This window comes from Taudactylus pleione, unplaced genomic scaffold (genome assembly GCF_031769625.1).
Source record: "Taudactylus pleione unplaced genomic scaffold, aTauple2 ptg000037l, whole genome shotgun sequence".
In the NCBI taxonomy this organism is placed as follows: Eukaryota; Metazoa; Chordata; class Amphibia; order Anura; family Myobatrachidae; genus Taudactylus; species Taudactylus pleione.
In genome coordinates, this window is record NW_028284439.1 from 5,698,420 (window position 1) to 5,770,508 (window position 72,089).

Here is a 72,089-nt window from a genome sequence, read left to right on the forward strand (position 1 = left end):
GAATCAGGCCCAATGTATTTTATCATTGTGTTTTACATTTCTGGATTAGATGCTCCTAATGAATAGTACAGTTCTGCTTTATCATGAACAAATTACTTTTTTTTTATTATTTGTATTTCTTTAAGAAAGGCAAACAATTTACATATACATTTAAATGTAGCATTACTCTCCTTTGTCAGTTTTAATTTCAGCTAATGAAATATTCACATGAAAGCTATTGCAGTTGCAGTTCTACATTTATCATTAGGCACTCACTTCATACTGCAACATGCAATTCATTAAGGAAAGCAAACACAGAATATTTATAGTATTTAGCATATACCAGTGGTTCCCAAACTCTGGGGTACCTCAGTGCAGTTGCAGGAGAGCCACAGGTTGGTGGTCCAGGACCAAATAAAATTATTTACAATCAGTGGAATAGGCAAAACCAGTGCTTGTGGCTGCCAATCAAAAAAAATGTGTACAAATACAGTAGAAGCACAACCGTGTCCATCACCCCATAACTGAACCTTAGGATGATAGATAAGCAGATTTTACTTAAATTAATATCTGTTTCTGAATTTTTCAATGAGAAATTTTTGGCCTGGAGTGCATGAAAAAATGTTGATACTTGAGGGTGCCGTGATTCAAGAATGTTTGAGAACCACTGGCAAATACTGTATATGGTACAACTTCTGGAACCTTAGGAGAACTTTTTTGGGACAAATTTAATAGGGTGAGAGTTTAGATATTGTGAGACACACCTATTAAACTCAGCCAATGTAATACTGTGAGAGTTTACTGCTAAAGTCCCACATTTACTAAACTCTCACCCTATTGCACTTGGCTCTTGTGTTATATGTACAGAAAGGCTTCATGAAAGTGGCCATACTTCTCTTTCTAGAAGCAACCAACTTTTCTAAATATTATTATTATTATTATTATTATTATTATTATTATGGTCAGTGACAGATCCAGAAAAAAAGTGACAGGGGGGCATTATAATTGGTGGGTGGTTGGGTAATGACCAAGTATGTGAGGGGACATAGCTATTGACATGATCTAATTACATAGATCCTGAGAGGTTTCATTAGGTTCCGGCAAAATGTGAAATGGAAGTTATTCCACACAGAGAGTCCTTAACTAGGCTTGCAGGTTATTGATAACAAAGGTAACACACAGTGATAACAGTGGTACACAGCAGTGGTCTCACCATGTTGTGGTGGGGGCAGTAGGCCATCCCACGTTGAGAGAGGGAATCTCTAGGCTAGGATTTATTTTTATTATTTTGTTTTATATTGCACAATAAAACCTAGCTGCGGCTAGTTTGCACGAAAACCTGGACTGGTGTGCTGATTCCTGGCTGATGTGTGTTTGGAGTGTGTCCATCTACCCCAGGAGAGGGACCTTCCACCCCAATCATTTAAAGTGACAGACACCAAATTGCCGTTTTGGATGTCAACTCGTATTCTGTGAAATCCATGGTGGTGGCATTGGCAGATGCTTAGGGAAGCCAGATTCTGCCAACCTACACCCAAAGACAACATGGAAGACATTGTTAAAGCCTTGCTTCAGGCTACAGCAGCTCAGCAGGAAACTAACAGAATTCAGCAAGAAACTAACAAAGCTCAGCAGGAAGCTACCCGAGCGCAGTTATTGGCCATAGAGGAAAACCACTAGGCCTTAAGAGAGGTGCTACAACAGTTGGTAGCCAGGTCTGGAGATGCTTCCAATTATGTTCCAGTTAGTACTCGCTCCATATGGGCCAGTCACTTTCTGCAAAAGATGACCCAGAGTGAAGCTTATCTTACAGCCTTTGAAAGAACTGCAGAAAGAGAGAATTGGCCTAATGAGCAGTGGGCAAGTCTTGTGGCACCCTTCCTGTCTGGAGAACCACAAAAAGCATACTTTGACTTGTGCCTGACTGATGCTAAAGACTATGATAAACTAAAACAAGAAATCCTAACTCAATTGGGAGTCACAGTGTTTGTTCGCACCCATTGAGTCCACTGCTGGGAGTTCCAAACTGAAATGCCTCCCCGCTCTCAAATGCATGACCTTGTCCATCTAACCACAAAGTGGCTGCAGCCAAAATCTTTATCAGGACTGTAGATCACGGAAAGGGTCATTATGGATTGATACCCGTGGTCTCTATCTGCAACTCTGTGCAAGTGGGTGAGCCCTGTTGACCCTAAAACAGCAGACCAATTGGTTGAACTGGTGGAGAGGAATGTGGCGGCTGAGGAACTGTTGAGTGTGACCCACCAAGCATCAATTCTGCAACAGCGATCTCCCATGATCACTGGCAAGACTGTTCTAGGGGAGAAAAGTGCGGGCTGTGGAATGAACTTAAGACTGTGGGTTTGGAACCTGGATATAGGGTAGCAAGGCCAGGAAGGTTCCTACCTCGTAAAGACTTGACAATAATATGATACAATGTTTTCAATGTGGTGGTTTGGGCCATATTGCTGCTACTTGTTCACTTACCTCTGAACTTATGCAATGTGAAACTGCTAATGTCAATCGCAAAGTGTCTTTCTTTGCACAGCCAGCCTGTACTGCTGACCAACAGGCTGAGACAGATAAGCAAATGTGTATAGTTACTATAGAAGGCAAGCGGGTAGAGGTTCTATAAGATTCTGGAAGCCTGGTTACTCTTATGAAAGCTGAACTGGTGAAACCCTTAAATCGTAAGGGATAAACTGTTGGTTTGACTTGCATACATGGGGATACTCTGTATTATGTTACTGTGGAAGTCAACATAGAGACACAGGGGGTCATTCAGACCCAGTCATTAGCGCCGATGCGCTCGGACCGGGTCGATGGCCCCCCACAGAGCATGCGCACGACTGCGCCGGCGCCGGCGTGTGCATGCGTGAGACCCGCTACGACCGACAGCGCCAGTCGTAGCGGGTCTCGATCCAAAGGGGGTGAGCTGTCGATGTTGATTGACAGCTCGCCCCATTTGGAAGGCAGGTCGGGGGGGTGGCAGCCCAAATGGAGGCGTTCCCATGGGAATGCCTACTGTTTGGGGGTGGCCCCACTGACATCACTAGTGATGTCAGTGGAGAGCTTCCAGCTCAGACAGAGCCAGAAGCTCTCCGGGGCTTACGACAAGGGAGACCCTACCCTAGGGTCTCGTCGTAAGCCCCGATGGTCGCAATGGTCTCTGACCATCGCGACCATCACTGGAGTGATCGTTAGAGCTGAGGTGGGCGGTCAGGATGCAAGTGGCCGCCCAGTTTGTGACCGACCGCTTGCATCCTCCGACCGCCTCTGAATGAGGCCCACAGTGTGGTTCCACTGTAGTCTCTGTGGGTTTGGTTCATGGCTTGATGTATGATGCAATATTGGGAAGAGACTTTGCTCACTTCTGGAAGTTGTGGGAAAGCCAGTTTGTTACAGAAGTAAATAACCGCAACCCATTTCAGAAGGTTACTGACACAGTAGCAGTGGGAGTTTCTTACAAGTCTGAGATGTTCCCTTTTTCTAGCATGGTTGATAAACCAGAGAATGCTGAGAGTGATGGTGGGTCACTGAATGATGTGCCTTCCACTGAAATAGGAAATGTTATTGATCCAGTTTATCATCTGCCTGATTTTGGTCTGAAAAGAGATCTTTGCTGTGGAGCAGTTAAATGACTCTACTCTGGTAAAAGCCAGGGAGAATGTAAAAGTGATTGATGGTAAACCCGTAGACCCTGATAGTTTGTTGTCATATCCTCACATGGCAGTATGCCAGGATTTTTTGTATCAGTTGACTAAGAAAGTGGAAGATATTGTGAAACAATTAATAGTTCCCAAGGCATATAGTAGAACAGTGTTAGATCTGGCTCATGGTCACAAAACTGCAGGTCACCTAGGGGTAGAAAAAACCACTGAGCAATTTTTACAATGGTTTTTCTGGCCCGGGTCCATAAAGAGGTATCTGACTATTGTGCATCCTGTCCTGAATGTCAGTATCATGCTCCAAGGCCATATTTTAAAAGTCCACTTGTCCCATTACCCATTATTGAGGTTCCAATTAAAGTAATAGCTATGGATTTCGTGGGACCTTTAATGAAGTCTGCCCGGGGCATCAATATATTCTGGTGATAATGGATTACGCTACCAGGTACCCAAAAGTGATACCATTGAACAATACATCAACAAAGACCATTGCTAGAGAGTTAGTCCATGTCTTTAGCAGGTTGGGAATACCTAAGGAAATCCTGACTGACCAAAGCACTCCATGCATGTCAAAAATCATGAAAGAGTTATGCCGCCTGTTTAAAATTGATCAGTTAAGTACTTCTGTTTATCACCCCCAGACCGATGGGTTAGTGGAGAGGTTTAACAAAACTTTAAAACACATGCTAAGGAAAGTAGTGGAAAAAGATGGTAGAGATTGGGATTACTTCTTACCTTATTTGTTGTTGGCCATTAGAGAGGTTCCCCAATCCTCCACAGGGTTTTCCCCTTTTGATTTATTGTATGGGAGACATCCATGGGGATTACTTGACATTGCCAAAGAGACAAGGGAGGGGCAGTCCAGTCCATATAAAACTGTTATTGAGCATGTTTCACAAATGCAGGAAAGAATTGCTGCTGTGGTGGCGATAGTGAGAGAGCACCTGGAACAGGCTCAACAGGGACAGCATATGGTGTGCAACCGCAATGCTCAGTTATGCATCTTTGCTCCTGGAGACAGAGTGTTGGTTCACACAGTAGAAAATAAACTTTTGGCCAAGTGGCAAGGACCCTTTGAATTTCTAGAAATAGTGGGGGAGGTTAATTATAAAGTTTACCAGCCTGGGAAAAGAAAGCCAGAACAGATATACCATGTAAATCTTATAAAACCTTTGAAGGATAGAGCAGCTCTGTCAGCCATCCCGGCCCCTCCAGTAAACCCAGGACCCTTGGTTCCCGAAGCGACAACTGCAAAAACCCTATTGGTCGTTCAAGAGCAGGAAGTTAAGGAATTTCTTATCAGAAATAGGGTTTTGTTTTCAGACATATCGGGTAAAACCACAGTCATTAAACATTACATAATCACTGACCATGGGGTTAAGATTAACCTAAAGCCCTATAGGTTACAAGAAGCCCAAAGAGAGTCAGTGTCTAAAGAAATTTAAAAATATGTTGGAATTGGGTGTAATTGAAGAATTGCATAGTGAGTGGTCAAGTCCCATTGTGCTTATTCCAAAGCCTGACGTGAATGTGCATTTCTGCAATGATTTTCGAAAATTGAACAGTGTGTCAAAATTTGATGCCTATCCAATGCCTAGGGTGGATGAACTAATTGAGAGACTAGGAACAGCCAGGTATTTAACCACTCTGATTTAACCAAAGGATATTGGCAAGTGCCGCTAACTGAGAATGCCAAAGAAAAGACAGCTTTTTCTGCACCAGAAGGGTTGTTCTAATACAAGATGTTGCCCTTTGGGTTACATGGGGCACCTGCTACCTTTGAAAGGATGATGGATAGAATTCTAAGGCCCCATAGAGAGTATGCTACTGCTTATCTAGATGATGAAGCCATTCATGGTCCTGATTAGCAGTCACACTTGCCCAGAGTACAAGCAGTGTTGGACTCCATCTATAGGGCAGGATAAACTGCCAACCCAAAAAAATGTTGCCTAGGGATGGAAGAAGTAAAGTATCTTGGATACACCATTGGCAGAGGTTTGATAAAACCCCAGTTTAATAAAACTGAGGCAATACAAAACTGGCCGCGACCCCTGAATAAGAAGCAGGTGAGAGCCTTCTTAGGCATCACTGGGTATTATAGGAGATTTATATCCAATTTTGCCACCATTGCAGTCCCACTGACTGACCTTATCAAAGGCAAACAGAACATTTTGGTTAAATGGTGTCCTGAAGCAGAAAAGGCTTTTCAGGCATTAAAATAGCATTGTGCACCCAACCAGTTCTGATAACTCCTGATTTTGACAGGGAGTTTGTTGTGTAAACTGATGCATCAGATGTTGGCATAGGAGCGATCCTGTCCCAGATCAAAGAAGGTGAAGAATACCCTATTTTTTACTTAAGCAGAAAATTGAATGTGCATGAGAGAAACTATGCTATTATTTATATTGCACAATAAAAATTGGTTCTGACCAGCTTACATGAAAACTCTCCACTAGTGTGCTGCTTCCCTGCTGCTATATGTAAGGAGGTGTCCATCTACCCAGGAGAGGGACCCCCTACCCCGGTCATATCACAATATTATATATAGAACATTGTACTTGATATGAACACTCTTACATATGCATGTTATATACAAAGATATATTATCCTGGCTCATTGACTATTTGGGATATATTACCATCTGTACAACATTGCGGCCTCATACTTATACCTTATGCAGTTTTAAACATTTAACTAGTGATTCCAATAGTAAGTTCAGAGATGTGAAAATATTCACTCTATTAGCTAATTTTATTATTAACAGGTACAGTAATACAAAGCAACAGAATATAGAATGCACAAAGGTGATAATTATACTAATTATATGTAAGCTTCCTTATCTAGTTACTGTATATAACATAAACACAAAAATATTCTACACTTAAACTATTATGACACAAAAACTTCCAAGAATATATGTTTACAGTAATTACTGATCATAATGGATTGTACATATCTACCTTCTTGTGTGTTTCTCTGGCTTCCATCTCCTGTTCCTCCTCCTTCTTCCTTCTACCATCACTACTTCCTCCTCCTCTTTTTAACCTTAACTGTAGACTGAGCAATCACAATTTTTCCTTAATCGTATCTATCTGGGGTCTTTTCATGGTAATAAAAATAAAACCTAAATCATTATACAATATGCTCCAAAGTGCCTAGCAGTTGTGTAATCCCTTTGTTCTATACATTAAGGTATGAATATATCACTTCCTTCAAAGGAATATTATTTTCTATTTATTAAGACCCTGGCTTTTGACATAACCAAATTAACCTTCAACGCATTGTTACATACAATTTTAATTTAAGTGAAGACTCTATAATAGTCTTCAGTTCAGCCTTCAGTTCTTTGTATTTTGAATTGTAAAGAGACTTGTCAAATGCATTAGCATACTGTATGTGGATTTTCACAATCTAGGTGACTTAATGAAAGTAACCTAGTTGACAACAAATGGATCTATTGTCTGGCCCCCAATGTAGATCAAATGTGGACCAGTTCAGATTAACATACTGTACAGTACCCATTCTGACTTGAGCTCCTAATCTCAATACCTAGTCTATGCAAGGACAACCTGTTTCTCCAATGATGCACAATAGGCTCAATTCTATTCTCCGCGATGCGAATAGCTCCGGGAATCAACTCCCGGAGCTATTCAATACACCGCGCAGCTAACCCCAATTAAGGATTTTATCTCGCACCCCTCCGGGGATGCAAAAATCTGACAAAAGTCCCGGCGCAAGGCTGTTTTCTGCCCTTAGTGCCGGGAAAACAGCATCGCACCGGGAAGTTAGGTCGGGGAATGCCCGTTCTCGCACCTTAAACATTGTGTTTAGACGCGAGAACGGGCATTCTCCGACTAAACACCGCGCACTTTTGAAAAGCTCTTGGAGCTATCTCCCGGAGCTATTTACATCGCGGGCTATTGAATCAAGCCCAATGACTCTTTATACATATACAACCTAGCATACATATTTATCAAAACAATTAACTATATATATATATATATATATATATATATATAAACAAAATAAAGGAGCACTCACATATTTCTTCTTGCAGATAAAAAAGCTGCTATTTATTACTCACATATAGACAGAGGTAATACAGTGCTCAAACATTTTCAGACTCCAATGAGTCCTTTATCAGGAGATACATCCAACACAGCGCAGCATGCAACAAAACATCTACAACAAAGTAAACCCTGACCCACCGGTCTTATAAATACCCATATAGCACCTGTGACATAATGTAATTAATCAAATACTTAATAGGCACCCATCCCAGCACACCAGCATCACCACATGGATCACAAACAAGCACCAACTGCATCATGGAAAGACAAACAGTCTCACCTGTTATAACTTAGTGCGCATCCCGTGTGTAGACATTCTAACAGCGTGTGCTGCACGCTGCCACTTGGCATGCATTCCAACCAGGGAGCAAAGAAAACACTTCCGACCCAGAGATACACCAACCTTCGTGTTCCACTGACCAGAATTGGTGGGCGTAACAGGGCATATATGTCCAGAGTAATTGTATGTTAGGATGCGCTTCTGCGTTCCACCGAACCGGAAGTAACGGGTGCAACAGGGCGCATATGTCCAGGGTAGTGTTGTGCTAGGATGGGGTCCATAAACAAAGCAATCAGCGCAAATTACTGGTGTCAAATGATAAAATGATACTAAGACCAGGGTAATACAGTCAGGTGCATAAATATTGGGACATTGACAGAATTTTCATATTTTGGCCTCTCTTCACCACCACAATGGCTTTGAAATGAAACAAACAAGATGTGCTTTAACTGCAGACTTTCAGATTTAATTTGAGGGTAATTACATCCAAATCAGGTGAACGGTTTAGGAATTACAACAGTTTCTATATGTGCCTCCCACTTTTTAAGGGGCCAAAAGTAATGGGACAAACTAAACAATCCTAAATCTAACTTTCACTTTTTAATACTTTGTTGCAAATCCTTTGCAGGCAATTACAGCCTGAAGTCTGGAACGCATAGACATCACCAGACACTGGGTTTCATCCCTGGTGATGCTCTGCCAGGCCTCTACTGCAAATGTCTTCAGTTCCTGCTTGTTCTTGGGGCATTTTCCCTTCAGTTTTGTCTTCATCAAGTGAAATGCATGCTCAATCGGATTCAGGTCAGGGGATTGACTTGGCCATTGCATAACATTCCACTTTTTAGCCTTAAAAAACTCTTTGGCTGCTCTTGCAGTATGCTTTTGGTCATTGTCCATCTGCACTGTGAAGCGCCGTCCAATGAGTTCTGAAGCATTTGACTGAATATGAGCATATAATATTGCCCGAAACACTTCAGAATTAATTCTGCTGCTTTTGTCAGCAGTCACATCATCAATAAATACAAGGAAACCAGTTCCATTGGCAGCCATACATGCCCACGCCATGACACTACCACCACCATGCTTCACTGATGAAGTGGTATGTTTTGGATCATGAGCAGTTCCTTTCCTTCTCCATACTCTTCTCTTCCCATCACTCTGGTACAAGTTGATCTTTGTTTCATCTGTAGATAGGATGTTGTTCCAGAACTGTAATGGCTTTTTCAGATGTTGTTTGGGAAACTCTAATCTGGTCTTCCTGTTTTTGAGGCTCACCAATGGTTTACATCTTGTGGTAAACCCTCTCTATTCACTCTTGTGAAGTCTTCTCTTGATTGTTGACTTTGACACATATACACCTACCTCCTGGAGAGTGTTCTTGATTTGGCTAACTGTTGTGAAGGGGTTTTTCTTCACCAGGGAAATAATTCTTCTGTCATCCACCACAGTTGTTTTCCGTAGTCTTCCAGGTCTTTTGGTGTTGCTGAGGTCTCCGGTGCGTTCTTTCTTTTTAAGAATGTTCCAAACAGTTGATTTGGCCACACCTAATGTTTTTGCTATCTCTCTGATGGGTTTGTTTTGATTTTTCAGCCTAATGATGGCTTGCTTCACTGATAGTGACGGCTCTTTATATCTCATATTGAGAGTCGACAGCAACTGATTCCAAATGCAAATGTCACACCTAGAATCAACTCCAGACCTTTTACCTGCTTAATTCATAATGATATAACGAGAGAATAGCCCACACTTGTCCATGAAATAGCTTTTGAGTTGATAGTCCCATTACTTTTGGCCCCTTAAAAAGAGGGAGGCACATATAGAAACCGTTGTAATTCCTACACCGTTCACCTGATTTGGATGTAATTACCCTCAAATTAAATCTGAAAGTCTGCAGTTAAAGCACATCTTGTTTGTTTCATTTCAAAGCCATTGTGGTGGTGAATAGAGGCCAAAATATGAAAATTCTGTCAATGTCCCAATATTATGCACCTGACTGTAGATGAATAAAGAATACCTTAATACAAACATTATAATAAAATTAAAATACATACCCATGTATATAGTGAAGCGCCCAACATTAAATATACTTAATAATCAAAATACACAGAACTCAAGAAAAATTACAATAGATAATAATAAAAATAATAATAATAATTTTATTTATATAGTGCTTTTCTCCCATAGGACTCAAAGTCACGTTACAGACATGAGAAAACATGGTACATTGTACAAGGATTTGGTGTTGCAAAAAAAGGAAAATAGAAAACCACACCGAGATAATTAAAATCAACCGAAACCTAGAGAGCACAATAAGCATATTGCAGGGTTGGTGCAGACATTTTGAGAAATAACTTCCATGGGCAGGGCCGCAACTAGGGGGGGGCTGAAGGTACACGTGCACCGGGTGCGCCTCTGCACCCGGCCCCAGTGTCCTTCAGCCCGGCGCCGCAGGGAGACTCCAAGCCGGACGCCCTCTGTGATGTTATTACCAGCAGGTGCCCGGCTCCTTCTCTGCAGCACCATGCTAGCCGGAGGCTGGAGTTCTCTCTTGAACTCCAGCTTCCGGCTCTCTCCACAGGCACTATGGGAGAGACGTAATAACGTCTCTCCCATAGTTCCGAGGAGCAGCCGGGCGGACCCAACGGCAACAGTCACAGGAGCGGGGTTTAAGGTAAGTATTGTTTTGTGTGTGTGTGTGAATGTGTGTGTGTATGTGGCACGATGGGGGCATTAACAGGGGGCACTACAGGGGGACTACAGTGGCATTACCTGCAGGGGCATTACCAAGGGGCTCTGCATGGGCATTACCCAGGGGGCACTACAGGGACATCACCAGGGGGTTCTACAGGGGCATTACCAGGGTTCTCTACAGGGGCATTACCAGGGGTCTCTACAGGGGCATCATCAAGGGGCACTACAGGTGGAATTACTAGGGGGATCTACAGGGGGCTACAGTGGCATTACCTACAGGGACATTACCAGGGTGCTCTACAGATGGCATTACAAGGGGGCTCTACAGGGGCATTACTAGGGGGCATTACTATTTGGTCACTACAAGGGCATTACCATATGGGCACTACAGGGGCATTACTATGGGGACATTACCATATAGCAGGGGCATTACTATAGGTGCACTGCTGAAGGGGGCATTACTATGGGGTCACTGCTGCAGGGGGCATTACTTTGGGGGAATTACTGGGTGGGGGTCGCCAAATTACTGTCTTGTCCCAGGTGACAAAAACCCTAGTTTCGGCCCTGCCATGGGTTATATATTCCACCCACAAAGGTACCAAATGAGGCAGCCGCCTTGGGCGCACTACTGTATAGCACACCAGTATATCATACAGTGGGGTGGAAGTACATTTTACAAAACAGGGAATAGTAAATACAGCAAACAGTGCTGCAGTTTGGGCATGAGATTTACAGGTGACTGAAACATTTGAAATATGAAATGCACTGAATTAATAGATCCACGTGTTTGTTCATCCTGTCCAAGAATGAACCATCCAAGGTAGCCATCTGGGGCGCACTGCATAGGTTACATCTGGTAGGGAAGTAGCAGAAGTATAATGTCCAGGTGGAGAAAAAAAGAAAAAAGAATAAATGGTGACCGCATTTTAAGTTAAAACCATATAAAAACTTAATCAGAAATTAAAAAATTATAAAGTGATCTGCAAAAAGCCACAGAGTCTCCTTCGCTTGAGTGTGTGGGTTTGTCGCATTCAGCAGTTTGTGGAGTTCGATTTGGCTGCAGCATGAGACAGCAAGCGAACCCAGTCTCTGGTGAGTGTAAATGAAGATGGAGTGGCAGCATTCCTGTGTTTTCATGAAATTGTTTACATTTTGGTTAGAAAGTAGTCAAAAGTCCAAATCCAGTTCGAACTCCGGTTCTAACTCCATGCTTCAGATGGCATGCTTAAGATGCAGGCTACAGTGGCAAGCCAAGCCTGTGTGTGCAGGTTTTAAAATGAGTCCCTTTTGCAGGAGAGGCTAGGTCAGCTGGTACAGTGGGAGGGAATGTTTGAGCAGTTTGTTCAACAAGCTAATTAATGGTGGGGGAAGATGCAGCCTCACAGTTGGAAAATAAACTTTCAAAACAGACTATTCTTTCAGTGAAAGGCATCAGATATGGAAGATGGCATTAGTTTACCTGGAAAGAGATGAAGGATAGTATTAAAACTCGGCTCCGGTTCTAACCCGATGCTTCAGATGGCATGCTTAAGATGCAGGCTACAGATGGTCAATGACTTTAAACCATTTAAGCACATGTGCACACCTTGGGCATCAGACCAGTGTGATCATTGTTTGCTCAATATTGGTCCTGTCATTGACGCCAAAAACTTGCAATTGGCCATAGACCATTGATGGTTGCAAGGCAGGATGAGGGTTGGGGATGGGTGCTCAGTAAACAGCAGAGTGCAAAGTCAGACAGTGAAGTGTGGATCTCCTTACTTTGAGAGCTGGTTCCTAGCACTAGGGTCAGATTATCTAAAAGTCAGTAGAGGCAGCTGTCTGTGGCCCAGTGGGACCTAAGCGGCCTGTTTCTCACCACAAGCCAATTGTATTAAAAACATTTTTTTCTTTTTGTAATAACATAAGGGGGCATGGTGTGGGCAGAGCATTAGCTGCAAGTGCCAATGGGGAGTTATGGATTGCCCTGCCTGCCCCTCATCTTTTCTCTTCAATGCTGCTGCCTATCAGGATGGCAGGACAACAGAAAAATGATGGTGTCATCAATGGAAGGGCCCTCATTCAAGACCTAAAGCTAGTCATTTTCTGCAGTCAGAGGACCATAGTCTGTTTTATAGGGTGCACCTACTGCATCCCCTGTGCTGAGCTCCTCCTCCGCCACTTGTTGACAGTATGAACCCAACAATGATTTTACCCACCGATTGTCATCCCTGTTATATTACACACTGGGCTGCAGACCAATATGAGGTGGGGGGTGGGGCTTCACAGGTCATAAAGGGGGCAGATGTATGCTCCATATCTTGACACCAGGGAAAAAGAAAAAATACATTGCAGAACTCTGTGCCATCGATGGCAGAGATCCTTTGGATCTCCATTATTGATGGCAAACCATTGATTTTCAGTTACCCATTGATGGTTGATGGACATCCCTACACTGTGTTCATTTACTATCTGCTGCTCAGCCCCTACTTCCTACAAATTATTATTGTACAGCTTGATCCCTTCTTTTCTCCAGGGTCTAGTGTGTATGTACACATGTCAACCCCCCTGGATTTAGTTTGCATATCATTATGCCCCACCTCCAAGCCCTAGTGTGTATATCTTCATGCGCCCACACCCAAGGCCTGTGTGTTTCACCATGTCCACCCCCAAGTCCAGTATATATGTCATTATGTCCCCACTATACATGTAACCATGACTCCCCCCAGACACCATGTTCCACCCCAAGCCCCAGTGTGTGTGTGTGTCACCATGTCTTCCCCAGGCCCCAGTGTTTCACAATTCCTCCCTCAGAGTCGAATATGTGTGTCACCAGGGATGCAATCGGGAAGCCAGCTGACGTAAGCCTGACAGCCGGCTTCCCGACTGCTTTTTCCTGGTGAGGGTTAAATCTAGACGCCTGTCATTTTCCAATGCCGGGAGACCGGTGCCTGGCATCTTGATCGAAGGGATGCTGGGCACCGTGAGCGGACAGCCACCGGGGGTTAGGTTTAGGGTTCCCGGGGGGACTTAGGGTTAGGCACCCCCCTGGGAGGGTTAGGGTTAGGCTATTGGGAGGGTGGGTTAGGGTTAGGCACCCCTGGGGGAGGTTAGCGTAAGGCACCCCCCCGGGGGACTTAGGGTTAGGTAGTGGGAAAGGGGGGGTTAGGTTTAGGCACTTAGAGGGAGTTTTAGGGTTAGGCACAGGGGGGGAGGTTAGGGTTAGGCACTCCTAAGGAGGGTTAGGGTTTGGAGGGTTAGGTTAGTAAGTACTTACCTAGGGATGATCAGGATTTCCAGCGCTGTCGGGCTGCCACTGCCAGAATCTCTCCAGCTGTCTGCTTCACACTGCCAGGATTCGAACTCATGGCCATGCAGTCGGCAGTATTTCATACCGCTTCCATGTCACCATGCCCCCCAAACCCCATTGTATGTGTTACCATGTCTCCCAACCTCTTCACAATCCATTGAGTCTCTATATCATCCTTATGTGTGTTTGGCCTTTCATTTTCTTCCTTTGCCTGTGTCTCCCATTACATCTCCTTATATATCTATCCCCTCACCTACTTCTACCATTTACTCCCCACCACCTACTTTTCTCCTGTGACCTTCACAACCACTGTTCCTCTTGACCTGCACCTTCTCCCATCAACCCCTTTCTTCTTCCACTTCTGTTCTCTTCACCCCTTACCTTTCTTCTCCTTCTCTGTTGAAGGCAATTAGAAGCAACATGGAGACACCTGAGAATGGCAGGTAAATACAATCATCTGATTTAAATAATTATTACCTATAACCCTGCTGACGCTGGTGAAAACCCTGATGGCAGTAATATTTGCCAACTTTCACTAGTGAATGCTTTTCTACATGAAATGCAAAAGTATTATAGTGATACTTGTATCGTCACAATACCTATTCTTTTAGATTCAATTAAATTCAATTAAATGTTTTATTCTTTGATTAAAGCATTTTTTTATATTTTCAAATGTTTACATATTTAAAAAAAAAAAGAAAAAAATATCTATTTTTAAACTATTATTTACGTATTTTTTCAAGTTTCCACTATGGAAGATAAAGCCTAAAGACTGCTTTGGCAAAGTGGTCAATTAACCCTTACCTATTCAGGCAAGTATCACCCCTGCCCCTTCTTCTCCCACCAGAGTAGAAGGTCCCAAACCAGATCCTCCATAGCTCCTCTGTCCCACCAGATGAGAAAGTACTGAACACGGGTATTCCTTCATGCTGCCCTTCTGCACCAGGGCTTGGAGGAGTGCGTGTTGAGCCATGATTGGAGGACACATGCTCTGTTTTGAGGCACCAGCAGGTTTGCACACATTCCTAAATTTTGGCTTAATTTTTTTTTGCATCATCTCCTCGTATTGGCCACCTGCTCTACAAGATATTAAACAGCAGAAGAGAGGAGAGGAGGAATAGACAAAAAGTTTTTACATTCTATATTTTACTGTGGTCAACTAATGAGAACATTCTCTCATTAAGGGGTCACAGCAAGGAAAATAATATCACTGGATAAGGCTTCAGTTCATCTAGTGGTAGTTTCATCCATGCCTGTACATGTATTAGGAAATAGGTTAGTAATGTCTTTGTTAGTAATGTCTCAGAGGCCCTGATTCAGAGCCGGACGCTCTGAAAGAGCACTCGCTCTGAATCAGGGCATTTTTTTTTGTTTTTTTTGACCACCCACAGCTATTGCGAGTGGCCAGGATGATGGTCGCGATGGTCAAGACTTGTGGTAGGGTCTCGTGGCCGCAAGCCCCAGAGAGCTTCTGGCTCTAATAGAGCCGGAAGCTCTCCCACTGACATCACTGGTGATGTCAGTGGGGCCGCCCACAAACTGCAGGCGTTTGCTTGAAGCCACACCCCCGCCACGCCTACAAAATGGGGTGAGCTGTCGATCAACATCGAGAGCCGCCCCTTCTGTAGTGAGCCACGGAGCGAGTGCTTTTTGCACTCGCTCCAGGGCTCACGTACGCACGTGCGCACTGGGCCACCATCGACCCGCTTGCAAGCGCTATGCACTTGTGAGCTGGTCTGAATCAGGCCCAGAAACTCTGTACATGAGTTTAACCCAATACTATATACTGTATCACAACAAACAAGTAAAGACAAAATATATCAAATTTTGCTACAATTCTCTAACCTTAAGCTCATTATCTGGCTCACTTGTTGTTACAGGGCACACTGCTGGGGAACTGTGACACAAGCTGACAGGATAGACTGTATCTTCCCTTCTTTCTCGGTTACCTCTGTAACGAGATTTGACTTAAGTCCACTGTTCCCTTATTAGTGCAAAAAGCATCAAATCATATCAATAACAATCCCATGCTCATCAGGATTATGTTTATTAAAAGAAATACAGTGCACCTGAACTAATTTCCATCTCTTTCCTCGCTGACCCGTATAGGCCATGTAATTTTTGTATATGAATATGTAAAAAGAAAATTGTGATACCTAATATAAGGCTATGGGGTAAATGTAATACAGTGTGAGTTTGCCAAATGTGCAAGATTCCTGCATTGCTGGATTCCTGGATTAGCCATAAGTAATAAAATGTGAGAACATGTGAACTTGCCAGAATCTTGTACCAACCATCTTCTCTGTGACACAACATGCCCCCCAGATGTTTCTCATATCAAACATACAATTCACCGGATGTTATAGTGAGTGAATTACAAACTCGTTCAGAACTCGCAAAAAAAAAACTTGTTTTTTAAACACATGTAGACTCTATATAAACCTGACCTGAGCCCATTTCACTGTGTGGCCATAACTGCACTCTGCAGCTAAGATCATGCTGCAGTGCCATATGGAGTGTCCTTTGGGTGCTCCAGACATGCACACTGCAGCCTGTAGAGCCTCCTCAGGAAGCTCCAGGCAGTGTTTTACTTCCCCGAGCTAGTGGCCCCACCCACTTGGCATGACATCATGACATTTTCCAGTCATTATCTGGTCATGGGCGTGGCCTGCATAGGGCAAAGTGCCAGCTAGTTACGGTATAGTCTCAGAGTGGCAGGACCTTAAGATTGCCTTGTAGAGGCTCCCAGGATCTCCAAATGTCCTGGGAATTATTGTACTCATATTGCGCTGAGATCACCACACTTGAGGGAGGAAGTATGGGTCAATAGGCATCACTTCCACTCCCTGAATGTGCAGGATGTCTGTGACATAAACCAAAACTGATGAGTGTGGTAATAGGTTATCCAGGGTCTTGTCATGATGCCTATATTCTGCACCAGTCGACCCTATGGGAAAAATTAGTTTCTGGAGAGATGCTGGAGGGCTGGCTATTAGGTATGTAGAGCTTGTTGTAACCTCTAACAATGCCTTTATCTAGACTACACCAGCTGTGTGCAAGTTTGTAAATCTAGGAGCCCTAGCAAACTATGGTATTAAAGTTAACCAGTCATTTTGCTTAAAAATCACAATGTGAAAATTAGGGATGTGCAGGTTTGTATAGGTTCGAATTTTCCCGCCAAGTTTTGATTTTTTCCGCCAAAAAATCGGGTCTCAGACAGAGGCAAAACATTATCTTTCATGTACAAACATCATCATTAATGTACAAACATCATCATTCCTGGACAAAAGTCCTTGAAAGATGACATTTTGCCTCTTTCTGAGACCCGATTTTTGGCGGGAAAAATCCGAACTTGGCGGGAAAATTCGAACCTATCCGAGCCTGCACATCCCTAGTGAAAATAAATGCAGCGCCTGCGTTTTGTTTCATTTAGCATATAAAAAGTAATACACCTGTGCAGCAGCAAGGAGTTTGAATGTAACTTTATCTGTTCCATTGCTTTCAAATTGAGACAATACAATTGGATAACAGGGACTATTATTGTAATCATTGTGACAATGACACTAATACCTGTGCGATAAGAACTTTTATCTGTGGAATTCATGTATACTGTATTACATTATCTTTTTTTTTTTTAAACTTTTTTGAGGTGATTCTTGATATGGGGCCTAGTTCACAGGTTGGCACAGTGTACGCAGCAGCTATATCTTTGGACGCAGCTACTGTGTGTAAATATGCTAATGCTGTAGGAGGTGTCTTGTGTAAATAGATGCCTCCTGCAAGCTTCTGTTATCTACTGCTGAGTCTGAGGACGCAGCATTGGATCATCTGTGAACAAATCAGTTCTAACACTGGCACTAACACTTTTGAGCTTAACTTGATATAGTTTATGCTTTTTCTGGCAAACTGTAAACCTAAAATGTGAATACCAGTGGTGATCACAGGTATTTAAAAATTTGTAAAATACCTTTTAGTAATTTAAAAACAATATTTATATAGCAAATAAAATGAAAAATATTTAAAAACATTAAAGTAAACACCAAATGCAAACACCAAATGAAAATCTCAAACCACGAACCTTGAACATAACCCATATTGAAATAACAATCATCAAACAGAAATGGTGAATGTACGCCAAACATTTTGAACTGCAAATATGAATCATGGTTTATAGTAGGGGTGTGCACCGGCCACTTTTCGTGTTTTGTGTTTTGGTTTTGGATCTGGATCTTTCTTCGTGTTTTGGATCTGGATTGGTTTTGCCAAAACCACCCTTCCGTGTTTTGGGTTCTGGGTTTTGTGTTTTGGATCTGTATTTTTTTTTAAAAAAGCATAAAAACAGCTAAAATCACAGAATTTGTTGGTTTCTCTGCTCCTATGCTATTATTAACCTCAATAACCTTAATTTCCACTCATTTCCAGTCTATTCTGAACACCTCACACCTCACAATAGTGTTTTCATGTCCAAAAGGTTGCACCGAGGTAGCTGGATGACTATGCTAAGCGACACGAGTGGGCGGCACAAACACGTGACCCATCTAGGAGTGACACTGCAGTGGTAGACAGGATGGCAGTTAGAAAAACTAGGCCCCAAACTGTACATAATGCAAAGAAAAAAAAGAAGTGCAAGATGGAATTGTCCTTGGGCCCTCCCACCCACCCTTATGTTGTATAAACAGGACATGCACACTTTAACAAATCAATCATTTCAGCGCCAGGGTCTGCCACACAACTGTGGCTGAAATGATTGGTTCGTTTGGGCCCCCACAAAACAAGCTGGCAATTAATGTGTCCCTGCACAAACTGGCTCTACGGAGGCAAGATGTCATCCTCATCCTCCTCATCCACCGATTCCTCACCCTCTTCAGTGTGTACATCCTCATCCTCACAGAGTATTAATTCGTCCCTGCTGGAACCACAGGTCCCTCTGTACGTTCTGGAGGCTGGTCTCCCTGGAAGAGTTGATAATTCATTTTATGAACATCATCTTCTCCACATTTTGTGGAAGCAACCTCCTACGCCTTTCGCTGACAAGGTTCCCGGCTGCACTAAACACTCTTTCGGAGTACACACTGGAGGGGGGGCAACTCAGGTAAAATAGAGCCAGTTTGTACAGGGCCAAATTGCTTCTTTTTCCTGCCAGTACAGGTACGGACTGTCTGACATGCTTACTTGGATGCTGTCGCCGATGTAATCCTTTAACAGACAGACGCACGCTTGTCGCTGCTGCTTTGAGGATTCAAGTGCGGCTACAGCCCACACAATTCACAAAGACAGAAAAAAAAAAAGAATATTTTTATTGTTTGTGGAGCACACTTTGAGGGTTACACCACCCTTTAACAGACAGACGCACGCTTGTCGCTGCTGCTTTGAGGATGCAAGTGCGGCTACAGCCCACACAATTCACAAAGACAGAAAAAAGAAGAAGAATATTTTAATTGTTTGTGTAGAACACTTTGAGGTGTCACCACCCTTTAACAGACAGACGCACGCTTGTCGCTGCTGCTTTAAGGATGCAGGTGCGGCTACAGCCCACACATTTCACAAAGACCGAAAAAAAAAAGAACAATATTTTAATTGTTTGTGTAGAACACTTTGAGGTGTCATCACCCTTTAACAGACAGACGCACGCTTGTCGCTGCTGCTTTAAGGATGCAGGTGCGGCTACAGCCCACACAATTCACATAGACAGAAAAAAAAAGAACAATATTTTAATTGTTTCTGTAGCACACTTTGAGGGTGTCACCACCCTTTAACAGACAGACGCACGCTTGTCGCTGCTGCTTTGAGGATGCAAGTGTGGCTACATCGCACACAAGTCACAAACACATTAAAAAAATAGTTTTTTATTTTTTGGAACACTTTGAGAGTTACACCACCCTTTAACAGACAGACGCACGCTTGTCGCTGCTGCTTTAAGGATGCAGGTGCGGCTACAGCCCACACATTTCACAAAGACCGAAAAAAAAGAACAATATTTTAATTGTTTGTGTAGAACACTTTGAGGGTGTCACCACCCTTTAACAGACAGACGCACGCTTGTCGCTGCTGCTTTAAGGATGCAGGTGTGGCTACAGCCCACACATTTCACAAAGACCAAAAAAAAAAGAACAATATTTTAATTGTTTGTGTAGCACACTTTGAGGGTGTCACCACCCTTTAACAGACAGACGCACGCTTGTCGCTGCTGCTTTGAGGATGCAAGTGTGGCTACATCGCACACAAGTCACAAACACATTAAAAAAATAGTTTTTTATTTTTTGGAACACTTTGAGAGTTACACCACCCTTTAACAGACAGACGCACGCTTGTCGCTGCTGCTTTAAGGATGCAGGTGAGGCTACAGCCCACACATTTCACAAAGACCGAAAAAAAAAGAACAATATTTTAATTGTTTGTGTAGAACACTTTGAGGGTGTCACCACCCTTTAACAGACAGACGCACGCTTGTCGCTGCTGCTTTGAGGATGCAGGTGGAATCTAGACGGGATTTGGAACCGAGGACACACTACCTCCATCAATTGTCTAAATCCCACTGCACTAATGTCGGATACCGGACGCACGTCTAACACCAACATAGCAGTCAAGGCCTCAGTTATACGTTTTGCTTCAGGATGACTGCTGTCGTACTTCATCCTCATCGCTAGGGACTGTTGGAGGGTCAATTGTTTAGTAAAAGTAGTGATGTTCCTACTTCCTCTCTGGGATGATGAACAACTCCCAGCAGCAGCAACAGCACTAGGAGGAAGAGGTTCTTGATCTTTCCCTATTTTATTTTTATCGGAGAAAGTTTGGTCCTCCATTTATGTTATATTGATATATATACGTGCGGCTAAAGCGCACACAAACACAGAAAATATTATTTTATTTTTGCTGTAGAGTAGTGCACTTTGTGGGTTACACCACCCTTTAAGAAATGAGCCAGCCGGCTCTTTACTTATGGGACACAGGCGCACGCTTGGCGCTGCTCCTTTGTTGATGCACGTGCAGCCACAGTGCACACAATTCACAAACACAGAAAATAATTTTTTTTTTGGTTTGGACTGGAGTGTACTTTCGGGGGTTACAGCACCCTTAACGGTCAAGCCAGCCAGCCCTTTACTTATGACACAGGCGCACGCTTGGCACTACTTTGTTGATGCACGTGCGGCTACTGCGCACACAATTCACAAACACAGAAAATAATTTTTTTTAGGTTTGGACTGGAGTGTACTTTCGGGGGTTACAGCACCCTTAACGGTCAAGCCAGCCGGCCCTTTACTTATGACACAGGCGCACGCTTGGCACTACTTTGTTGATGCACGTGCGGCTACTGCGCACACAATTCACAAACACAGAAAATAATTTTTTTTTGGTTTGGACTGGAGTGTACTTTCGGGGGTTACAGCACCCTTTAACGGTCAAGCCAGCCGGCCCTTTACTTATGACACAGGCGCACGCTTGGCACTACTTTGTTGATGCACGTGCGGCTACTGCGCACACAATTCACAAACACAGAAAATAATTTTTTTTTAGGTTTGGACTGGAGTGTACTTTCGGGGGTTACAGCACCCTTAACGGTCAAGCCAGCCGGCCCTTTACTTATGACACAGGCGCACGCTTGGCACTACTTTGTTGATGCACGTGCGGCTACTGCGCACACAATTCACAAACACAGAAAATAATTTTTTTTTTGGTTTGGACTGGAGTGTACTTTCGGGGGTTACAGCACCCTTAACGGTCAAGCCAGCCGGCCCTTTACTTATGACACAGGCGCACGCTTGGCACTACTTTGTTGATGCACGTGCGGCTACTGCGCACACAATTCACAAACACAGAAAATAATTTTTTTTTTGGTTTGGACTGGAGTGTACTTTCGGGGGTTACAGCACCCTTAACGGTCAAGCCAGCCAGCCCTTTACTTATGACACAGGTGCACGCTTGGCACTACTTTGTTGATGCACGTGCGGCTACTGCGCACACAATTCACAAACACAGAAAATAATTTTTTTTTTGGTTTGAACTGGAGTGTACTTTCGGGGGTTACAGCACCCTTAATGGTCAAGCCAGCCGGCCCTTTACTTATGACACAGGCGCACGCTTGGCACTACTTTGTTGATGCACGTGCGGCTACTGCGCACACAATTCACAAACACAGAAAATAATTTTTTTTTTGGTTTGGACTGGAGTGTACTTTCGGGGGTTACAGCACCCTTAACGGTCAAGCCAGCCGGCCCTTTACTTATGACACAGGCGCACGCTTGGCACTACTTTGTTGATGCACGTGCGGCTACTGCGCACACAATTCACAAACACAGAAAATATATTATTTTTTTAGCACTTGGGGGGAGCACCCCTGATGGACAGAGCACCCCCTGGACAACACTACAGCACTCCTTTAGGACTGGGACACTGCACAGGACTTTGGAGTGGACACAGCCCCTATGGAGAACTGACTGCACAACACAGTCCAGCCAGCCCCTATGGACTTTGAAGTAGTGGACACAGCCCCTATTAACAACAGCAGCACAGCACAACACAGCCAGCCCCTATGGACTTTGAAGTAGTGGACAACAGCAGCACTACACTACACTACACTACACTACACAGCCCTAACTCCCACCCTCCCTCTTCACTGTCCACAGCCGAGTGAGAAAATGGCGCCGACGCGGGTACCTTATATACGATCCAAAACCCGCGAGACTCGGAAGGCGGGATGATGACGTTTTGCCTCGATTTCAGATCCGAGTCAGGCGGGAAAAGTCGAGCCTGATTCGGATCGGACTCGGATCGGGGGGGCTCGGGGGGGTTCGGATTTCAGAAATCCGAACCCGCTCACCCCTAGTTTATAGATGACTTTACTGCAAGCATGCTCATGGCCATCAAACCTTTGAAATTTTATTAAATTAATAATTGGTTTCAAATGTTCTAGTATTTTTTAGCAGTCTACAGTCATCATGTTCTTTCATTCAAAGTAATTTAAACTATAAATGACACTATTAGTTGTCTTTGTTCTCAATGCTTGCCTGTGGCCTACAACCTTTTGTCTAGGAATAAGGTCTTCAATTCTGTAGATTTATTACCGTTCTAAGATTTGATTCCTGCCTTGAACTGTTATCTTAGCATAGGCTCTTACTATAGTGTTCAACATACAGTACCTGTCACCTTCAGCCTTCTGTCTCTTCCTGCTATTCTTCTAATCTAATATATGGCCTGCTCTGTCAATTTACTTTTTGCAAATTCTGTGGGATATAGTCATAATGAAATTACATGAAATTTTGAAGACTGCAAACAAACAGGTATTAAACAACCTGATTGTGTATGCTGAACCTTTGCCACATTTTTAAAAGCTGGTTTCTGCAGTGTTTAGTTATTTGATTTTATTATTTTCAGCTTAAATAGTTTCCTATGTTGGTGACTTATGATCAGTAATGGTCAAATCTGTGCAACTAAATCATTTATACCCCTTTTACATCGACTTAAAAATTCCGGGTTGATGCGCGTTCAAGTTCTCGTGCCACCCTGCAGTGTAAACGGTGCGATCCGGACCACGATGACCCGGATGGTGCCACATGCTACCCGATTGGGTGGTTTCAGTGTTGCTTGGAGATTACATCATCTCCAAGCATCCACTGCAACACCGGAAGAGCCGGGTCACTGCAGTCCCGGCTCCGGTGTGAACGGTATCAACCCGGCCATACCCCAGGTTGGCGTCGCAGTAGGTAAGTGTCTGTGCCAGGTCTGATCTGGTTTGGAAACATGTTCCAAATCCTGGACCTGGGACTTTGGTGTAAAAGCAGTATTAGAAAAATGATCAGCCTGTTTGCACAATATCTGTTAGCCCTGTAGTTACCAAACTGGCTCATCTGACAGGCAAAACCAGAGCTGGTGGCTGACAATGATAAAATACATGGACAAATAGAAGTGTAGCCCTGTCCTCCACCACATAACTAAACCTAAGGATGACAAGTAAACACAATTTAATATTTTTTAGGTGAATTTCTCATTAACAAACTGTTGGCTTAGGGGGTACCATGAAAGAAATGCTGATACTCTTGGGTGCCATGATGTAAGAAAGTGTGGGAACCACTGATTTAGCCCCATCAGTATGGTGTGTATGTAAAGGGAATTCATTCTGTGTTGGTAATTGGCAATCTGGATGCTGATCACTATGCAAAACAATCAAAGTTTGTCTGTCCCCTGTGTGCTAAAATCGGGCCCCAAATTTATAATTCATAGAATCTAGAATGATGTGAATAAGAGACGTCCGGAATTAGTCCGTAATAAATCTGAACACACCAGAATTTAGGGGATCTAAGTAGAACAGGGTCAAGGTTTAAATTCACTTTTGTGTCCCAGTTCGGATCTGTTGCCAGTTCAGAACTCAGATTTGAAAAACTAACTCGGGTTTTGAATTTGGACATGTTAGCTGTTTTTATTGATTTTTAATCGATTTTTATCTGAATCCAAAAGCAAAACACTTGAGGGTGGTTTTGCAAAACCAAATCACAAAGCTGAATCCAGTTCCAAAACCAAAACACAGTGGTTCGTAGTGTACACATCCCATTCTCTAGTGTGAATATATAGCTTGATTTCATAAATCAAGGAGATTTTAGTATCATTGGGAAACAATTTAGCTCTGTATTAAGCATCACATAATAGCACGTTTTCTACCTAATCTATCCATGTGCTTTTAAAAATAGAAACAAAAAAAAAACAGATTACATAAATCCTGATTTTCATTAAGTTAATTTTAATTGGTTAAATAAAAGAGTAAAGCATGGTTATTCAGCCAATTTAATTAAACACTTTAGAGTAATTTGCAAGACTTTTAGATACTTGATTAGTCTCTTATTGTAAACATAAGCTGCCTGAGGATCTCAAATGACCCACACAATGGTAAACATATAGATTTGTTTTTATTGTTCATTTAATATCTTATACTTACAGTAAGTATGAGCACATTCCTCAAATTACATGTGTGACACATAATTAAAAGTGTACTGTATGTAAGATTATTATATTTCACACAAAAACCTACACAGTTAATTACCAATTATTTCCACAGTAAAATACCTGACAAATTAAAATGCATGTTTCAGTATATACTTTATTTAAATTATGTGCCTTAGGTATACTTTAATTACTTGATATGATAGGTCGTTGAATCAGAATTGGTTTTTTTTTAGTTACAAATGTTTCTTATTAGTATTTATTTTATAACGTACAATGATAATATGATATTTGCATTAAGCTCTAGTGTTCACATGACATAAATCTGAACAAGAAAAAATAGATTTACTGTAACCTTTACAGTTGTTATTTGAATTATTAGAATCTGTGGAAAGGTTACATTAGATACAGTAACTAATGCATTAAATAAACACAGACTTAATAGTGGAATTTGCTTATTAAGAGCAATGTAGTTATTTTTAAACCAGATTAATGATGTAAAATGTGCAACATAGTGAGCTAATGCCATCTACTTGTTAATTCAGGAAGTTTTTACAGCAGATAGAGACTTGTATAATCATTTCTATGACTTCTATTCATGGAGGTGGGCATCTTTACATTTGATGTGTAGTAAAACAAAAAATGGCATAGCATTAATAAAAAGGTAACCTGCTAATTGGAACATAGTGCTGGTTATTTGGGATTTAAGGGCTATATCCCGAGGTGGGTTGGTGGAGAGATTGGTGCTGTGTCTTGATCTGCGAAGTTATGTAAATGATGCAGGTATTGTCTTTTAAAATTAGACGCCAGCTTCTCAGATCGTCTGCGTGCACCTGAAAACAAAGCATCTGATCAACATCGGCAACAGCAAGCTGACCATTGGACATCTGAGTAACCCTAAGGTTAATGTCCAATGCAACTAACCTGCCGAGGCCAGTGAATTTGTGTTGGAAGATGCAGTCACTGGCTTTGGCATCCCTTACAAATGACGCCAACATGTCCCTGTTTACTAAAATGCTCCCCCTCCCTACCCCCAAATGGTTCTAGTGCATCAATAACACTGTGAGAAAGATCACAGTGCGATTGGACCCACAACACTATCACAGCACATGCACACCGCTGCCCTGGCGCATATGCACATAAATATGCATTGGTCAACTGCGACTGAATTGAAATAGCGTCCACCTCTTAATTAGCCCCTGCATACAATTATAAATAGATTTAAATAATTTTAGAAATACAGTTGTATGAAAAGGTTTGGATAACCCTAACCAGATTGCATGTTTCAGGTAAAGAGTTCACACAATCTCTGCTATGTAAATATTTAAATCTGAACATATGTGATGGAGAGGACCAATAAGAAACTGCAATAATTGTGAGGTTACACATTTTTCTGTTGCATAACACGAACAAAGGACTCTGGTGCTTGGTGTAGGATGCAGGATGATGTTTCCATAATATCTTCCGGTACAGCCATTTTTGCACATTTTAATGCACAATTATTAATTGTTTGCAGATATGAACAGAATAAATAATAAAACAGATATTGGGGCATATGCAACATTTTGGGCACCCTTCTAGGTAATTTATTAATAGTTTTTTTAAGCGTTCACAATTTTATTGAATCATTAGGCATTAATTCATACAAACCCACTCTCCTGTAGCGATGGGCCACTCTCTGGCACCCTCTGCTCACTCCCCAGCCACTCCATGAAGTGTACAGGACAGGGGGAAATGATGACGTGATTCAATATGAGATTCAGGGGGAATAGGCAGCACCAAAGGGTACTGCACCTGCAGCCTAAAGAGATATAAGGGTTTCCCCAACCCTTAGGGTACAAACTGTAATACAAGAGGACTCACCGGTGCTCAGGGATGCCATCAGAAGTTGTGGGGCCTGGGACTGACAAAATAGGCAAGACTTCCCCCCACCCTGTTATTAAATCCAGTGCTCTACCATCTGCTATCTCTTTTATTTCCCACTTCACTCCCCCCCCTCTGGTTATTAAATCCAGTGCTCTACCATCTGCCAAGCTCTTTTATTCCCCACTTTACTCACTCGCTATTTATAATATCCAGTGCTCTGCCATCTGCCAAGCTCTGTTATTCTCCACTTAACTCCCCCCCTGGTTATTAAATCCAGTGCTCTGCCATCTGCCAAACTCTGTTATTCCCCACTTAAATCCCCCCCTGATTATTAAATCCAGTGCCCTGTCCCAGTGGCATCCTTACCTGACATCGCACCTGGTGTGGGTAGGGAGGACAGGTACCCTTCACTGCGCGTGGCTGCAAACTGGAAAGTTAGGGGGCGTGACCTCACGGGTGGGGGCGTGGCCCCGCGGGCCAGTCCCCTGTTTTTTGTTACACTGGAGGTCCCGGAGGTGCAGGCTGCCCCCCAGGGACCAGCCTGTTTGAGTGCCAGATCCCTCTCTGTGCTAGGAGCTGAGTGCTGCACGTAATGCAGCACCCGGCTCCTGTCACTGAAGTGGAGACAGCACTTTGGTGTCACCCCTCAGCTGGTGACACCCGGTGCGGGACACACCCCCCGCCTTCCCCTTGTGATGCCAGTGCCCTATCCAGCTCTTTTTTTCCCTACTTCATTGCCCCCCTTCCTGGTTATTAAATTGAGTGCTCCACCAAGTCTGCCCAGCTCTTTTCCCCCCTTCACTCCCCCCTCCGCTGGCTATTAAATCCAGTGCTCTGCCCAGTCTGCCCGCCTCTTTTTTCCCACTTTACTCCCCCCCCCCGGTTATTAAACCCAGTGCTCTGCGAGTCTGCAAAGCCCTTTTTTCCCCCTGCCCTGCCTGCTGTGCATAGCTTTTTACCAATAACCTTGTTTCCTTGAAGAAGGCTCTGAGTTCTTCCCTCTGGCATCTTCTATGCTTCTTCCCCAGCAGACTTTGCTCCTCATGCACCGCGGCTTCTTTGAACTCTCCCTCCAGCGGCATGACATGACATCACGCGCACCGATCCCAAAACAATCATTATTGAACATGGGGCCGGCGGGTGCAGTGGCATAACTACAGCCCCCGCAGACCGCGCGGTGGCTTGGGGGCATGGGGGCTTGTGGGGCGAGGTGGCTGCAGATTCCATGCGGACTAGCCATCCGCATGGAATCTGCAGAAAACGGCCCTCCAAAAATGGCCGCCGCCTAGAAGGACACAGATGCTAGAGGTCCTACTGGACCACTAGCATCTGTTAGTCATGCAGACAGGGCGGTAGTGCGGACCGCACATAAGTGCCGTCCGCACTACACTAGTATAACAAACACACAGCCGCCGGTGCCGGCAGCTGTGTGTTTGTTTTAGCAGCCGATGAGTCAGACAGACTCATCGGCTGCTTGTCTTGCGCCCACTGCCGGAGCCGGGCTCTTCTGACTCCCGCAGTGGGTGATGATGGGAGAGATGTCATGACGTCTCTCCCATCATGCAGAGCAGGCCTGCTCAGGAGGACGCCGGATGGAGGAGCCGATGCCGGAGGAGCCGATGCCGGAGAGTTGATCAAGATAAGTGGATTTTGTGTGTCTGTCTGTCTGGTGGGGTGGGGTTGTTTACTACTACTGGGGGCATTGCTGGGGGGGTTGTTTACTACTACTACTACTGAGGGCATTGCTGGGAGGGTTGTTTACTACTACTACTTCTGGGGGCATTGCTGGGGGGGTTGTTTACTACTACTACTGGGGGCATTGTTGGGAGGGGGAACTACTACTGGGGGCATTGCTGGGGGGGTTGTTTACTACTACTACTACTACTACTACTGGGGGCATTGCTGTGGGGGGTTGTTTACTACTACTACTGGGGGCATTGCTGCAGGGGGGTTTACTACTACTACTACTGGGGGCATTGCTGGGGGGGTTTACTACTACTACTACTGGGGCATTGCTGGGAGGGGGGACTACTACTGGGGGCATTGCTGGGGGGGTTGTTTACTACTACTGGGGGCATTGCTGGGAGGGAGGGAGGACTACTACTGGGGGGAATTGCAGGGGTGGAACTACTACTGGGGACATTGCTGGTGGGGGGACTACTACTGGGGGCATTGCTGGTGGGGACTACTACTGGAGGCACTGGTGGGACCACTACTGGGGGCACTGCACTGGTGGGACCACTACTGGGGGCACTGCACTGGTGGGACCACTACTACTGGGGGCATTGCTGGGGGAGGACTACTACTACTGGGGGCACTGCTGGGGGGGTTAGCACTGGGGTCACTATTTAAGAGGGTCTACTACTGAGGGCATTATATAAGGGGCACTGCATAGGGGGATGACTACCTGGGGCACTGCATAGGGGGACCACTTCTGGGGGCACTGTATAAGGGCACTACTGTATACTGTAAACTGTCTTGGGGGGGTGGGAGCAAATTTTGTACTTTTGCACTGGGGGTCAAATTGCGTATAAATGGCCCTGTAATTATTTTACCAAAATGCCGAGAGAGGGTTATATGGGGGGGGCAACAGAAACAATATTGGCAGTGGGGAGCAAAATTTATAGTTACGCCACTGGGCGGGTGTCCTGTAGGCTGGACTGGACTGGAGGAGTGGCCTGAGCATGCCTGGCTGCCTCCTCCATTTACTTAATAGAGACCAGGTCAGCGGCGGTGGCGGGAGGCGGGGCAGGCAGCGGTGGATTTTAGCAGCAGCTGGGCTCCTTCTGGTCAAAGGGTAGTGCAGGCTGCAGGCTAGACCAAGGCAGTAGGAGCAGGTGAGCCCCGACAGGCTCCCCCCGTTTAGCCAGGGCACAGGCCCAGGACTCCAGTCCCAGCAGTCCCCCCTTGATGGCGGCCCTGCTGTCGCTGGGAGAGTGCAAACATAAAACATGTGTATAGAACTGTAACTACAGTGGGCATTCCCTTACCCACCCATATAGGGAGAACACATATGTATATATCTGGGAGAAGCCACAAGGATGTCACAGATTAATAAAGTAGAACTGGTAACCTCCGAATTAATAACCAGATGTTTATAGCATACAGATGGGCTACAAGTCGAGTTACACATAAGGCGTAAACTCTGTGTGACTTGGTAATGGTGAGCGTTCAGCGGCTATGACACTGTAATGTAGTGTTTCGCATGCAGAAGCACCTGCAGTTGCACACAGAATATAGGCATTTAGCATATCATTTTAATCATCAGAAGCTGCTTGTGTGTCCTATTCTCACACTGGTCTGAATTTTTATTTTTATTTTCCTGAGGTCAGGGTCTTCATAGGTGATCTTTTATATTTAGTGGAAGGTGAATTCAAAAATATAACTCATTTAGCTCAATCAGGTCAGGTTTTTTTGCTCTCTCAAGTTTAAAAAACTTCATATTTTAGAAATAAATTATAAAATGTACAGTATATATATGAAACTAGCTGGGATAACTGGCATTGCGTGGGTTGAAGACTGGACCCTGAAATACACCTGCAGCCTTTATTTGTTTATATTGTCCTCGTCTATTATCCCATTCCATTGATCCTGAAAAGGGCCCCACTGTTTGCTAACATGCATGGAAACAGTGGCGTAGCTACCGTGGGTGCAAGGAGTGCAGCTGATATGGTGCCCGAGCTGCCTCTGTGGCCAGCGGCTCCCCCTGCAACCAATCATCCACTCAAGGTGGGCCGGTCCAGATGGGGTTGTCAAGGTGGGCCCAGATGTCAGTGATGTTGATTTGGTGCTGGCCCACCAGCTAATTACAGCTGGTGCACTGGTAGGCAATCATGGATAGACAGCGCTGCCTGTAGCAAGGCAATCAGAGCTCGCAAACTGGCAGCCAATCAGCAGTTGTGGCTCCAATCCATGCACTCCAATTGGCTTGTGACCGGCGCCATATTCAAATTGCACCAGCACTTTCTGGCCATGTTTTCCACTGCCTGCTGGTCCGCCAGCTGTTATTAGCTGGCGGCCCATCCCCAAATCTATACCTGCTGATAGCACACAGGGTAGATGAGTGGCTGCTGGAGGGATACAGGGAGGTGAGTTGTTGGGGGGGGCATAATGTGTAAGGGGCACTACTATTGTGTGGAATAATGTGTTACATGGGGCATTACTATGTGGCATAATCTGTAAAGGGCATTACTGTGTGGTATAATACATAAGGGGCATTACTGTATAGTGTAAGGGGCATTACTGTGTGGCATAATGTGTATAAGGGGTACTAAAGTATAGCATAACCTGAATGGGCTCTGTGTGGCATAACCTGATTGAGGTCTGTGTGGCATAACATGAATGGGCTCTGTGTGGGGGCAAATGTACAGGTATGTGTTTTTTTACAAAAAATAAAGTAGCTATAGGCGCTTGAAAGGAGACACTTAATCAATGTTTCACCTCATGCAGCTGAAGAACAGCGCTGTGAAAAGTGAAAGATGTACCCATAAATTAAAACATTAAATTTAATTTATTTAAACACATAAGCAAAAACCTACAGAAAACAATGAATGCATGTAAGACACAACATTAAAATTGTATTGATACACTGAAACATATAACAGTATCGATGAATGTCTAAAATCCTGCCATTTGGAATGGGGTATATCAGGAGCAGACTGACCTACTGAACAGAAATCAGAATAGCTTCCAAAATCACTTGAGTTTCAGAAATCACTGCAGAATAGAGGGGGTGATTCAGCTGTGGATGGATATGCTATAGCAGCTGCTAACATGTTAGCAACTGCAATAGCTATAATATAGTAATGCAACAGGAGGCATCATGAAATTTGGGTATCTGAGTGATCCCTGTCACTGCTCCTGTAGCTGAATCACCCCTTGAAATCACTCTACAGACCAACATTGAAGACCATGGGCCTGATTCAGACCCGCTCGCGAGCGCTGAGTGCTCGCAAGCGGGTCGATGTTGGCCCAGTGTGCATACGCATGATGGAGCCGGCTCCATTGTGCGCATACGCAAGACCCGGATAGCGACAGGCAAGCCGTCGCTCCGGGTCTCATACCAAAGGGGGCATGCTGTCGATGGTGAGGACAGCATGCCCCCTTTGGTGACAGCACGCCCCCTTTGGTGATTTCAGTGGGAGTGCTTTCGGCTCTGATAGAGCCGAAAGCACTCCAGGGCTTGTGGCAATGAGACCCTACCACAAGGGTCTCGTCACAAGCCAGATGGTCGCGATGGTCTTGACCATTGCGACCATCTTCCTGGCTAATCGCTATAGCTGTGGGTGGTCACACACAGTTATACGAGCGGCCAGGAGGCTGCCTTAAAAATTAAGAAGGACGGCCCTGATTCAGAGTGAGCGCTCTGTCAGAGCGTCCAGCTCTGAATCAGGGCCCATGTCTTGCAGGGCTGCCATCAGGAGGGTAATGCCAGAACTGGAGCCCACAGTGGCACTGTGTGGGTGCAATCAATCTCCCCTGCTGTTTTTAATTTCTGCATGTTAAGCTTTGCCAGGATCAAAGACTGTGGATTGATTATGCTGTCTTCCACAGTCTGAATTTATCAAGTGCTGAGCTGCTCATGTTCCTGTCAGGCACTCTGCTACGACCCCGGGGTGGTTGCTGTAAGATGAGAGAGAGTGAAATGCTAATAATAATTCACACTGTTTAATGTCAAAGTTTATCATGCATACACAGAGAGCTGATTAACTCTGTAATTTATATATGTGGTAGTTGGAATAGTGATATAACACAGCACTTTGAAAGAGATAAGTATGTGACAGTGTGTGTATGAAGCCAGCCCCTCAGCCCCAAAACCTGTTCTTGTGTAGAGTGTCCCAGTTTTATGGGATTGACAAAGTTCAAACCTAGGCAAAAACCTAATCCTGGTCAAACTACACCATCATGCCAAATTTGGTGGAGTTAGATACAAACCTCTGGTCATGCATAAAGGACAAACAGACACACACACTTTCTTGCTTATTATATGTATTTGTTCAATTATGCCATTTTTATTGGTCATGAAGTTTTTCCCATATACTGAAGGCCACACAGACATTCCAAATGATAAATAATGAGGTTGTTCACACAAGTGATGTTTTCTTTCATCTTGTATTCCTTTGGACGATGTTGGTCTTGAATGCGTTACATTTAGTTCTTGATTTGAACACTTTACATAAAATACAATGAACAAAACCTTTGGAATTTGTGTTGAGCCAAGACTCTGGTTTAGTTAGATTTTTTTTAGGGACAGAGACCAAGATTTTCTTGAGATTGGGTGTTCTATTGAAGATTACAGATGGTTTTTGTGGTAGAATTGGTCATGAATAACACATGCCAGTGTTTCTGCAGGATTTTTTTTATTTGTTGAGATTGATAACTAAAGTCTGTAATAAAAGGCATATTGGAATCAGAGCAAGCTGGGTTACTAATAAATCCTCTTATTTCACATTTTCATAATTGGCCTTGCAATCTTCCAAGAAATTGGACTATGACAACTTGATGAAAGTATATACTATAATTATTGGATTCTACCTTTTTAAAATGCATTTTAGTATGAAGATAAATTTCATATATGTAGGTTTCCAAATCCAAAAAGGTTATTGTTTCTTGGCTAAAACATGGTTCAAATCTCTGATTTATTTTGCTGTTAAAGTAGAATAAAAATTGTCACAAAGCTTAGTGACCGCTTTTCCAGATAAAATTTACATCATCAATATATCTCTTCCTTATTATTATTCCAAATGAAAAAATTCCCAAAGGGCATGGCTTAGCAAGCAGTCAGAGTGGACGCGAATTGTCTGGGCTCCCAGTTGTCTATTTAATACCTGTTTTGGTGGTCTCTCGGAGGTCATGGGAGGCCCACTGACCTCTTCCTTCATATTAGTGAAAGGAGCTGCTGGGGGATATGGTTTGTGGAGCCAAAAAACACCTCCCATGACCCTGTCAGTTTCAGCCTATCCACCCACCTCAAGCCTCAGAGTGTAGTTCCTCTATGATCAAGCAGAGTGCCCTGCCTGCAATGCAGGGCCATGAATTGTACCAAACTGCTGCCCACACAGACACCATCACAAGCCATTGCTGCTGGAGCAGCCCTACTTCACTCCTTACACTGGAGGCCCAATGCTGTTTGTGCTTTGCCCATGTCAGCCTTCAGCTCACCCACTCACAGCTGCTTCTATACTGCCACAGATCACTCTGATCTAGAACCCACCTGCTGTTCTCCCTCCAGAGTGACCGGTGGATCTTACCTCAACTTGCTGCACAACCTGGCTGGCTCATAGAGGCTGAGACTGATGGCTGGTTAGAGCCCAGTTTTTTCAGTTGAGTTGCAGCTGGATGTCATTTTGGGATTGTACTCCTCAGTGTCCAGTGGTGGTGAGCCCTGTGGTAATGTATTATGCTTTTCCACAAGTTGCCCTCTAGGTTGAATGCTCTCTTCTGGACTCTACTGCTTTACACCACAAGCCGCCTCCATAGCACTTTGTGCCTCTGTGTGTTCCTTGTTTGTGACACCCCATACCAGATCCAGGCAAATAAGTGACTCCCATAATGCCCTCCAAAAGAGCTTCTTAAGTTTCCACCAAAACCTCTTTTTGGTAGATTAACCCCCACCACACCTGTTCTGAAAATCTGAAGCCCCACCTCTAATGGTCCCTTAACAGGTTAGCCCTGCATCCCCTGCATGGCCTAGACCTGCCCTCTCCCACTACAGCTTGAGGGTCTCCATATTTGTGAGCACAAGTTTTCCTCTTCACTATTGGTGGTCCCCTAACACCCTTTATTTACTTTTCCACATGTCAGTCACAACAGCTCTCTCCACATACTGCACAGCAGACTACTGACAAGTCCAATAAAAAAGTAGGGGATATCTTAAATAATTTCACCAGAGGTGCTAAATTTTCTTAGCACCAGGGCCCACCATTCCCTTATCTAGCCCCATGGATAAGTATGAAGCTGACTCTCCTGCTATGTCTACTAAAGAGGACATCTTGGCTTTACATTCTCGTATAGAGTTTAAGGACTCTCTCAAGACTAAGCTTGAGAGAGCAGTAGCTTCTATCAAATGTGATATCTTGTCCCTGGCCTTCAGAACCTCCAAACTTAAGTCTTATCAAGACAGCCTCCTGAAAGCTCAGAATGGCACTAGCAGGGACCTGGACCATACATTTATTGAACTCTCAGTACTCCATACTAAGAACAAAGACTTGGAGAATCATGAACATAGAAATAATATCAGTATCTGTAACATTCCAGAGTCGGTCCCACAAGAGGCCTTAGAGTCTATTTTGAACAATCTCTTCGCCTTCCTGATTCTCGATCGCAGTTCCTGTATATTGCCATTGGAAAGGCCAACTGCGCTTTCTGGCCTAAGCCCAGGGACAACAAACCTCCACGAGTTGTTATTATATGGTTCCTTTGCTATAAGGACAGGGAACTTGTTCTTGTTCCTTCTCATGGTAAATATCACAGAATATTTGATCTGTCAAGCTCTAGTTCTACTAGAACCTTGCCTTCTTGATGATTGCTAAACGAAGAGAATTCCGGGACTTAACTAAGACCTCCATGACAGGGAACTCCGTTATCACTGGTGGTTTCCATTCAAGCTTATCGTTGACTTGAATGGCAAGGCTGTCATTATACAAGATCTCTGTGAATGTAGAGACCTACTGGCATATCTCTTCCATGGGTATAGACCCTGGTATTTTGTGAATGACAATCAATGGATTAACTAACATGGCTTTGACGGTTTATAACAGTTTTACCTTCAATTTGGTACTGTTATGCTGATGTTCCTTAATACTGGACTTTGGTCTATCACAATCCATATTACCCCCTTTACTTTTGCACATTTTATTCCTAAGTCCCATTTTACATGCTTTTTTATTCTCTCACGATTACTCTTACATATGTTGGTAGATTACTACTCTTTGCACCTGCAACTGTTTACATATGTTTCACACATTTTTTTTTTACTTTTGTTATTGTTGTCTCTCTAAATACTGTCCACAACCTTAAATATGTTTTCTGTTTTGATGTTTTTCTGGTGCTGAGGAGTTTGGCACACAAGGATCTGGAGTCATCTCCCTCATCCCTTCTTCCTCTTCTACAACCCTGGGTTCTTCTACTTCCTAGGCCTTTCTTCATTCTTTTTTCCTTGCACTCCAGACTCCTCCCCAGTAACCTTATCTCAAGTGGCATCATAGTCTTATTTCTGCCTTGCTACACTGTTATTTAATCTATCTGTCCTACTTAAGCATTTACAGCCTTGTATTTACCATTTGGTCTATATTCCCTGTTAGCAACCTCTACAGTATATCTAAATTATTTTTACTTATATAAGACTCTATTGCCTCTCCACTCTCAACACATTACCTTCCATAGAACCTTTTACTCATGCTATTTTCCTTCTTTTTTATTTCATTTATTTTTTTTCTCCCATTTTTCTCTACCCACACACTCGAGGAACACTACTGCCCCCACCCTCTTTCACTTTTCTCATTTTGTGTGTTTAGCTCAGACCCCACTCATCTCATATTTGTTAATATTCTACGTCCCTTTAATTCCATCCTTTCACTTCCTCAAGAGGTGTTTTAGTCTATATTGTCTACACCTCAGTGTAAGCTTGAGTCCTACTTTCTGTGTAAATTCACCTCCATATTTTTGGGAGGTACTACATACCCTATTCCCCTTCCTCTTTTCTCAATACCCCCAGAAATGTTCACACTTGTTTCTCTCAATCTGCAGTCTCAATGCGGATATAGTCCTGCTACAAAAGACCTACTTTCATGAGCCCGGTCACCCCTCTCTGCAATCCAAGCAGTTATAAACAGTGTTATTCTCTTCCAGCAAATCCAAACATAATGATTGGATTGCAGAGAGGGGTGACCGGGCTTCTGCTAAATAAAATTATATGTGGCATTCCTATGTTCTCTGTACATCTGCGGATGTATCTTCATGCTAAACACTACGTTACAGTGTTACAGCCACTGACACTGTAACATAGCATTTTGCATGCAGATACACCTGCACTTGCTCAGAGAACATTGGCATGCTGCATATCATTTTAATCAGCAGAAGCTGCTTGTGGTATCTATTCACATCGTTTTGCGAATAAGATGGATTTGAAGGTAAAAAGAAGCACAAAAATATGCTTGGTGCTACTGGGTCACACTGAGCTCCCTTGTTATGTGTGGTGCGACTTGTAGCACACGGAGGATAGATGTATGTGGGCACATCTGTATGCATCACATATAAACAAACATTTGTGAGAACTCTTAATGAACAGGTTCATTGTTTGGAACCCATCCACAAAAGTACCCCCCATGGAAACTATATACAAACATCTTACATTTGGGACATCTGCCCTTAATACACTTCTTTGGCTAATCCCTTCATTGGCTAAGCCAATGCTTCTATGAGAAGAACAACAAAGTGGATTCTTTACTAAACAATTGATTGAAGGCACGTAAAGCAGTTTCAGCCATACCAGCTCTTCAGGACCCCACTTGTTCCCTTTAGTATAGCCCAACTGACATTAATTATATTTTTAAGGATTATTATCCTAACATTTATAATGCTCATGATCACTTTTGCCAAGATGCTGGTTCCTCCATCTCCAACCTTGACTACATATCCTCTTGCGCCCTGCCCTGAGTTCATTCTTCCATCTCGATTTCTCTTGATCTCACTATAACTGAAGAGAAGATCTCTAATGCCCTTAAATATCAAAAACCCTTCAATGCACCAGCCTTTATTGACTCCCTTTTTCCAGGGGTCACTCATCTTTCACCTGACAACTACAATTAACCAGGCAAAACCTGGTAAAGGCCATCAATTGGTTTCCAACTTCTGTCCTACTGTATATCACTACTGAACACTGATCTGAAACTTTTCGCTAAGATTCTTGCAAATAGACTGAACCCCATACTCCCTACCTTTATACACCCAAATTAAGTGGATTTTGTGCCAACCCGACAGGCTCTCGATAACACCAGGTGTAGAGTCGACATTATATAACATGTTAATATAATAAAGCTCCCTTTGTTGCTCCTAGCTCTAGACTCAGAGAAGGACTTTGATTGGGTCCCTTGACCCTTCATGATTAACACCCTTCTTCAGTTTGACCTTGATGGTAATTTTTTTCAAGCCATTAAGGATCTTTATCATAACCTCTCTACTTCAGTTTTGGCCGGGCGCCTTCTCTCAGACTCCTTCAACATCCCAAATGGGACCAGGCAAGAGTGTTTCCATTTTTGCCAACAACATTCTCCTCACTTTGGCTAATTTCTTAATCTCTCTCCCAAACCACTTTCATGAACTTTCCATTTACAGTGAGTTTTCTGGCTACAAGGTCAATCACGACAAATCCAACGCTGTGCCTTTACCGACAAACTTGCTTGGGAAATGGATCTGGATTTCCCCTGAGTGAGAAAACTTTGGAAACAATTAGATCCACCATATCAAACTGCTCCATTAGTGTTTCCATTTAAGATAACTTCCATAAGGTGTACACTTATTGGTATCTTGTTTCTGAACATTTACATCAAATGTACCATATCTCTTCTGACCTGCGATTTTGTCAATGTCACATTGACCCCTTCTTTCACATTTGCTGGTCTTGCCCACTAATTGTGTCATTTTGGGTGATGGTTCAACCACTTATTGCTTCTGTTGTGGCTTTGAACTCTCCCCTCACCCCAGCTACTCTTCTGCTGTGTGCCCCAGTCTGCCAGTCACCCAAGCATCTTAATAAATTAATACTTTACATCTCCTGTGCAGCTAAATATCAGATTGTTCATGCACGGAAACAACCTACCCCTCCATCTCATCAGGAGCTCATAAAGAAGATTTGGTTTATATCTAAAATGGGATATACAGTATAACCTGCTTTCAAAACAATACAGTGAATAAATTCCACTCATTCTGGTCTCATTGGTACAGATTTCACAATGCAACCCTTCCTGGACTCAGATGAACATATGTCCTTCTCCTCTATCCCCCTTTTTACCTGCTATTATAACAGGTCCTACCTCCTCTTCTCCCCTTCTCTTTTTTTCCACTCTTTTTCCCTTTTTTCTCTGCTTCTTTTCATTCGCAGCATATATCCCCCTTTTATTCAATGTCCCTCCTCCATGCATTTCCTTCTATGCTTTTTACTAACCCCCCTTCTGACCCCAACTCATCCTTTTATTTTCCTATATGTCCTCGCTCTGTTCCTATTGTATCTATTCTGACTACTAGATAGTACATTTACCTTAAATTCAACCCCTCTATTAAAACCCTACCTAATCCCCTTTCAAGAACCCCCCCCATCACCTCAAACCTTTGTTGAGATCATCCTGGGGCGGCCTTATCACACCCCCTATAATTTCTATTTCTTCACCCTCTTTCTCCCCAACAATTTGTTATATTTGTTTACCACATACTTCCGATTATTATTGTCCTGATATCAACTGCTACTATATGTGTTTTTAATCTTTGAGATTAAAAAAATATATTTTCCCAGTGTCCATAAAAAAGATTTGCATAGCTTTGTGCAAAATGTGTGCACATGGCTGTGCCTTGGGTGTGTAGATAATGACAGTCATGTGCCTTAAAATGGATTTATTCTAAAATAAAACTAATACTAGTTAAAATTAAATCAATTTGTGCATTTTCCAAATGGTTTACCAAAGTTAGAAACTGTATTGTGGTCAATAGACCGGACTATGTGAAATTGAAGTAGATAAAGTGGTCACATCTGTGGTACAAAAACAATATTTCATCCCAGGTGATGTTCTTTATCTTCCCTATGATATGAGTTGAATCTATTAAATAGGATGGTAGTTTAACAACCAGTGGAGGACTGTATCCACATACTTGGAAAGGGTGGAAGTTAAGGCATTAATGCCCGATATAATTGGTCTCCCTGGTGGATTATCTAGATTCTTATGTAATTTAAGGAGGTAATGCATTGCAGTGGTGAATCTGTGTGATAAGTGCAAAGTGATGGTATCTATTGGAGTGATAATGCCAAATTGATCAGTGATTATCATCCTATTCATCCTATTCAATCCAAATTCAAGGGTCCGGTGATATTTTAAATGGTCATATTCATATTGATATGAATTCTTGCCTTTGGAATGATCTGGTTACTATTCTAGTAGTACTGTAGGTGTTGAACCAACAGGAGTGAGTGCAGTGGGAGAATTAATAGGAACTGTATCGGATTGGTTTAGAATTATCTCCTCATAGTCTTTCTTATCTCTAATGAACTTTCTCTTCTTAATTTGAATCATTTCATCTTCTGTTTTTTACTTTCATATGTCATGTTTGATACATTTCTAATGTCACTTGAAATGGGAAAAAACTTCTTCAATCGATAGTAGTTGCTTTTTAAACGTGTTGATGATATTCATAAGTTCAAAGGAGCATTCATAAGAGGATTGTCCCATTCATCTTTGAAAGAAGGGTCCATGAAAATTAAGTTTGGTTCTTTATGTAATCTAAGACCTCTAGGGATCCTTTTCACGTTTAGATATTTCTGCAGGTAGGTGATCTCCCATCAAGTATTTAATTCAGAGATAAGTGTAGTTTGCTGGGTTCTGAGTGTTTCTTACCTACTATATGTTTATTGCTTTACATCCTTTAGGCTATGGTATTTATTATTTTAAGGGTCTAATTTTGTTTTTTTCTTCTTATTTTAAAATTTAACAGATTGTGTGATGGTTCACTGTAGTCTGTTTTTTTACTACCAGTTCATTCTGCATTACATATTCTTACTTTTTTATTACTGTACCTACACTTATTGCTTTACATAAACTACAGTATGTATTATTCAAAGGATCCAACTTTAGAATTTATTTCCTTTATATCTTAAAATAGTTTCCATTTAACAAATTGTGATCATTTACTCTAGTCTAATTTTTCCAATTAAGTCTGGTTCTTTTTCACAATCCTCATTCACTCTTTTACTGCTTGAGGAAGCAGCCAGTAGCCGTGAAACGCGTCCAGTTTAACCTAGCAGTGAGAATTTTTTTATCTCTTATTTTATCTTATTCTTTATTTTGTTTAATGTTTTAGTCTGATTTTTTGCCTAAATGTTATTTTTTGTTGCTATACTATTTAAAAAAAATAGATTTTAGATTTAGCTGCATACTGACTTAAGGAGGGGATGCAATTAGCTTTGATAATTTACCGAGAGTGAAAATGGGTAGTAGCCTCAGGCTTTAATGCCCAGGGTTATTCAATTAGAGCTCTTTTTCTTGCCTGGTAAATTAACTGTTAATGGTCGTTAACACATAGAATCCGTGATGAGTTCCCGAACCTAAAAAAAATCCCATTAACTGCAGCCTGCAGGCTGCCTATGGGACTAGTTGATTACTCCAAGGGGTTTAATTATCCATCGGTAAATTACAGTGACGTGTGGTGAGGTCAATGGCTGGGAGGCACACATGAAGATGGGCCTGAGTACTGGAGTCTGCAACTCCTCCCTCACTACACTAAGCTTCAGTGTCCATTGATTCTCCTACCTGCATCATACATTGCTACTGCTGACTGAGCTCTGATCTCTAAACACTGCAGCGCACTTCCTGGTCACATGACACATCCAAGGTATCCATCAGTGCTCAAGGCACTCCTCCTATACTCAGAGGCATGACTCTATTAGCTCTCTTTCATGTGCAGCTTACTGCCCGTGGTGTGGCCCTGCCCTTAGCTCGGCAAGCACAGTCTGACTATACAGAAGCAAGGCTGAGCTTTCTCATCTCTCATGTCCCTGCAGTCCCAGGGAGCTCCACAAAGCTGGTGAGTGTTAACTATAAAAATTATTACAATAAACAAAAAAGATTCTATTCATTTTATATAAAATCTCAGGTGCCTACTCTGACTGCATATCCCTGGTAAATTACCACAGCTAATTGAATTCCCTCAAGTAGTAAAAACAATTTTTATTATATTAACACATTTGTGGGCTAATGTTTGACACTGGGGGACAGAGGAGATGGTGCTGGGACAAAAAGAAGATGGCCCCTGGGGCAAAGAGGAGCTGGAGCTGGACAGTGGGATCTTTTGGAGAGACCCAGGTGGATGGTATTGGAGAGTGACAAGGATATGGTGCTGGCAAGATACGGGGGGGTGGTACTGATGAGAACCTCTGTTGCATGTTGAAGACCTTGGCTTTATTCCTATGCTAACAGGCAGCTTCATTTCTGACCACGTGATCTCCTGCATGAATAGTGAATACTGACTCAAGACGCTGCCTGTCCAGGGAGGATCAGTTTCTTGAGAGGTTCCTTTTAGCAGAGAAATCATATAGGTAAGAAAATACTTATTCAAATGCTGTGTTTATTCACTGAAGAGAGGGACTGGGGGCATATCCATCAGCTCCAGGAGCGGTGGACATGCCCCCCAGCATGATGAAAACAAGGGGAGTAGCTTGTGTATATAGCATTTCACATGTGGCCACACCCCTTGCTGCAAGGCCACACCCATTTTTTCGGCACATGCCGAAGGCGCACACACATAGGGCCTCTTTCAGAATTTTTCCAGGGTCCCTTATCTTTGTTTTTTGTTTTGCGGAAAGTAAAAATTTCTGTATGGTGCAAAAAAAATTCTTACTTTGCATCTTTCACTTGTGACTCCTATCACTTAACAAAATGGAATGGGGGATAAAAAGGCCAAGCATAGTAGTGATGTGCGGTAAGGTGAGGCAGGTGAGGCAGAGCCTTTCCTATCATACTTAGGTATACGCTAGAGTTTTCACTATAAAATTATAATAGAATTAAAGAAAGTGTTATAAATATCTTCTTTGCCTTATTCTAATAATTTTTATAGTCAAAACTCTGGAGTAAAAAGTGTATGGCAGGTGAGGCACTGCCTCCAATGTCTACCTTTTCTGCACATCCCTGATCAAAACTCCAGCACTATATACTGCTGCACCTTTGTATAATGCCCACATGAACCCTTGGGTTCATATAAATACTGGGGATCGGTATGAAATACCGCCGGCCCCCTGGCCGGTAGTTCGATTCCTGGCAGCGCCTGGCCGACAAAAGCAGAGTTCCCGGCAGCAGAAGCCCGACAGCGCTGGAAATTCCTATCATCATTAAGGTAAGTATAAACTAACCTAACCCCATAACCCTAACCCTCCTTAGGGGTGCCTAACTCTAACCTCCCCCCCCAAGTGTAACCCTAATCCCCCCTCTAAGTGCCTAACCCTAACCCCCCCCCTTCCCCGCTGCCTAAGCCTAAGTCCCCTGGGGGGATGCCGGTGTTGGGAAAATGACAGACGTCTACAAATAGATGCCTGTCATTCAACCCCTGCCGGTATAATGCAGTCGGGAAGCCGGCTGTCGGGATTAAGACAGCCGGTTTCCTGATTGCATCCCATATACTGTATGTGTAAATCTAGCTCTGATACTACTCTGCGCATCTCCAGTTATTTACCTCACCGCACGTCACTAGAGTACAGTCATGGCCCGGTCTCATAAATGCAAATATATCAGACCTGGATTCAGATGCTGGTACACAATGATGATAATGATGATGATCAGCAGCATTAGCGAGATGCTTCTCTTTGGGTCCCTTCTGATTGGCTGATTGTGGATTTCCTTCTACAGCTCATTGTGCAGAATTTATTTGCAATATTGCTGTGATTTGTCTGTTTGCATTTTTTAGTTTTTTTGCTTACAGTACGTTTTCAATTTTTTAAGTCAAATGTTAAGTCCAGATGTATGGGGAACAAAATCTGCAAATCAATCAACATTGTGCAAATTTGTGTCAGTCAGAATTTAGAGCCTGATTCAGACCCGCTCGCTAGAGCATTGCGCTCGCAAGCGGGTCGATGGTGGCCCAGTGCACGTGCATGAGCCCCGGAGCGAGCGCAAAAAGCACTCGCTTCATGGCTCACTACAAAAGGGGCAGCTGTTGATGTAGATTGACAGCTCGCCCCATTTTGTAGGCATGGCAGGGGGGTGGCTTCACAAACGGAGGCATTCCCATGCGAATGCCTGCCGTTTGTGGGCGGCCCCACTGACAGCACCAGAGATGTCTGTGGGAGAGCTTCCGGCTCTATTAGAGCCAGAAGCTCTCTGGGGCTTGCAGCCACGAGACCCTACCACAAGGGTCTCATCGCAAGCCCAATGGTCGCGCTGGTCTTGACCCACAGCTATGCATGCAGCCAAGAGGCCGCAACTAATAAACCAAGCGCCCGCCCTGATTCAGAGTGAGTGCTCGCTTTTTGCAAGCACCTCTGAATCAGGGCCTTAGTACAGTAGCAGCTCCTATACAGAGGTCCCTTCAAGAAGAGCTAAACATATTTGTTAGTGAAAAATGTTGTTAATAAACAAGATTGCAAGATGCAAATGCAATTTTAGAAAACATAAATTTATCATATCTTGATTTGCAACTCATGACAAATTGTTTTCATTTATGTTAAGCATATTGTTACTGAAGCAGACTATGGTACCAAAATATCTAAATATACATCTATTGATGATTAGTCTGCTACATGACATTTACTGAGTGAAATGATGCTGTGTTATTCCATATATTATCAAGCAGCAACTATAGAACCATTGCTGCAATTGAACAATTACTGTAATTAGAACGGAATAATGCATAGCCACACACTAATGCCTTTGATCACATATATGTCAATAACATTGGAGAGAGATCTTGCCCTTTTGAATTTGCTCAGGTGGGCATCATAAACACAACAGAGGTATGTCTGAATCCCCCCTCACATTATCAATAATTAGTTCAACTTATCTATCAGTGGAAAAGCTACTCAGCATTTCTCCAACAGTTAATTATTTCCTGCAGGATTTTATTTTAATTCCCACATTTTTTTAATGAACTGTAATTTCACTAATATTCATCATGCTATTAATTGAGATTATGAAGCTGGTAGCTAGTATGGTATTTAGGGGTTTATGTATCAAGCAGTGAAAAGTGTGGGGTAGTGGACCAATGGAGAAGGGCATGATTCAGAGCCTTGCGCACCGCCACTGCTCACGTAGTTGAGTGATTCTTTGCAAAAGCCATGCGTAAAACGTCCTATGGCACATTCGTTACACAGAGTGTATGCACAAATGCCCTGTTGCAATTAAGACAAATTGTATAAAAAATGTTGGGAAAACTGATGGATGTTGCTCGGCGGTGACTGGGAGAAATGCACTCAAAATGGGCAGTTCAGTGGGCGTGTCATGGGAGTGCTGCAGGAGAGTCAATGTAATTGGCTGCACTCACAGAAGCACAGCTGCAGGCATAGGAGGCCATGATCAGATGAAGAAAATGCACCTGCCATAGGGTTGGTACAAGTTTTAATGGTGGCGTACAATGACGCACAAATTGGTAATACAGCGTGCATGGATGATAAAAGTGGGCATCTCAGACCTTGCACATTTGGCCACATTGATGTACACAAGGGCGTTAGTTCTCAAACCCCACCTCCTTCCTATGAGCCAGCTGCTTTCTGAAGTATCTGTCCCCGCACCTGAACAATGCAAAATGTATTTGTTATTATTGTTTCTGCCTATTAATGGCCTCTACATAATTAATGAGGGCAGGGCCTCTGCATAATTAATGAGGACATATGGCGCATATCGATAAATATGCCCTTATGAGTCAGATGAATTTATGCCACATACGTATGTAGGAAAAGATGCACATGAGAAATAATTGCTTACTCTGCCTTTGATCTTCTCTGAAAATGGATGTCGGCAGGGATTCTACCAGCTCTCACATATATTATAATTAGAGATGAATGGGTCCGGTTCTGCGAGAACCGGTCCCACCCGAACTTTGAGATCCGGACCGAGATCCGAACACGGCTAGAGGTTTCCCTCGTGACTCAGATCTCAAAATGAGGCAAAACGTCATCCTCCCGCTGTCGGAATCTCACGGGTTTTGGATTGTATAAAGGTCCCCGCGATCGGTGCCATTATCACTTTGGATGTGGAGAGAGAAGCTGTTAGTCACTCAGTGTGCGTGTCCAGTCGGGGTCTTGGGCTGAAGGCTGCTGCTGTATTGTCCATACAGGGGCTTAGGCTGCAGTATATAAAGGGGTCTTCCTTCAGTAGGCACTGCTGTGTCACTTGCCCTGTCAATTAACTGTGGCTGCTGCTGTGTTGTCCTGTCCATCAGACTAGGGCTGCAGTCCATAAAGGGGTGCTGTGTTGTCCAAGGGGGAAGATCTGTCAATCAGGGCTGCTGTTCCCCAGTGTAAAAAAAAATGAAAGTGCTTTTATTTGTGTGTGCGCGTTAGCAAATTAGCTGCGCTATTATTGTTTGGTGACACTGCCGGCCAGACCGCAGTTTATTGTACACATATTGTGACACTATAAGTCGAAGTGCAGTGTATTATTCTTATTCCTGAAAAATCTTGTGACACTGTAAGTGGTAGCGCAGTCTAATATTCAACTTTTCAGTTTTTCCTCAATTGTGAATAAATGATTAGTCTACATGCCAACTACAAGACCATAACAAAGTGCTAAATAACATGCATTATATATATAACATAATGACATCACTGTAAGTGGTAGCGCAGTGTGTTGTTCATTTCTTATTCATAAAAATTCTTGTGACACACCCATATTCAATTAGTTTTGCCTCTTCGAAAATGTTCTGCCTGCCCGCATTTTCACCTACATCGCGTGTTTTGAACGCGAAAACTTATTGTGCGCGTCCCCGCTATTCGCCCTATTCAATTACTAACCAGGCAGAAACGGCAAGCGGCGACTACAGAACAGGCAGAAAGTACTGTCAGAATAGGGGAAATCATTCTGAACCACCCCAAAGAGATGCACTAACATTGGGGATCAATGTAAAAGTGTTCCAATAACCCTAATAAAACTATTTGGTACTGAAGGTGTTTAAAATCCTTGTTATTAGCAATCTTGTGAAAGTAGTGAAGAATGGCATTAGCAGTATTTTTTGGTGAAAATAAGTAGTCCAGTCAAATTTAGGGTACTTGAAAATGGGTACTAGCATATTTTTATGTCTCTAAAGTGAACTTAAAAAAAAGTGAAAAACCACACTCATACCTGCACCTGCAATCCCAAAAACACTTGGGCCCTACTTACAGCACCCCAAGAATTCGCTAGTTTTTATGCTTTTCCCCCCACTTTGTCCTTTTTCACCCCCAAAATGAAAACCCATTTGCGTGGAACCATGAGGAAGAAAATACCACATTTGCTGAAGAAACAGGGGTTTTTATTCTGTCACGACCAGGGTTTCTCGGTATGGTGGTCGACGGGTATTACCTGTGAGGTCGCTGTGGCGGGGGGGCGTATGGCGGTGATGCTGGTGTTTGGCGAGGGGCATTGGCTGTGCGTGGTTCTGTGCGGACACATTGTCACTCTGGGCTGGTGAGGCCTGGCGGTGCTTCTGTTCTGCCCAGCATGGGCGCCGCCATCTTGCCTCCGGCCATGTGATTCAGTTGTCCAATCCTGGTGGGTCACATGCTCTCTCCAGTCAGTCACGGCGCGGCGCTGGTATTTAGGGAGGTCCAGAGCCTTCCTTCTTTGCCAGTGCAACGTGTTTCTCAGCGACATCTGAGACAGAGTTCCTGAGCTCATTACCTGTCTCCCTGGAAACGATACCTAGCCTGTTCACCTTACCTGCTCCAACCGCTGCACTTCCCTGCACCGTCCATTTACCTTCCCCCCTGCCTGAGTGCCTGAGTCTGCTGTCACCCTGCACCTTGCCTCCACTTACACTCTGCTGGATTATATCTCCTCTGCCTGCATATCATTTCAGCTCACCATACCTGCATACTGGACTGTTTCCTGCCTGTCACCATCTTGACATTCTCCCATTTGCTTCACTACAGTTCCCAAGTGCACTTCAGTGCTTTGCCTGGACTTTTATTTTTGCCATATTCATGACTACTAAACCACTCATTAAAAGTTCCACATTTTCATTTAAATCTTCTTCTGTGTCTGCTCCTATTACCACCCCAGGTCCACAACAAAACCAGAACCTCACAGACAGCACTGGAACACCCTCCATATAGCCCGGACTTAGCACCCTGTTATTTCTGGGCATTCCCAACCCTGAAAAAACAACTGCGTGGAAATAAGTTCTCAACAGATGATGAAGTGAAAAATGCCACAGCTGCAACACTAAAAGTGATGTCACAAAACAGTCTACTGCACGTCTGTGAATCATTGGTTAAACGCTGCAAAAAATATATTGAATGTGAAGGACGCTGTTTTGAAAATAAAAATGTTCAGATCCTGTGAAGTCATCTGATTCTGAATTTAAAAAATCAATCTCATTACCTTTCAATCAGCCCAGCAAAACCAGAAATGATGCGACCCACAATATTCCATCTGCATACAGCAAGTCACCTGTTGCTCCAGCAACAAAGGGGACGCTAACTCCGGATACCGTGATACACATAGCTTAGGCAACCTGCAAGGCCAAACGCTGAGAACCTATTGCCGGGTAACCAGGCGCCATGAATACATGCTCAGAACATGTAATCCATATAAGTCACGTGACAAATTTCCTGACACTAAGTCAGGAAAAATGTTACTTAATAACCGGAAAAGGCATATATAATATATAGCTGCGCTTGTCAAACAAGCATAATGTGGCCCAAATATAGGTTAACTCACAAGGTGCAGATTAAGAGTAGGTGGGATATATAGCAGGTATAAGTGGGAGTCAGGTAAAGCATACATAATACACATACAAAAAATACATTCATACCACAACCATATTAGAATACGGAACACTCCAAATGGTGGGGGGGTATGCAAATATATAAACTGTTTGAAGATAACTCGAAAAATTAGAGATAGCAGTTTGAATATGCTGGCTAGCACTCCTGTCATCTATTTTATTTATTTTTTGGATTATTTTTGGATTAATTTTCTATTTGAGTGTTTTTATATACTTCTACCACACCATAATATTGGATATAGATATCACCACTTGTTCTACAGATAACCTCACTGATATCAAAAGATTTGATACCAATGACATTTCTAGGATTCTATTTGCGGACACTAATTCATTAGCATTTGATATTGATAGCCCAGCGGAAATTTTGTCTGATCTCTTTAAATTGAAAAAACGCAAGGTGGAGTTGAATCTCCATTGTTTAATCTTGTCACAGTATTATAAGGAGAAGGTTATACCAATGGGGCTTCCGCATTCGTAACCAACCCACAATTTCTAGACCCAATGTAAATTTCTGTAAACAATGGAGCCAGATCCTCAATGAATGCTCTTTCCAATTGATGATTTTAGTTATTGTGCAGGTTAATGCCGATTTGGAGTTATAGGAAAAGGAGATTACATTGTGGTATCCAAGGTTGAGAGCAGTGTGAACTTGTTCCACTCTGACTTATTGGCTTTTAAAAACATCAAGTACAAAAGGGTTAAAGATGACTATAAAGAAACTTGTGTCTATGGTTGGTTATCGGGCAGCGAGTCCAGACCTAATTGGAGAGGGGGGAAAAGATTTAGGAGGAATCGTGCCAATAAAACTTTTTCTGACATTAATACTTCAGCTAGTGACTCCGACCACCCCCAATCCATACCTTTTATTCAAGGGTCTGTGACTCGGAGCAAATGCAAAGATCCAAAAGGCCCTGCAGAAGGGGAAGGGATGGAAAATCCCATTAATATAAGAACATGCACCAAGAACAAGAAGAAACAGTAATTTTCAATTTATCTGTGCACTGTTTAACTTCAGCTGAATTTCAGTATTGACTAAGGGTTTATCATTTGACAAGACATATAAACAGCAGGCCTTTGATTTTGAGGTGGAGCTATATCGCTTTCATCACTCCCTCAAACTCAAAGACTTTTTTTTTAAATATAAAAATGAATTTGTTAAAAAACTGAAAATTAAACCGAAAAGTCCCTTTGACCCTCCTAACACCAATGCATCAAAAGAGACTTGTATTAATCTGGTCAAACATGACACATTATCTTATATCAACAATCAGAAAGTTTCATATAGGAGCTTGACTAGAGAAGAGACCCAGCACATGTCAATCTAAAGAACAGTGACCACATTTTAATACGTCCCTCTGATAAAGGGGGTAGTGTGGTGGTCTTGAATAAATCTGATTATTTATTTTGTAAATTAAGAGGCAATTGTTGGATGGTCATTGTTATAAGATGCTTGACTATGATCCCACTTACATATATAACAAAAAAATTGATGGGGTAATTTGACTAGGTCTGTCAAATGGATGGATTGATGACACCACAGCTGAATTCCTTATGCAGACCCATACCAGAATCCCTTTGATTTATGTATTACCAAAAGTACATAAAACCTTTGTCAAGCTACCAAGTAGGTCCATAATTTCTTCCTGTGTGTCATTGTGCCAACCATTATTTCAGTACGTTGACTTCTGGCTACAGGTGGTTGTCCAGAATATGATATTCTATCTAAAGGACATGACCGACTTCTTGAATAAGCTTGATAGATTAGGCCCTATCCCTGTTGATAGTATACTTGTTACATTAGATATAACAAGTTTATACACTAATATTGACACCTCTGATAGTATTGAGTCAGTCAGCAGTTTACTTGCCAACAGTCTACACTATAAAGGTCCTTGTGTTGAATATTTGTTATTATTGCTGGATATTATTTTGCGTAAGAATTATTTTTTATTTGTAAATTATTTTTACTTCAACTACCTGGGACTGCGATGGGGTCCAATATGGCTCCATCGTATGCCAACCTATACATGCACATGTACAAAAACCAGCACATCATGGCTCATCCTTTATTTCTGAGCATATTTTATTTTATGTTCGTTATATTGATAATTTGTTTGTAGTGTGGACTGGTGGCACGGAACTTCTGGCACAGTTCATTGATGCTCTCAACTCTTTGGATACCAAGATTAGGTTTACTTTAGGATTTAGTAGTTCCACAATTAATTATCTTGATGTCTGTGTAACCAAAGTGGGGGATCAATTGTCTACAAAAAAATTTCGTAAAGAGATGGCCAAAAATACCCTTTTGATGGCGGATAGTTTCCACCCTTCACCGCTAAAATGGTGACTTCCTTTTTCACAACTTTTGAGAGTGGTGCGTATTACTTCAAATCGTGAGTTACCACAGGCTTTGCAAGAGATGAGACATCGATTTATCCAGAGGGGCTATTCGACCAATGAAATTGATGAGGCCATTGAAAAGTGTATGAGTATCAAACATGAAGACACTCTGACCAGCAAAGAGAAAAGTGCCAAAAATATTAGAATACTTTTTACATCAACGTATTCCATTGCCTCTAAGTATATCTGAGAGGTGATTTTACGCCACTGGCATATAATTCAATCTAATGTTTTCTGTTGGTCACTTATGTCATGAAAAAACACTATTCTGCTATAGGAGGAGTGGTAACATCAAAGATGTGGTCGTTAATGCTGACATACAGATCTGCCCAGCTATTTTGTTGCTCATGGCGTGGCGTGCAGGCCTCTGAGTCACGCCATGGACTTGTGGCATACTGTGGTATTCTTCAACGAAGGATATGCTACGGCATGTAATACAGCGCTTAACCGCTGGGTGGCGAGTGTTCCACTGTTTTCCTGAATGCCTTGTACTGAATGCCATACTGTTAAACTTACAGTAAATTGGATGACTATCACATTCACAGCATTTGCATGTTCGCACAACCAATATTTTTAATGTCACATACAGTACTGTACATACAGTAAGATCTTATAACAGGATGCAAATCAGTACACATACAGTATTGTACATAACTGAACAGTAGAGAAGTTGCCCGAGTTGTTATCACGGTATAACCGATACTGTAGATTAATGAGATGCACACACAGCTTTCACTGATATGGGATGAATTACAGTATGACATTTTTTTTATAATTAAAAACAGCAGCGGGAGGAGTGCACAAGGATGAGGCCACTCTGTGAGGTTCTTAATATATTGTACTGTAGCTGGCATGTGGGCTAGTGGTTAGGTGATCACTTTGCAAGAATTATGGTCCTGAGTTTGATCCCTGGAAAATAATTTTTTTTTTTTGGCACTGTCGGCTCTGGACACTATAGTGAAACTACTGTAGTAGTGTTGTGCTGTAATACTGTAGTGTTGTTGTTTAAAAGGCTGCTTAAAAGTAAGACATTACAAACTGATTGTGAGTGCAAACTTGCGTCAATGTCTGCGCTGTGCTGGCTGTCAGCTCCGAGAGGTTGCAATGGGATTTCTTGTGCATGCCCAGTGGAGGGGTTACAATGGAATCTATGGCGCCAAACCATACGCCATGTACCGCTATGCCATACTGTATATTAATAACTTACGATGTTTCTGCTATTGTGTTCTGAAAAAGGCTACAAAAACTGAGCAAAATAGCATCTATTTTGATGCTGCCCTAGACTTGGACACTACGGTGATTTCATGAGTTCAGAAACTGATAGTGAGCTCTGTATAAGAGAGAGGTCCGTGTATTGCAAACTGACAATGCGTTTAAATTGCAAACTTGTGTCAATGCCAGCATGGCATTGTGGTGGCTGTCAGCCATCTCCGAGGGGTTAGTAATGTGTAGGAGGGTTGCAATGGGATTTCTGATGCATGCCCAGTGGGTCGGGAGTCATACACAGTGCATAAGGTCCCTTCCCCCAAAGCTGTGGTAGCTGTCAGCCATCTCCGAGGGGTTAGAAATGGCATCTCTGGTGCATGCCCAGTAGTAGGGTTGCGATGGGATTTCTGGCGCATGTCCAGTCAGTCGGGAGTTATACACAGTGCATCAGGCCCCTTACCCCAAAGCAAGGAAGAGCCTCTCATTACCATAATAAAAGATGCTTTGTTAATCCATTTACTGTAAGCAGTCAGCTCTGCCCTTGTGTTCTGAAAAAGGCTACGAAAAGTGACCATTGCCAAGGACACCATCCCCCATCTGTTAGGACAACTAGTGTGTCGCTATGAATGTGTCTGCACTGTATACAGTATTAATAACTTATGGTGCCATTGAATTTGCACTCTTGCACCACTCTCTATGCTGTCCCAGACTTGGACACAATAGTGATTTCATGACTTCAGAAACTGGTAGTGAATGGGCTCTGTATGAGGTCTCTCTATTGCAAACTGCACAAAATAGCGTCTATTTCGATGCTGCCCTAGACTTGGACACTATAGTGATTTCATGAGTTCAGAAACTGATTGATAGTGAGCTCTGTATGAGAGGTCTGTGTATTGCAAACTGACTGTGCGTTTAAATCGCAAACTTGCGTCAATGCCAGCACGACATTGTGGTGGCTGTCAGCCATGTCCGAGGGGTTAGAAATGTGTAGGAGTGTTGCGATGGGATTTCTGGCACATGCCCAGTGGGTCGGTAGTCATACACAGTGCATCAGGCCCCTTCCCCAAAGCTGTGGTGGCTGTCAACCATCTCCGAGGGGTTAGAAATGGCATCTCTGGTGCATGCCCAGTAGGAGGGTTGCAATGGGATTTCTGGCACATGCCCAGTGGGTCAGGAGTCTGTGTGATAGGGTTATTACTGGAGTTGTATAGAGTACAGTAGCAGCACATTCTTGAAAGTACAGTACAGTAGTACTGTAATTGTTTACAGTGTTGTAATGTGAAACATTTACTGCATACTGTACATGTATTTCCACTATTTTACTTAACATTGTATTTAGTGTCTATATACTTGTGTATTTCAGAGTGCACCGAACTGTGAAAATGGTGAAGAGCAAAGGTTTTTACAACAACGGAAACTCATCTTGCCCACTTCCAATGACCAAAAGGCTGTGTGCACTAGTCCCACAACTGTCTACAAGCAAACCTTCCAAAAAGAAAGCAGGGAAGGAAAATGTACCTGTTCTTGTCAAGGCAAGGCAGACTGCAAAGCCCAAGAACAACACTTTGCAACTGGACATAGGAGAAAATGGACCAGGGAAAGTGGAGCAACCCATGAACATCCAGAACCCAGAGGAAACACCATTGATTTATGGACCCAAAGTACTGGATGCCTTGGAGACTCTGGTTTGTACACCTGTGGAAGATGTATCCCACTCACCAACTCGTCGAAAACTGTCCTTCCAAGAAGATAATGCATGCGCATGTAGTGTGCAAGGATGGTGAGAGACCTCGTGGGAAAAGTTGGTCATCTGGAGGCGAAAATTGACAACTTGAAAGAAGAGCTGAAGGAAGGGCTGAAGGACACCTTTGCAGAAGCAATGAAAGAAGCAATCTGGCAAAGTAAAGAAGAATGGCAAGAGGCTGCTGCCAAGAGTACCAGGAAGAGACATGACCAGGCAATTCAGTATGAAATGGTCACACCGGATGAATTTGAGCCTGAGGATAATGATGATGATTTCAACTTGGAGACTGACCCATCATTACACTTGCTGATATAGACACTACAGTGGCATCAGAGCACTTGGACATGACACCAGTGCCATCATGCAGCCTGCCTCAGTGGGAGAGTACACCGGTGGCATCATATTGCCTGCCTGAACGGTCAGTTGAAGAATCAAGGATCAACAATGCAAGCATGCCTGTACTTTCACCAGGAACGCCTGTCATGTTGAGCACCCCAGCACCACTGACTGTATTTGGAACACCCTTACCGGATATACCACTGGCTGTAATCAACGTTGACAAGGACAATGAAATTTACAGAGCTACCAATTGTGAGACGCCTCAATATGCACAAGCAATATTTCAAGAACACGTGTCCTACGACCTCTATTGCAATTGGAAAAAGCGGGTGAACTTTGATGGCAGTCGGAAGAAAGTGCCAATCCCCATTAATTTAAGAGAAGATATCCTCTCAAGATGTCGGACAAGATTCAGGATTAGAAAAGAAGAACTTACCCAGATAAAGGAGACATTCAATGGGGTGCTGCTCATGCCAAGGATAAAATGCATGGAGGACAGTTACACATGCAAGTTCAGCTCTTCAATCAACAAACATGACTTGAAGGGACTTGTCAGAAGACAGGAAGACCCGGCACCGGCGCTGGCCAGGACGTGCCAGCGGCAGAAGAAAGAAGTGGAGGACAGGAGAGGACTAAAGGGGTGGAAAGCAAAAAGAGCTAAAGAAGTTCCCCCCAAAAGCCTCTTCCACCATAACAAATAGGCCCTCTGTGAGGCCAACAGAACATTAAACCCAACCTACAGTAGACCAACAGGTCTGAAGAGAGGAAGACCCGTGTGAAGAAAGAAGCAAAGGACAGGAGAGGACTACAGGGGTGGAAAGCAAAAGAACTAAAGTTCCCCCCCTCAAAGCCTCTTCCACCATAACAGGTAGGCCCTCTGTGAGGCCAAATGTACTGTACCGTACATTAATACTATAGTTTTTTAGGCTGGTGAGTTACAGTAGGTCTGATATTAATGTTACAGTAGATTAGTGTCACACTATTAGAGCAGGAAAGGGCTTTGCATGGCATATTCTCTCTCCTATAGGGACCTCTGTGTGGGATTGAGCGGGACGAAGAACAAGAGTCTCTCCTTTGAGTACTGTACCTGTGTGTCTGTCTTTTACTGTCTGTTCATCTCTGCCTATCCTCCTTTCTTCAGGGCATACAGTGGACCTTGCACTCCAATGCAAGGTAGAGTATGCACCTGGTATAGGTGAAACTCTGGATCTGAGGCCAAAAGTGCCAGTGATGATTTTAACTTAAAAGCCTAATCTTTTTGTGTAGTCTTCGGTCTGGTAGGGCATATCGGTTGGCATTGAGGAAGGACTGAGCAATGTTGAGCAATGTTAGCAGATGATTGATGAGTTTGCACTAAATGACTGCTTGTTCAGTGCAGGCTCATCACAGACTGACAAACGACTGCATGATTGCAATGTCGTAATTGGGCACTTTTCAGCACGTCTAGTGGATGGGCAGCATACAGTAACTGTAAGAAAACTGCAGTAATGTATATAAAATGCAGTACTGTAGTACTGTAGATTCATACTGTATACTGTTAATCTAATGTATAGTATTGTGTAACAGAATATATTTTTAATTTACTGTACACTTCTGTGTTTGACCGTACAGTATCATTATTGTTTACTTTTTCTAGTTGGCATCATGCAGTGACCATTGGCAAATCAATTTTGTTTTCATCTTATCTAAAAGCATGTACAGTATTAAAAAGGTGTGATTAAATGCATACAGTACAGTATATTACTGTACAGTACTGTATGTTAGGTTAAATAAAATTTGTCATTATTTTATAACATTGGTGTTTGTACTGTATGTAATTCAGTCTTTAAGTGCTTCTGAGACCCAACACGTGCATCTGTCATTAAAATGTTACAAAAAGTCAATAACACAGATGCAGGGGCGTATCTTCCTATTGGCCAGGATTTCACTCACCAGGGGCACGCTGGCCGATGGGGGTTGCCGCCCACAGTCGTATACTGTACAGTATCCCTGTTGCCCATCCCAGTGATTTCATGGCTGCCCGGCACTTACAGTAGAATACAGTACAGTAGACATACAGTACTGTACACACTGAGGGCCGTATTCAATTTAGGGGTCTATTTACTTTTTTTAGCCGATCTCGTCTTTTCACTCCAAGGGGTCTATTTACTGTACTAAGCAGTGTTAGGAGACAGAATGAAAAGTGATAAAAAAGTAATAAGGTGCCAGCCAATCAGCTCCCAACTGTAATTTTCAAACACAGCCTGTGAGATGACAGTTGGGAGCAGATTGGTTGGCACCTTTTCACTTTCTTATCACTTTTCACTCTGTCTCCTAACACTGCTTAGTACAGTAAATAGACCCATTGGAGCGAAAAGACATGATCGGCTAAAAAAAGTGTTTCACCGATTACGTAATTTCGCCAGGCGGAAAATTATCGCCATATTCAATTTGAAAGACTTTCCGCCTAGGCGGGAAGTCAATGCAATGAACAGTAAGACAGTATGTGAAAAAGTTTTGCCTACTGTATGAATAGCAGGCGAAAAAAAGTGGTGAATTGGGGTGCAACGTTGCGGGAAGCCTTCTATTTAAGAAGTTACTGTACTGTATGTTGCCCATAGCAACCAATCAGATTCTTCTTCTCATTTACAGTATCTACAGTAGCACCTTCTAGAAGATAATACCTGGAATCTGATTGGTTGCTATGGGCAACATCACATCTTAATAGAACTCCCATCTTAGTAAATTTACCTCCTAATACTGTATATAAAATGTACTGAATTTAGTAAGGGTTGGATAACAATACTGAACAAAAGTAGTGAAGAATTAAAAAAAAAAATTAAGGTCTAGAACAGGCGGGACAGGCAGGTAGAGAGACGGAACAGGTAACCGCTCGTCCACAAGCCTGTCATAGCAAGACATCCCACTTTAGCTGCATTTGACTCACGACCCACTGGGCAAGCACAGTGCTGTGATCTTCCATACGCCATGGCATAGCGCTACAGGGGTATGGATCTGAGCATGCACCTTAGATACGATGACGTACAGTATTGTAGGACACACTCAAGCCAGGTGCAACCTTGGCATTGCAGGTGGCTGTAGTGTAATGGTACATAATCAAACCAATACATTACAGTTGCTTGTACAACCCTTTTGCAGGTTCGAAATTTGGAAGGTTACACTTTTTAGTTTTTATTATTATTACACAGTCAAGGTTACACTTTTTGTCATAAAGTACTGTGGCATAGAAATGCCAGAATTTCTGGATAATGTATTAGTGAAGATTTAAAACAAAATAAAATTATACAGTATATATTTTAAAGGTCTTGAACCAGTGGGACAAGAAAACTGTAGATGCAGTAGGGCTAGGCATTAGCCCCTTAGACTATTGCATCAACTGTAGTTCCTAGAGTCATGGAATCACTACACTAAGTCCGGGACATGCTGACAGTATTGTACTGTACTTACAATAATACAGACAATTGGGCATGCGCAGTGCTATGAGACTCAATATGCCACAGTGTAGTGCGCAACTAGCAATGCGCTATACAGTATGGCATATGGAGCAACAAACTACAGTACTGTAGCTGGGCTCATCTACAGTACATACAGTATAATGTATTGAGTTTTGTAAGGGTTAGATAACAATACTGAACTACAGTACTATAGTGAACATTTAAAAAATAAAATTATCAAGGTCTCGAACAGAAGGAGAGAAGTGTAAGCAAGGCGGATCACCTAACCCCTTGCTCACAAGTCTCTCCTAGTAAGAATTGCATCTGTCCTGTACAGTACAGTACTTTATGTGACATCTACAGTACGATGAAGTAATCAGGTGGCTGTAGTGTAGAGGTAAGAAATCGAACTTCTACATTGCAGACGTCTGTACAACCCGGTTCCGGGTTCAAAACCTAGAAGGTTAAACTTTTTTTTAAACTTTTATTATTATTATTATTATTATTATTACACAGTCAAGGTTACACTTTTTATTTTTTAATATTATTATTACACAGTCAGTGTGTAATACGGAGATTCCACTTTCACTGTGTGAATCATGACCCGCTACTGTATGATCTTCCATACTGTACGCCATGGCATAGCGCTACAAGGGTATGGCTATGGCGCAGCGCCACTGGTAATGCATTGCAACCCCTCCACTGGGCATGTGCCAGAGATCCCATTTGTACCGTAACCCCTCGGAGCTGGCTAACAGCCACCACAGCACCAACTGTGCTGACATTGATGCAATTTTGCGGTTTAAACGCACAGTCAGTTTGTAATGCAGAGACCTCTCTCTCAAACAGAGCCAACTACCAGTTACTGAACTCATAAAATCACTAAAGTGTTCAAGTCTAGTACAGCATCGACATTGACGCAAGTTTGCGCTCAAATGCACAGTCAGTTTGTAATACAGAGACTTCCCTCCCAAACAAAGCCCACTACTGTAGTACTTTCTGAAGTCATGAAATTACTATTGTGTACAAGTACTGTAAGTCTGGGACAGTGCAGAATGGCACAAGTGTGAAAATTCAATAGCATACAGTACTGTACTGTACTGTAGGAATGCAGACAAATGGGCATGCGCAGTGATGATCTTCCATATGCCATTGCATAGCGTTACTTGGTTTATGGCTTGGCTCCACTGGGCATGCGCCACACTTTCCATTTTCATTGTAACCCCTCCACTGGGCATGCGCCAACCATGCTGACATTGACGCAATTTTGCGGTTTAAATGCACAGCCAGTTTGTAATGCAGAGCCCTCTCTCTTAAACAGAGCCCACTACCAGTTGCTGGTCATACAAAATCACTATAGTGTCCAAGTCTGGAACAGCGCCGGCATTGATGTAAGTTTGCATTCTAAGGTACAGTATAGTATGTACAGTAATAAAAAAATCCAACTTTCGCTGTTTGACTCCCGAAGCACTGGGCATGCGCTCCATATGTACTGTATTGAATGCTGAATATTTTAATTGAAGATTTTAAAAATAATAATAAAACAATTATATATTTTCAAGGTCTCGAACCCACGGACAAGAAGAAGGAAGAAGTGGTGAGACTAGGCATTAGACCGCTAGGCTACATGCTTCACCCATTACTACAGTTCTGTAGTTTGTAAAGTAATGAAACCACTACAATGTCTAAGTCTGGGACAGTGCCGACAGCATTTACATTGGCGCAAGTGTGATTTCAACCACACAGTCAGTGTGTTATACAGAGCTTAATGATTTCAAACTTTATTAGACATTCTTCTACCGCTTTATTATACATTCCTGATTCCATGTGGAAAACGCTGTAATACTGTATAGTGTACTGATTAACCGCTTCTGTCAGCCAATCATCGGGCGGTGATACAGAACATACATTGGAAATCAGACACATGCGCTATGTAGTTTAGGAAAAGTGACACCTGGTGGGCAAAAATTTGCATTACATGTAATGACTTTTTTCCAGCATTGCGCTACGCTACATTACTAAACTTTCTGTGTGGCGCGACTCATGGTGTGGTGTGTGGCGCACCATGCGTGGCGTGAGAGATAAGCCTATGGCGTTACAAAATAGCTGGGCACTTCTGTAGGACCCATTACAAACAAGACTTGGCTACGGCCAAAACTTGGAGTTTTTAAGTGCCATGGGTGCGTTAATTGCCAGTTCTTATTGTTAGGTGATATTTTTTATGATCCTAAAACGGATTAAAATATGATATAAGACATCATCTGGACTGTAATAGTCGTTTCATTGTCTATATCATCAAATGTCTCTGCAACCTACTTTATGTAGGTAAGACTATACATGCCTTGAAAGGACTGCCTTGCACCGCTCATCAATTAAAAAAGCTCTCATCATTTTGGATTTGAACACACTGTCTTTGGCTACAGAGACACTCTATGAAGGACTTTAAATGCATTCCTATTGATTTTATGCCCCCTTTGAGATGAGGGGGGTGATCACAATAGATTACTGTTGCAAAGAGAAAGCATTTGGATTAACCGCTTAAACACTTTTGCTCCCAATGGGCTTAATGAGTGTCAATATCTTAACTGCTATCTCAAATTTTTCTAGTTATCTTCAAACAGTTTATATATTTGTGTACCCCCACCATTTGGTGTGTTCTGTGGGCCTGATTCAGAGCCGGATGTTCTGACCAGAGCGCTCGCTCTGAATCAGGGCCCTCCTACCTAAAAATGGAGCGGCCTCCTGGCCGCTCACATTGCTGTGGATGACCACCCACAGCTTATGCGAGCGGCCAAAAAGATGGTCGCTATGGTCAAGACCATCGGACTTGCGACGGTAGGGTCTCGCTGCCGCAAGCCCAGGAGTGATTTTGGCTCTATGAAGGGACTTGTCAGAAGACAGGAAGACCCGGCACCGGCGCTGGCCAGGACGTGCCAGCGGCAGAAGAAAGAAGTGGAGGACAGGAGAGGACTAAAGGGGTGGAAAGCAAAAGAGCTAAAGAAGTTCCCCCCAAAAGTCTCTTCCACCATAACAGATAGGCCCTCTGTGAGGCCAACGGAACATTAAACCCAACCTACAGTAGACCAACAGGTCTGAAGAGAGGAAGACCCGTGTGAAGAAAGAAGCAAAGGACAGGAGAGGACTACAGGGGTGGAAAGCAAAAGAGCTAAAGAATTTCCCCCCCTCAAAGCCTCTTCCACCATAACAGGTAGGCCCTCTGTGAGGCCAAATGTACTGTACCGTACATTAATACTGTAGTTTGTTAGGCTTGTGAGTTACAGTAGGGCTGGTATTAATGTTACAGTAGATTAGTGTGTCACACTATTAGAGCAGGAAAGGGCCTTGCATGGCATATTCACTCTCCTAAAGGGACCTCTGTGTGGGATTGAGCGGGACGAAGAACAAGAGTCTCTCCTTTGAGTACTGTACCTATGTGTCTGTCTTTTACTGTCTGCTCATCTCTGCCTATCCTCCTTTCTTCAGGGCATACAGTGGACCTTGCACTCCGATGCAAGGTAGAGTATGCACCTGGTATAGGTGAAACTCTGGATCTGAGGCCAAAAGTGCCAGTGATGATTTTAACTTAAAAGCCTAATCTTTTTGTGTAGTCCTCGGTCTGGTAGGGCATATCGGTTGGCATTGAGGAAGGACTGAGCAATGTTGAGCAATGTTAGCAGATGATTGATGAGTTTGCACTAAATGACTGCTTGTTCAGTGCAGGCTCATCACAGACTGACAAACGACTGCATGATTGCAATGTCGTAATTGGGCACTTTTCAGCATGTCTAGTGGATGGGCAGCATACAGTAACTGTAAGAAAACTGCAGTAATGTATATAAAATGCAGTACTGTAGTACTGTAGATTCATACTGTATACTGTTAATCTAATGTATAGTATTGTGTAACAGAATATATTTTTAATTTACTGTACACTTCTGTGTTTGACCGTACAGTATCATTATTGTTTACTTTTTCTAGTTGGCATCATGCAGTGACCATTGGCAAATCAATTTTGTTTTCATCTTATCTAAAAGCATGTACAGTATTAAAAAGGTGTGATTAACTGCATACAGTACAGTATATTACAGTACAGTACTTTACAGTACTGTATGTTAGGTTAAATAAAAATTGTCATTAATTTATAACATTGGTGTTTGTACTGTATGTAATTCAGTCTTTAAGTGCGTCTGAGACCCAACACGTGCATCTGTCATTAAAAAGTTACAAAAAGTCAATAACACAGATGCAGGGGCGTATCTTCCTATTGGCCAGGATTTCACTCACCAGGGGCACGCCGGCCTATGGGGGTTGCCGCCCACAGTCATATACTGTACAGTATCCCTGTTGCCCATCCCAGTGATTTCACAGCTGCCCGGCACTTACTGTAGAATACAGTACAGTAGACATACAGTACTGTACACACTGAGGGCCGTATTCAATTTAGGGGTCTATTTACTTTTTTTAGCCGATCTCGTCTTTTCACTCCAAGGGGTCTATTTACTGTACTAAGCAGTGTTAGGAGACAGAATGAAAAGTGATAAAAAAGTGATAAGGTGCCAGCCAATCAGCTCCCAACTGCAATTTTCAAACACAGCCTGTGAGATGACAGTTGGGAGCAGATTGGTTGGCATCTTTTCACTTTCTTATCACTTTTCACTCTGTCTCCTAACACTGCTTAGTACAGTAAATAGACCCATTGGAGCGAAAAGACATGATCGGCTAAAAAAAGTGTTTCACCGATTACGTAATTTCGCCAGGCGGAAAATTATCGCCGTATTCAATTTGAAAGACTTTCTGCCTAGGCGGGAAGTCAATGCAATGAACAGCAAGACAGTATGTGAAAAAGTTTTGCCTACTGTATGAATAGCAGGCGAAAAAAAGTGGTGAATTGGAGTGCAACGTTGCGGGAAGCCTTCTATTTAAGAAGTTACTGTACTGTATGTTGCCCATAGCAACCAATCAGATTCTACTTCTCATTTACAGTATCTACAGTAGTACCTTCTAGAAGATAATACCTGGAATCTGATTGGTTGCTATGGGCAACATCACTTCTTAATAGAACTCCCATCTTAGTAAATTTACCTCCTAATACTGTATATAAAATGTACTGAGTTTAGTAAGGGTTGGATAACAATACTGAACAAAAGTAGTGAAGAATTTAAAAAAAAAAAAATTATTAAGGTCTAGAACAGGCGGGACAGGCAGGTAGAGAGACGGAACAGGTAACCGCTCGTCCACAAGCCTGTCGTAGCAAGACATCCCACTTTAGCTGCATTTGACTCACGACCCACTGGGCAAGCACAGTGCTGTGATCTTCCATACGCCATGGCATAGCGCTACAGGGGTATGGATCTGAGCATGCACCTTAGATACGATGACGTACAGTATTGTAGGACACACTCAAGCCAGGTGCAACCTTGGCATTGCAGGTGGCTGTAGTGTAATGGTACATAATCAAACCAATACATTACAGGTGCTTGTACAACCCTTTTGCAGGTTCGAAATTTGGAAGGTTACACTTTTTAGTTTTTATTATTATTACACAGTCAAGGTTACACTTTTTGTCATAAAGTACTGTGGTATAGAAATGCCAAAATTTCAGGATAATGTATTAATGAAGATTTAAAACAAAATAAAATTATACAGTATATATTTTAAAGGTCTTGAACCAGTGGGACAAGAAAACTGTAGATGCAGTAGGGCTAGGCATTAGCCCCTTAGACTATTGCATCAACTGTAGTTCCTAGAGTCATGGAATCACTACACTAAGGCCCTCATTCAGAGCCGTACGCTCTGAGCAGAGCGCACGCTCTGAATGAGGGCCGGGCTCCATTTTCATGGAGCGTCCTCCTGGACGCTCGTATAGCTGTGGGTCACCACCCACAGGCTATACGAGCGTGCTTTTTGATGGCCGCGATGGTCGAGACCATCGCGACCATCGAAATTGCGAGCCGGAGCCTGCGGTTGAGGTTTTCAACCGCAAGCTCCGGAGTGATTTTGGCTCTATCAGAGCCAAAATCACTCCCACTGACATCACTAGTGATGTCAGTGGGCCGGCTTCTGATGGGAGGCGTTCCCGTGGGAACGCCCCCGTCAGGGAGGCACGCCCCCGGCACGCCCACCAAAGGGGGCGTGCTGTCAATCAACATTGACAGCACGCCCCCTTTGATCGGACACAACGAGCGAAGGACTTTCCTTCGCTCGTCACGTCTGGCGCATGCGCACGACGGAGCTCCCTCCGTCGTGCGCATGCTCAGTGCATAACATCGACCCACTTGCGAGCGGACAGCCGCTCGCGAGTGGGTCTGAATCAGGCCCTAAGTCCGGGACAGTGCCGACAGTATTGTACTGTACTTACAATAATACAGACAACTGGGCATGCGCAGTGCTATGAGACTCAATATGCCACAGTGTAGTGTGCAACTAGCAATGCGCTATACAGTATGGCGTATGGAGCAACAAACTACAGTACTGTAGCTGGGCAAATCTACAGTACATACAGTATAATGTATTGAGTTTTGTAAGGGTTGGATAACAATACTGAACCACAGTACTATAGTGAACATTTAAAAAAAATAAAATTATCAAGGTCTCGAACAGAAGGAGAGAAGTGTAAGCAAGGCGGATCACCTAACCCCTTGCTCACAAGTCTCTCCAAGTAAGAATTGCATCTGTCCTGTACAGTACAGTACTTTATGTGACATCTACAGTACGATGAAGTAATCAGGCGGCTGCAGTGTAGAGGTAAGAAATCGAACTTCTACATTGCAGACATCTGTACAACCCGGTTCCGTGTTCAAAACCTGGAAGGTTAAACTATTTTTTAAAATTTTATTATTATTACTATTATTATTACACAGTAAAAGTTACACTTTTTATTTTTTAATATTATTATTACACAGTCAGTGTGTAATACGGAGATTGCACTTTCACTGTGTGTGAATCATGACCCGCTACTGTATGATCTTCCATACTAAAAATGGAGCGGCCTCCTGGCCGCTCGCATAGCTGTGGGTGACCACCCACAGCTTATGCGAGCGGCCAAAAAGATGGTCGCGATGATCAAGAAGACCATCGGGCTTGCGACGGTAGGGTCTCACTGCCGCAAGCCCAGGAGTGCTTTTGGCTCTATCAGAGCCAAAAGCACTCCAGCTCCAGACAGAAGGTGTTCCCAAGGGAATGCCTCCATCTGGGCAGCAACGCCCCAAGCATGCCCACCAAAGGGGGCATGCTCTCACTCACCATCGACAGCATGCCCCCTTTGGTGCGAGACCCGGAGCGACAGCTTGGCTGTCGCTTTGCGGGTCTCGCGCATGCACACGACGGAGCTCCCTCCATCGTGCGCATGCGCATTAGGGCACCATCTACCCGCTTGCGAGCGCTCAGCGCTCGTGATCGGGTCTGAATTAGGCCCTGTATTCTAATATGGTTGTGGTATTAATGTCTTTTTTGTATGTGTATTAAGTATGCTTTACCTGACTCCCGCTTATGCCTGCTATATATCTCACCTACTCTTAATCGGCACCTTGTGAGTTAACCTATATTTGGGCCACATTATGCTTGTTTGACTAGCACAGCTATATATTATATATGCCTTTTCTGGTTATTAAGTAACATTTTTCCCGACTTAGTGTCGGGAGATTTGGCACGTGACTTATATGGATTACATGTTCTGAGCAGGTATTCATGGCACCCGGTTACCCGGCAACAGGTTCTCAGCGATTGGCCTTGCAGGTTGCAGTAGCTATGTGTATCACGACATCCGGAGTTAGCGTCCCCTTTGTTGCTGGAGCAACAGGTGACGCATCTTTCGATTATTGCTGTATGCAGACGGAGTAGAGTGGGTCGCGTAATTTCTGGTTTTGCTGTGAGCGGCCGGGATGACGTGCATTTGTGCAGGTGAATGTTATTCACCTGATTTTAGCAGGTATAAGTGTGCTTCAGGTCACTCTTCTCATTGTCCATGAGGAAGGAATGTTGTGGCAAAACAGCTGTCGGGCTAAAGGATGTACGTTCCCCGTTGGGATGTCTTCATTGGCACTTTTTACCACCCAGACTAATGGCACAGTCTCCCTGTTGTGGGTTATGTGAGTGAATGCACTTATGTGTACATTTTTGCTGCTATTTCTTTTTGATAAAATATTTTTTGCATTTAACTACTGATGTGCTGGCTCCTTTCTAACACTATATATATATATATATATATATGTGTGTGTGTAATATACGTATATGTATATATATATATATATATATATATATATATTATCAGCCTGGAGCTAAGGGTGGTAGCACTGTTGCCCCTCAATATAGCAGTGGTGGTACAGTGTAAGTGCAGTGTCCAATATGGGCTCTGTTTTGCTCTACGTCTGGTGAGTCTCCTCAGTCCGTCCGTTCTCATGGATTACCAGGACGGAAAGTTGGAGGGGACACCACACATGTGCAGTAGTGTATGTCTAAAGTCAGGCCTGTCTGGCTGAGCTCCAGCAGTTCCTAGTGACTACCAGGTCACCTTACCTTGCAGGGTATTGGATAGGAGGCAGTACAGACATACAGATGTGCACTCCATCCAACAGCAACCAGTATCACAACCAAATGCAGTCATAGTAGCCATCACCCTGATGGAAGAGAGCAGAGAAGATAGGAGTAAGAACTAAGGGGGATTGGTGCATACCAAATTAATTAGGTTCAGGCTAGCCCTGCAGATAAGACTGTGATACAGACTGTCAAGATAGACATAACGACTGACAGTGCTCACCATATTTCCCCTGTGGAATGGGCAACTACAGATTCTCTTCCCTCAGCTGTGTGCTGGAAATCTCCTGATGACATAAAGGAGATGCTCAGCACACGATTGGTCTGTTCTACTGCTATCTGAATGAGTCCCACCCCTCCCTTTGGCTCACAGCCCATTGCAGTTCCTTGTACTTCAATATAATAAGAAAGCTGTACAATCGGGGCGGGGTTGAGGGGTTCTCAGCACCAGGACCCCCCCCCCCCCGCAAGGGCATTGCTGAATATACACTAACAAACAAACAAACAAACAGCAAAATCACTCTAATCATTATAATGCCTGCTGACAATATAGAAGCCACTCATTTACATTTTCCCAGCAAGAAAATCTAAATTATTGTCACTAAATATTAGAGATGTGTGGTTCGGTTCTCCTGAAATCCTAATCCACCCGAATTTCAGGAATCCAGGTAAATCTGAGTGGCAGTCCTGATCGTTTTGCAGTTCGGAATTTCGGATTTTAATTCCTAATTTCTTGTTTTGGATTCCATAAATTACATGATTTTAGCTGTTTTTAAAAATGTTCTATTTTTTTTTTTTTAAATCCAGATCCAAAACCAAAACACTTGTGGGTGGTTTAGCAAAACAAAAACACAAAGGTGAATCCAGATCAAAAGCCAAAATACGAGAGTCAGCGCACATCTCTAATAAATACCTACATTTGATACACCTCAAATTCAGTTTTCTAAGATACTAGCCTCAGTTTGCTTAATTAAAGGCATGTTTATGGTTTCTCTATTGATACAGGACTCCTGTATATCTGTTGCAGGGAAATTGTAGTATCAAATGTGCTTCTATATAAACACATTATTGCTCAAAATAAAAAATAAAAAAATGACATTAGATAATTATTCATTATATAATAAAGTTTGTTTGGATGATTTATTAATTTCCTTTTAAAGCTACATGAAAATGTGATAGAAATAACAACCATATCATTTGAAAGTAATATAACTGAAAACATAGTGTACTTTCAGCATGACAAAATTTCTCTTCTATGAAAGTCAAGTAGTGACCCATAATATGAATAGACAATACATATTCATATTTCTGATTAAACTAGGACTGAAATATGTGAATTTGCATGATAGCTATGCTTAGCTAAACAAAAGCTAAATATTGAATTATACACGAAGCAAACACTTAAAGAAAGATGCTAAATTAAGTTTTTAATTAACTTTTCTTTTTACATTTAATCAAACTGATTGACAATCAGAATGCAGAATGTATTATGCATATTAGAAGTTCCCTATAAGTTAATAAGAATCGGACATCTCTGACAGATGGTGATAGCTTTCGGATAAATTCAATGACATTACAAAGTGACACCTACATTCCAGATATCTGAATATCCTCTAGGAATCTATAGAACATTCCTTATACTTGTAAGGTGTACAGTCTAAAGTTATGTAATCTGAAATTAATTCTAATAATAATTTCCTGATTTTGTTCACAACATTCTACTTTTCACATGGCAATAATGGACTTCCAAAGAAAAACATTTATAGGTTTTTAACACTTATTAGTAATTTTGTTTTTTTCTGGCTAACAATTATCTGTAGATTTATTATTATATTTTACTAAAAGAGTCTATATTTATATATACAGTATTATTTAAATTGATTGTTCGACTTTTCATTTAAAAGAGTTAGAGATAAGGGTAAGGATAAGGATAAGGGTAGGCAGAAAAACAGCTGTTTCAATGATCATTGATCTACAGTATGATCATTGATCTACAGTATGGTTGTACCTATAAGAGTAAACCATACTTACCGACTTTCTGGCTGCCCTCACCTACTTGGGAATCGGCAGCGCTGGGCGGACGCGGTGCAGGACCAGAGACTTGAATGCTCTTCTGCATTGCCGGGTGCAGTACCTGAGATTCTGGAGTCACCCAGCCATTTCGTAAGAGTAGGCAGATATGGTGTGAACTGTTCTAATTTAATAAAAGAGTCAGGGGCTCATTCAGACCCGCTCGCTAGATATGTTCGCTCGTACCCAGCGTATGCAAATCCTGCGCACGCCCAGCAAGGCAGGCGATCGCACAGCAAGGCTTAAGCATGCCCTCTATGTCTTGGCATTCGATCATTTTGTGTATGCAGACGCCCACTAGCCTGGCTTAAGATGCCCACTTGCGCACCTCATCTCCAGGAAGTGTACATCAGTACATCGAGGACAATCGGATGTGTTCGCAGCGCTTGAGGTTGACTATACCCTACCGCAAGCACTGCGATCACTTCAGTGTGAAATTCAACCAGGTGACGTGTACTATGACGCTGCCTGTTAATTATGCACGCCTCTGAAACGGCGTTGAGACGCTCAGGCACACCTACGTTCGCACCTCCACTCCCCCATTTCGAGTGGCCTGCCCCTATTACCACCCCCAAACGTCCTCTCCTGTCACTCATTTAGCTGGGCTGTCTATGCTGGGTGAGCGAACGCTTCCTGATCTTTCACAGCGGTACACACATGCGCACTGCGATGCATACGTATGCGCACAATGCGAACCATCGGCAGCTACGAGCAGACGCTTCTTAGCGAGCAGGTCTGAATCAGTTCCTCAGATCACTATTCTTTGCTGATGGAAGCCTGTTCCTTTCACTGCTTTTAATGTCTAATGTTTTGCTGGCTTCTCTTCCTATCCTCCTTGCATAATGAGACTCACATACAGCCGTGTCCTCACTAACACAATGACATGAATAAACAGGTCACTACATCCTACAGTATCCTACACTCATCTGCTGCTGATGTTCCCTCTATTGACCATTATGGTGATCAGATTTGCTACAAGTTGTTGTATTCCTGCCCATTTTAGAAAAGAAACATTATAGACAGTTAGGAGTTGAATAATTACAATTGGTTGCTCAGACCATTCTTCCATTTTATCGATTAAATTACAATCTATTGTTATTGTAGGTACAGTACACATTGGCAGGAAGCTGCACTGAGAGGGAGGGGAGGTCAGGAGATCATTGCTTTATAGTTAGATAGAACAAAAAAAGAAATGCTTCCTCTGATATTGATCTGTGCAAAATACAATTACAGTTAAGTAAAATTGAGGTCAGATTGCCTTTATAGATCCTACGCTTATTCTCCCTGCTTACCACCCACAGCTTATCTGGAATCCCACTGCATTATTTAATGTTGCATGATTTTTGTTATCTTGCTTTAAATTACTGCCTAAAGAAGAGAAAATACTCCTGGACTGCTTCTCAATGTTATGGGCTGCTGATTGTCCTTCTCTAGTACCATGCCAGCATTCTCGTTTGAGATACACTCAAGTAATCAGTCCTACTCAAAATCAAGAAGATTACAGCTATAACTGGCATATATTTAGACACTTTTCCACCAATGTTAGTGAACAAATAATCCTTTCATTGCTGAGACTATGAACATAAACAGATCACATACAGTAAACCAGCTAATATTTGAAATAATGTCCATATATCTGAACATAGTGAAGACTACCTGAATAACAAGGGACATAAGTTGAAATGCCAAACCCAGAGATGGAAGAAGTAGTCAAGGTGTAATATAAAAATTAACTTGGAAACCATAATTAAGAGAGCTACTTAAATATATAGATGAAAGGTGTGATGAAAATCCCCAAATACTCCACATAAACTATTCCCGCAAACAATTTAATTCATTGTTATATATACAGTATATTGTAAGATTCTCCTTACAAAGAACACACTTGACAGAAGAAGTCCTTAACATTTTGCATCAGTTAAAGCAATCTGACATGTCATCATATTTACATCCAGCATGTGGCCCCCTGACACTAAGATAAACATTAGCAGCCCACTATCACCTGGCTGACTGATTCAGCATAAGGAGCCCCATCTCCTTCATTCCCAGAATCCTTTATGTTCCACACACACACAGACACCAATCAGGCCCATGTGATGCAGCTGTGTTTTAAAGGTATCCAGCAGGTTTGTTCCAGGGAATTGAGTTGTGTTCTTTATAGAAGAACATGGCAAAGAACCCTTATAAATACATCTCCTGTACCACCTGCAAATATTTAGAAACAGGGTCAAAATGTAACCACCCGCATACAAATAAGGAATATAAAATATCACAATATGTATATATATAATCACATGCCCCTGTGGACTGTGTTACATTGGCCAAAAACTAGAATGTTGAAAGACAGGATGGCCCTCCGTCGCTCAGCAATAAAATCTGCAATTGGAGGTAAAGTGTCAGAACCCGGGTCTGTGTCACCAAGTCACTTACCGATTCTGACAGCGTTCTCTGTCACAGTCCAGACACACAGGCTTCAGTATATCTCGGCCTGCCAGGGCCCAAGCAAGATCTAAGCCTGCTACAGAGTACTGTAGTGACAAGTCCCGATCACCTGTCTGCAACAGCCAATCAAGTGATAGCTTGAACCTCTCAGTATCACCTGTCTCTGCACTGCCTATCCCAAGTAACCCAGGGGTATATATCCCAGCTGCTGACTCTACCTAATTGCCAGTATAATGTCTAATCTCAGTTCCTATTGAGTGAGCTATACTGAGCTCCTGTTGCTTACTTGTATCCTGATTCCTCATATATACTAAAATTACATAACAGAAGAAAGAACTCCACAACAAGAAGGCGCTCAGTGGTTAACACATTTTCTAAAATATCACCTCAGTGAAACAATCAAAATATATATTAACAATAAGCACCAATGGTTCATGAATTTTTATTACATGCAGATCCCAATTTCAATTCTTTCTGTAGATCTGTAAAGCAAATGTCTCCCCTGCCCTTGTAGGGCTCGGTTAGGGAAGATACAAAGAATAGAATATAGTGCAGTAACCCTTTTTTAAAATAGTGGGTTTAATACATCAATGCACTTACAATAGATAAAAATAAAACAGCATATATAAATACTCCATAAGGCAAAGCAGCTCCAGAAGGGATAGTCACCGTGGTCCCAAGTATGGAATCTGGGAAGGCTGGGTCTAGTCTCCGGATACAAGATCCAGCATAAGGGTCCTTCTGTGTCCGCAATCTCCCTGGAGTGTCAGGTAAAGGTGAGCTACGCTTAACGCTTTCCAACCTTAATGGGTCCTTCTTAAGAAGCGTATTGTGCCCACATAGTTCTCCCTTTATGAACCCTAAAGTTCAGCTGCCGACACTTACCGGTAATCGGTATCTTCTAATCAGTGTGGCATGTGTAGGAGAATCATCAATCGGAAAGTGACGTGGCCGCCTGCGTTCCAACCAAACCTGGAAGCGGCCGCATACACTCCAACTCGGTTCCCACACCTCAACTAAACAGTATACATCAACAGACAACCAAAATTCCAGAAGTGACGCAGCCGCTTGCGTTCCAAACAGACCCGGAAGCGGCTGAATATGTTTCATCCCCGTTTCCACATGATATAATAACGTTTTAATACAAAAGATTACATCGCATCAAATAAATAAATGACAGGTATTCTGTTTTGTCAAGGTAAACTTGATAAAAGGGCACAGTAGCCCTGAAACGTTGGGAATAAATATTCTATTGCTTTTATAAGACCTCCAGTGCAGCTGCCCATTACTTCTATCTACCTAAAGACATGGAGGGCACGGGGGCAGGCTAGTATTTTACAGAGGAGTGCCAGATCACTTTGGATTTTATATATATATATATATATATATATATATATATATATATACAGTATATACACCTGGCAGAATTCTGTTACCGGTATCCCGACGGGAAGTACTGCGGTTAGGTTGAG